General features: G+C 34.0%; 4 protein-coding genes and 2 long non-coding RNA genes across 10 annotated transcripts; 4 read left to right on the top strand and 2 right to left on the bottom strand.

Moving 5' to 3' along the window:
• The first annotated feature begins 10959 nt into the window (after positions 1–10959).
• On the top strand, positions 10960–11670 carry LOC105421247 (uncharacterized). Its single transcript, XM_011627919.1, has one exon. It carries the CDS (start codon positions 10960–10962, stop codon positions 11668–11670), a length of 711 nt encoding a protein of 236 aa, XP_011626221.1.
• Positions 11671–15751: 4081 nt separating this feature from the next.
• On the top strand, positions 15752–16697 carry LOC148781840 (uncharacterized). The gene is made up of 2 exons (XR_016057089.1): positions 15752–15923; positions 16208–16697. It is a non-coding gene; the product is annotated as an uncharacterized LOC148781840 (long non-coding RNA).
• Positions 16698–25330: 8633 nt separating this feature from the next.
• Positions 25331–32024, top strand: LOC18441866 (uncharacterized). The gene is made up of 2 exons (XM_088868982.1): positions 25331–26272; positions 30952–32024. Exons 1-2 carry the CDS (start codon positions 25524–25526, stop codon positions 31595–31597), a joined length of 1395 nt encoding a protein of 464 aa, XP_088725108.1. The 5' UTR covers positions 25331–25523; the 3' UTR covers positions 31598–32024.
• Positions 32025–37427: 5403 nt separating this feature from the next.
• LOC105421237 (histone-lysine N-methyltransferase trithorax-like protein) lies at positions 37428–39453 on the bottom strand. Its single transcript, XM_011627847.3, has one exon. It carries the CDS (start codon positions 38708–38710, stop codon positions 38075–38077), a length of 636 nt encoding a protein of 211 aa, XP_011626149.1. The 5' UTR covers positions 38711–39453; the 3' UTR covers positions 37428–38074.
• Positions 39454–48129: 8676 nt separating this feature from the next.
• Positions 48130–54875, top strand: LOC110007893 (uncharacterized). 2 transcript variants are annotated; one of them, XR_016057086.1, is made up of 4 exons: positions 48130–48383; positions 48772–48822; positions 53620–54025; positions 54240–54875. It is a non-coding gene; the product is annotated as an uncharacterized LOC110007893 (long non-coding RNA). The 2 variants fall into 2 exon arrangements; XR_016057087.1 differs by having other exon boundaries at positions 48142–48383; positions 54119–54875.
• Positions 54876–60009: 5134 nt separating this feature from the next.
• ARR11 (response regulator 11) lies at positions 60010–66037 on the bottom strand. 4 transcript variants are annotated; one of them, XR_016057085.1, is made up of 6 exons: positions 65400–66037; positions 62980–63132; positions 62503–62883; positions 62251–62327; positions 60480–61648; positions 60010–60337 (listed from the first exon to the last, which is right to left on the bottom strand). XR_016057085.1 is itself a non-coding variant. In XM_006852092.4 (6 exons), exons 1-6 carry the CDS (start codon positions 65515–65517, stop codon positions 60283–60285), a joined length of 1797 nt encoding a protein of 598 aa, XP_006852154.1. In that variant the 5' UTR covers positions 65518–66037; the 3' UTR covers positions 60010–60282. The 4 variants fall into 4 exon arrangements, 3 of the variants coding, with proteins under 3 accessions (XP_006852154.1, XP_020527764.1, XP_088725107.1); XM_006852092.4 differs by having other exon boundaries at positions 60636–61648; XM_020672105.2 differs by lacking the exon at positions 65400–66037 and adding an exon at positions 64799–65373 and having other exon boundaries at positions 60636–61648.
• Positions 66038–68185: the final 2148 nt, after the last annotated feature.

Here is a 68185-nt window from a genome sequence, read left to right as displayed (position 1 = left end):
TTTCGAGACAATGAGGTCACTTACACACAAAACTGATAAAATAAAGATCCTAGACGGAAATATCACTATTTATTAAAAATAGACTATTTTTCAGAAAGACGATGTCACTTACCGACAAATGTTTGAGAGGGAGCTTCCGATAAAAATTCGGTTCGAGAGAGGAGTTCACTGTGTTTCGACCAGAGAGAGAGAGATCTCAAAATTTTCTAGGGTGGGAGTGCTCACCTCCCCTATTTAAATTCTTATAACGTATTATTATAATATTTTATTACGCTCTACCTCATACCTGAGGTGTCGCGTTAAGCGTCTGCTTTTAACATACGAAAACCACGTCCGCTAAAGGACGTAGCCAGCAGCAAGCAGCAACTGCAAAGGCTGCAAACAAAAACAACAGCAAAAGTTTAAACCAAGTAAAAAGTTTTGAAAATAGTGATGGTCCCCAAGGACAATCATACTCAATCAGACCATTACCTATTTAAAAGCATCTTTTCTCCTTTTTTTTTTTTGTTTTGAAATTTTAGGATTGTTACATAACCCCTCCAGAAGTTCTATTATAAAATATCCCCTATTTCTGACCTTGAATGTACAAAGGGTTCCTCTAATTGCTAAATATGTTGCATATAAAAAGTTAGATTTGAGAGAGATTTATTTAAATAAAACTATTTTTGGAATGACTTCAAACCTTTAACATCCGAGAAAAAAAAAATTAACTTAAAGACCTTCAAGATCCGAAGTGATGACAATTCGGTCAACAATTTAAAAAAAAAAGAGAGAAAAAAAAGTGATGACCCTAAATAAAAATTTGAGGGGGAACTTTTTAATTAAGGATTGTCTATAAAGGGACCATTTATTTTTTTGTACGTAGATGTTACAATCATTTTCACTCATTATATGTTAAAAAGGCAACGATTTCATGTAACGGTTGTATAGTAATAAGATGCAACAACCTTCAAAAACCATGCTATGGCCATTTGTTTGATCCAATTTTGAAATATACAATCTTTTCATTCTAATGAACAATCACAAAAAAGAAAAATTTGAAAACACAACCTAAAATATATTTTTTTAGCCCAATTAATATAGGTCGTTCATTTTGGTGAGAATCTTAGATCTATGCCTCAGAAGGATTTTTTCATTTTCAATTTTTAATTGAGGCTTTATTATCATTAGATGAACAATGTTCAAAAATAAAATAAAAAAATGATTTTGAGTTTATAAATACTAAGATCTTGAAATTCACCAAATGAATGATCTACATTCGTTTTCAGAAGGAACTCATTTTGATCATATCTAGGGTTCAAATTGAACTTTTATTTTTTGGGGATTGATTATTGAGATGAAGAGAGCGTGTGTGTAAAATTTTGGGTCATACAAATACCACAAACATGGTTTTTTAGAAGTGTTATTGCTTAAGAAAAATATTTTTTTGGAACTTTGTGTTTATTCAATGACATTTTTACCACTTGATTTTGAAATTTAAATGACAAGAATGATGGTAACTCTTTGTATAAAAGACAAATGGTTTATTTCGAGATAATCCCTTTTAAATAACATTGTGAGGGGTTATTTTGCATTAATTTCTTTGCATCTAAGGAAATAACATAAATAAAAAAAATTCCTCGAAGTTACTATAAATATTTGGACTCCTTTGATGATTGCACGGAGGCCTCAACCTTGGATGATAAATATACTCTTTTCTTTTTTAATTATAATGGGCTGAAGGTTAAGTAGTTAAAACGATAGAGCTCAACAACGTGACTTCTTGAGTTCCATTTGAGTTTCATTCAAAATCAACGTACCCATCCTTATTCAATTACTCCAAAAGGTAATTATTCCAAAAAGGCCAGGCAGGGAGGGTTTGTCGATTCTAAAAAAGCGAAGTGCTCAAAATTTAGTATCTAAGCAGTATTTTATTGTTGCACAAGAAAAATTTAAGATAGGGCACGTATTGGCTGCCCCAAACAAGGAATATAGTTTATTTAATTTATTTTTTTATATATATGGAAGAAGTTTCTATAAAGTCTAGGTTTTGTGAAAACAAAATAAGTCTCACCTTAAATCTTCGTCCAAAAAGCATTTTCGACAACAAAAATCTCCATAATGACTTTAAAATCAATTTTTGAAACCAAAAATAATTTGAAACTCAAAAACTCATACAAATCTTGTGGATCAATGAACAGTTATTTTTAAGGCGAAATAGATGGTCTAGATAATTTGTTACAATATACACTATTTTTAGAGCTTGAAATTCTAATTTTGTTTTACAAATTCAAGCGGTGATGATCGATGTAATTGTTTGCCAGTACTTAGATTACAATTTTCAATGAGTTATGAAGGTGAGGCTTTACTTATTCAACCCATTTTCCTTTTTATATTGATTTAATTTCTAGCTGCTTCAATTTTGGACAATCAAAATAAGGCACGCTCCTGAACTTTGTTAAAAGAGTTTTTTTAGTAACTATGTTGAAACAATGGTCTTAAATGTATTTCTACCCTTAATTATGAAATTTAAAGCTCCAAAAAATAGTGCACATTGAAATAATATCTAAATATTTGAAATTTTAGGCAATGGATGGTCTAGATAATATATTATGAGATTTTAAGATTTGAAATCTTTTTCTTTTGTGTCTACATCTTGAGATTGAGATGATCAATTGAAGGGTTTTTTTAGAGTTGGAAGAATCTTTTTCCTTTGATTTTTAAGTGTACTTTACTTTTTAGTTTATGTTCAACACTTCGTACAAACTTTTTCCTTTTTATTGGCCTTGTGAAATATCTAAAAATTTTGAAACCTTAGATCTTATTTTCCTTTCTTAAAACCTTAGATATTATTTTTCTTCAAATGGTTTATCTAGAGTCAATATTTTAGAGGGGTTTGACTTAGATATTTTTGAGCTTTTAGTTGATGGGTGCGGTTTGTATGGAGCCGAAGCTCTAAGCCATCAAATTAGAGCCCACTTTCAAATAGTGTCGAGAAATATAGTTTTAATATTGGAAAGTTTTGTGATAGCCTAATTTTTATTTTAATCTTTAGTTATAAATTTAAAAGCTTCAAAAATAGTATAGATAGAACAGATCTATGAAAACTTTAAAAATCTTAAAAATTGACGGTCCAAAAATGCGTTACAAGATGCATTATTTTTAAAACTTGAAATCTTTTTTTTTTTTTTTCTTTTTTCTGATGTTCATGCTTCTTAATATTAAGATGATCAATTAGATGATATTTGTGTATCAAAATAAAAAAAAATTGAGGTAGGCTCGAATTTGATTGTTTAGAGCCTAGACTCTATATAAACATTTCCCTTAGTTGATTATTATCATCTCTACAAGAAAACATCAAAATCATCTAAAAAAATCATTGAGGTGGTTAAATAGACCAATTTAACGATAGAGTGGTTTCTTTATACAACTACTTCACTCTAAGTACTGCTTCCTCTATTTTGTTTAAAATTGCCAAAATGTTTATGTACTAGGCTTATCATTTTAGTAATTTGACACAATTAAGTAGAGTGATAAAAAACTCCCAGCTTGTTTAGGGTTAGGAACCACGAACAAGATGTTTCAATCAACAAAACATATTTATTGTTTCCAATCACGAACTACCGAGGGTAGAGTCGTCATTGGGCTCCTAATAAGGGGTACTCGTTCTGACTTAGGGGTAGCAATAGACCCAGACCCGACCCGGGACCCGACAACTCGACCTGACCTAGGTCTGGGTATGGGTCCAAAAATTGGACCCGATAGGTTGGATCCAATTCTAAGTCTTGGACCCGAATACTTTTCGAGTCTGGATCTATGTAGATCCGAGCCGGACCTGACCCAAATAGTATTAATATTTAAATAATTTTAATATATAATTTTTTTATAACTATATATTTTAGTTATAGTATTCAAATAGGGAAAAAGTTTATATAAGGATGCAACTTTATAATGTAGAACTATGCATGCACCTCAAAAATCCATAGGAAAAGGTAGTTTTAATGTTGAAAAACCATTGATTGATCATCTCGACATCGAGATGTATGACTATGAAAACTAAAAAGATTTTAAGTCTAAAAATAGTGCATTTTACAACATATTATCTACAACGTCCATTTTCAAAATTTTCATATGTTTATAGATCTACTTGATTTTAGCCATTTTTGGAATTTTAAAATTTTATAATTAGATATAAAAATAAATTTTGAGATAATCCTAAGAACATTTTACCTCAAAATTATATAGCTTAATAAAATTTAAAGTGCACCTTACCTCTACACCTACGGATGCATCCGTATGTCTACTGCATCCTTCAAATAGTGCATGTATAGATTTAGCATATGTGGTTTCTATAAGGTTGCAACCTTAAACAATCCAATCAAGGCGCACCTCCAAATTTTATCATAATATGTAAGTTTGGTGTTAAAAATTTTTAGGATTATCTGAAAAACTTTAAAACTTTATATCTAATTATAAAACTTTAAAACTTCAAAAATGGTTAAAATCAAATAGACCTATAAACATATGAAAATCTTGAAAATGGACATCCTAGATAATGTGCGGTAAGACGTACTATTTTTGGGACTTAAAATCATTTTTTTTTTTTTTCATATTTATACATCTCGATGTCAAGATGATCAATTAGAAGGTTTTTTAACATTAAAACAACCTTTTCCGATGGGTTTTTGAGTTGCGTCTTTAATTATACAATTTAATGTTGCAATCTTATATAAACTTTTTCTATAGTTAAACATATATTTTTTAAATTTTTGGATCAGTTCTAGTTGGTTTTGGGTCCAGTTCTGGGTCCCATAAATTTTTTTTTTAGGTCCTGATTTGGGTCTGGAAAGACCTAGACGCGACCCGGCCCATTGCCACCCCTATTTTAACTAAGTTTTTGGGTTCCTAGAGGTATTTTGTGTAATTTGGATCCTAGGTTATATGATTCTAAGTGTGGTCCAGTGACTCTTATGTGTAGGTCTAGAACAGTATTCTATATTCAATTTCTGTAACCAATCAAATTTCAAGTGTCTCTTGGGATCAGTTTATTGTGAACCATGACAAAGAACATGATTAGGAAAGTATCTTTTGCAATGGCTGTGACCCAACAACACGATGAATGAAAATGGGAGATCCAAAAGAATCACTCCTGGTCGAACTGGACTAGCAGTAGCCACCGAATAGGTGGCGGGTCCGTTCTAGTCAAAATCGGTACGAGCGAAATGGTTAAACATGTTGCCCTATATTTTTAAGGGAATACATACAATGAGACCATTTACTTTTTATATAAGTTGGTCACATGTAAAATTTGATAGCTTGGATGTGTCACAAAATTCTAGAAAATTTTTTTTGAAGTTTGAGCTTGGTCAATAGAATAATTGATGCCATCTATTTTTACATTCAATGGTCAAGATTAATGTGACCACCTTGCATCAAAGGTAAATGGTCTCATTCTATACTTTTCCTATTTTTAAATATAAAAAATATAAATAAGAGAATGAAATTATGAAATATATTAAAAATCTCGCCAAACATTATTTAGCCGGTCTAATCAATTAAATCAATGGGTCTGACCAGTCAAAACCAATTACACAATACTTTTTGGACAAGTTTTAAACTAAGAAAAAAAAAATTGGTAGACCAAACCAACTCAGACACTCATAAGCAATCCGATCAACCGACCAGGATGGTAAGTCTTGGTAACTACTCTCACAATGGCAATGTATTTGTGGACCATATCTACCATCATAAAAAAAAGGAAACCCCAAATAATTGACCAAAGAGAAATGCTAAAAAAAGATATATTACCTATACTCCATAGAATCAACATACTCCTAAAACATCCAGATTTCTTCCCTACACTTAAAGCACTATTGTGCAATCCAAGATAATTTCTTCATCCAGATTTCCTCCCTACACTTGAAATACCAGATAAATTATTGCCACAGTGGGAGGAACCAGGGTCAAGGGTTCATTGCCTAAGGAGAAGGAAAACCAAAAGCAGCATTGAAACCTAGATAAATTCTTGCCCCAGTTGGAGGAACCAGGGTCAAGGGTTCATTGCCAAAGAAGGAAAACCAAAAGCAGCATTGAAGCATGTGCATACTTCAAACGAGGAACCAGGTCAAGGGTTCATTGTCAAAGCAGCATTGAAGCATGTGCATACTTCAGTCCAGTGTTTGAAAAATTTGTGACACGATTCGGATCGAGTATCGTCGAACCCGTCCCGGATCCGAGAATGTGCATACTTCAAACCAGTGTTTGAAAAATTGGTGACTCGATTCGATTCGAAATCGGATGATTCGGATCGAGTATCACTGAACCTGTCCCGGATCTGAGAAAAAAACAAAATTTTGCCGATTCTTGGGTTTGAATCGCCTTGCTGACGCCATGTGACGTCATGGGATCGTTGATCTGGCTCATTCGTACTATTTTTTTATAAAAAAACTCCCACAAATCGTTTGCTTACGTGGGCAACTATCACATGCAGCTAGGGCTTATCTCTTCAATGTGGGACTATTCTCATAGCCCAATCCAAAAACTGAACTTATAGACTAAAACTATTAAGTGGGGATGGGTGCGCTATCAATAAGAGGTGTGCGCTCGATGGTAGCTTTAAATTATATAAAAAGAAAGGACAAAAATTATTAAAAATAATAATTGAGTGATAGGGCCCACCACCCTTATCCTTCACCAAAAAAATCAGAGACTAATACTATTAGCCTATTATCTTATGTGATTATTTCATCATATGATTAATATTAAGCTATTAGCTAATTAGGACTATAAAAAAATAGTACTATAAAAAAATAGTACTAGCTCATATGTTATTGAGAAAAAAATATATATATTATTAATACTAGTTTATTGAATATTAAAACCGGTTACCAGTTTATGTGATATTTTAAAAGAGAAAAATAACACTAACTTATGCCACTTAAGAATTTAGTTTTAAGTTGTTTTATCAATTATCTCACATTGCAAGTATGAATTTATTTCTTTATTTTCTTACTTTTATTAAAATATGATTGTAAATTTATATTTTTAAATTCTATATTTCTATCCACACTAATAATTAGATTTATTTATTTATGAAGGTTGTACCCTTGTTTTTTGAATCAAGCTTATTATAATAATGTAATTAATAATTATTTTAATTCCATTGATAACCAAATCTTATATATTATTTATGAATATATATATATATATATATATATATATATATATATATATATGAAAAAGCCTCTCCAACACCTATAGGCAAAAATGAATAGTGATTTTACCTACCCTCATCACTGTCCAAATTTTCATCGTGCGGTCACGATTGTCTGATAGTGTTTTATTTTTTATTTTTTTTTATAAATCAGAATGACCTGAAATTTGGAGGGCATATACATCTTACTGAGGCGCATCTAATAAAAATATTAAAAAAATTATTCGTGAAAACCAAATTGACCAAATACCCCTGAAACTTTTCAAGGGTATTTTGGTCAAGGTTTTTCATTATATTTTTTGAAGATTCCCCTATTTTTGATAAAATACACTCTTCAAATTTTAAGTCAATCTGATTTGTAAAAAATAAAAATAAAAAATAAAACACTACCGGACAATCGTAACCGCGCGATGAACTTTGGACGGTGATGGGAGTAGACGAAATCACTATTCATTTCCCCTATAGGCTTTTGCGTAGTGTTTTCTTATATATATATATATATATATATATATATTAGATGATATTATAAGACAAATTTAAATTTTTTCTTAGTTGCATAGCATATGATTATAAATATAAATCAATAATTTCAATTTCAATGTATTATATTATAGTTAGTTAGGTTGTGATAATTTTGGACGAGTAAAGAGAATTAATAAATGTTTGATGTGATACTAATTCATTTTAGATGAAAAATTATTTTTTAATCTTATAATATGAAAGTATTTTCTAATATTTTTAAATTATTTTAATGTAATATTATAATATTATATCATAATTAATAATTATACAGGCATCAAGACATGAAAAAAGACTCTCAATATTCACTTATTTTTACAAAATAATGAAAGTATATAATGCATCACTCTTAATTTATTTTAGAAACTAAAATAACACTATTTTTAGAGATTTATAGTGATTTTTTTAAAAAAATTGGAATAAAAATTGTTGATTCTCAGAAACCGATTCACCAATCCAACATGGGTATGGGTGACACTAATTCGGATCACCGATCTATTTTTTTAAACACTGCTTCAAGTTCAAACTATTGATTTAAAAATCGCTGATCCGATCCGGAATCGAGCAATCCTGATTGAGAATCGCCATGACCGTCTCGAATCCGATAAAAAACCAAGATTCGGTTGATTTAGAATAGTAGGCTCTTCGATTTTTTAGCGGAACCACCGATTCTAATGACTCTTCATCGAGTCCGACTGATTACTTACCGTTTACAGTCAAGTATTTACCTAGTCAAGAGAAAAAAAGAAGGGATGAACAGTTTTTTTTTACTTATTTTTAAAAAAATTGGGACAAAAATTACTAATTCCGTTAATGTTTTCGATCTGATGCACCGATTCCCCCGACCCGACATGGGTATGGGTGTAACCAAAAAATTGGGACAAAAATTACTAATTCTTCCGATTTTTTTGATCCAATCCACCGATTCCCCCGATCCGACATGAGTATGGGTGTGACCGATTCAAGTCACCGATTCGGTTACACTAGGGAAAAGGACCAGGGAAATCGGACAAAAGATCAATTAGGGGACTTGTTGATCATTCTCCCACGATTTTTAAGAGGGGCGTCGAACAATGGGATATGTCAAGCTATGTCTCGGGACACTCCGCCAGGTCCGAGACTCGAGCTCGCACTACGGGTGAGGCCGGGTATCCTCAAGTTGCATGATAACTCATGTTATTTAAAAAATAAAATAAAAAATAAAAAATTTGTGAAAAAAATCAAACCATGTTATAAAATAGGGTAATTATCGCAAATATACATATATTTTAGTTTAATTGGAAAAAATCCCCCAATTTTCAAAAACCTCGTCTACACCCTTTTTCTTCATTTTCGGGTTTTTTTTTACAAAAATTACCTTCACGGTAGTCGTTTTACTGTAATTCATATTAAGTTTTACATTTTCGGGTTTTTTTGGATAAAAGTAACCTTCAGGGTAGTCATTTTATGGTAATTCATATTGAGTTTTACGATAATTAATAATTAAAACACCCTAATAACTTGAAGTAGTATTACTGTAATTAAAATATCGTAATAACTTGAAGTACTATTACGATACTTAACGTACCGTAATAGATAACATTTTTTGATGGCAGTCTTTCTACCATAATTAGGCACCATGTATGGCTTCTTTCTCAACCAATTAGGGAGAGGAGAGAGAGATGAGACTTGGGAGAGAGGGGGGTTTTACGTGTGAGAGAGAGAGATTTGAGGGATAAAGAAGGACAGAAAAGTGGCGTGGAGAGCAAGAGAGAACATTTAGGGGCAGATAGAGATGAAATAGAGATAAGGACGGGTTGATGAAGTGCCATTGCAAGGGGATGACCTTGTGCTTGTGACCAGGGTGGAAGAGGAACAGGTGGCTCCTTTATCAGTGGTTCATGAGGAACGATCCCTACTTCTGAACTTATCCAAGTTGTCGGATGGTGACCAAAGGAATGATGAACCTGTGGGCAACTTCCTAAGTGCAAATGCGAATGTAGAGGAGATTCGTGGTAACCAAACTCAGTTTCATCATCTGGAAAATTTAGACGTGCCAGTGGAAGGCCAAGTGTTGGAGGATGGCCGTCAAATTACTGAGTTGCTGGATGTAATGGGGATGGATGAAGTCCCCATTCGAGTGGTCTTTGAAGAGATTAAGGATCATCGTAGGAAGAGGGCTGAGATTTTGGTTGCAACCACTTTGCCAATGCTCACCAAAAAGGATGCTACCGTTCCGGCCACTACGGAAAGTGCTCTGAAGACTCCAGCTAAAGAGAAGGTGAAAGGGGAAAAGAAAGACATGACAACAGTGGAGACGAGGTCTTCGACACGGTTGGAGGCTCGTGGAATTATTAAGAAAGGCCTTTCGTGGTCCGAAGCTGATAGATGTTGGATCATCCTCTTTTTCGAGTGCTTACATCAGTGGTGATAATGTTGACGATCTCAATAAAATATTTCTTCTAAAGGAGCATTACTTTGGGGCAGGTCCTCATGGACCATGTGATTATTCTTCCAACCTTTGATTTAATGAACTTTCTTGCTTGGAATGTGCGGGGACTGGGAGGTTCTCGCAGGAAAAACAATGTTCTTTTTTTGGTATCTAAGTACAAACCAGTTATTCTGCTGTTACAAGAAACCAAACTTCCCGGCCTACTGTGGTTGGGGCCAGGGAAGTTTGGGGTTCAAGGGCAGTAGCTTTTTTTCGTATTGATGCAGTCGGTCAATCTGGGGGTTTTGTGGGACCCTTTGTTTCTACAAATTTTTGACGTTATTGTTAAAAACAATTGCTTACTGTTGAGGTTTCATGGTCCTAGAACTGGTTTTTCTTGGGGGCTCATGAATGTTTATGGACCCACTATTTCTGCGCTTAAGGAAGATTTTATAAATGAGATGAATTATGTTATTCATTCTTTTCAATTTCTAGTCGTAGTTGGGGGGGGGGGGGGGGGGGGGGGGGGGGGGGGGGGGGGGGGGGGGGGGGGGGTAATTTTAACTTAATTCGACGGCCAGAGGAATGTCTTGCAGCCACCCCTATTAATTCTACTTTGAGACTCTTTAATCGATTCATTGAAAGTAATGCTTTCATGGATCAGCCTATTATTGGCTCCAAGTTTACTTGGTCCAATAATAGTTTGGTAAGGCCAGCTATGTCTAAGATTGATCGATTCCTAATTTCAATAGAATGGCTAGAGGAGTTTCGATTATCAACGATAAGGACCGTGCCAAGATTGAGCTTTGATCATCAACCTATTCTTTTGAATACGACTATGGTGAATGCAGACCCAAAACCTTTCAGATTAAATTTGGAAAGGTTAGAAATGGATGGGGTGGTGGAGATGATCAAAGGGGCGTGTACTAATTGTGTGGATGACGGCACTATGGACTTACAATTACACAATATATTGTTGATTATCAAGCGTAAGTTGCTTAACTGGAAGAAAGAAAATCACTTTGATATCAAAAGGAATTTAGAAAAGGTGTTACTTGATATAGAATGTTTGGATCAAAATATTCAAGAAAGTGGATGTTTCACTGAACAGTTCTTTTTGGAGAGAAGTGAAAAATTAATAGAACTGCATGACATACGAAGAGTAGAAGAAATTTATTGGAGGCAAAAGTCGCGGTTCAAATGGCTTAAGGAATGGGACCTCAACATCAAATTCTTTCATGCGATTGTTAGTGCCAGAAGAAGGCAAAATGACATCTCTGGCTTGACTTTCCCTGCAATCGACTCTGATGATGATAAGGCTATTAAGTTAGCAATGATCGACCATTTCAAAAAGGTATTTTCTAAGGAAGTGTCTTTCACTCCAAAGCTTCATAGAATTCCTTTTAAAATGCTACCTAATAATGAGCAAAGCCATCGGGAAAGAGAAGTGGCATTAGAAGAGTTGATGAGAGTAGTTTTCGCTCTTCTTGACGATAAGGCTCTAGGACCAGATGGCTTCCCTTTAGACTTTTTCCATAAATTTTGCTAGTTGGTTAAGGGAGAGTTGCTAGAAATGGCAATGGGCTTTTTTATCACAGGACATGTGTTTCGAGGGGTAAATGCAACTTTTTTGGCACTGATTCCCAAGAAATCAGTAATCTCAAGTATTTCGGATGTCAGACCAATCAGCCTATTCACTAGTCTTTATAAGATTATTGCAAAAGTCTTAGCTGAAAGATTGAAAGGTGTGTTATTGCTCCTAATTTCTTACACACAAGCAGCCTTTATTGAAAAGTAGGAAATCACTGATAGTGTATTGTTAGTACATGAATGTATTCATTCACGGGTTTTGGAAAAAAAGCCAGAGGTGATGCTTAAACTAGATATGGAGAAGGCCTATGACAGAGTGAAGTAGGGGGTCTTATTGAAAATTATGAACAGGATGGGTTTTGGTAATAGATGGTTGAGTTGGATTTGGGGATGCTTATCTTTATCTTATTTTTCGATTATTTACAAAAGAAGCCCTATTGGTTTCTTTAATGCCTCAAGAAGTTTGTACCAAGGAGATCTGTTGTCCCCATTCTTATTCACTATCTATGCTGAATACTTTAGCTTGATACTTTTTAAGGTGGAACAGGCTAGTTTTTCTCGGGTTTTAAGATTGCGAACTCTCTAATCATAATTTCTCACTTACAATATATTGATAACACCTTAATTTTCTGTGATGCTGATAGTTCGCAAGTGAGAAGTGTTGCTAAGTGTTTGGAATGTTGTGTGGTGACTTTGGGTATTAAAGTGAATTTTAACAAGTCTTCACTTATTGAAATCAATTGTATCCCTACAGATGTTGAGTCTTTGGCCAATAAGGTTGGATTCAAGGTTGGGTCTTTTCTGTGGTTTACCTTGGTATTCCTATTTCGGACTCAAGGCTATCTGTTTCAGTTTGGGATAAGGTATTGGAAAGAGTACAGGCGAAGCTTGACCTTTGTAAGCCAAAATATTTATCTCTAGGGGGTAGAGTAACCTTGCTCCGATCTTGTTTGGTTAATTTACCGGTTTACCAAATGTCATTAAATTCTATTTCAAGCTCGGTAGCAAAAAAACTTGAAAAAATGATAAGGGACTTCTTGTGGGGTTCTTTTGATGGAAATAGGAAGTACCATTTGTTGAGATAGGATAGAGTCTGCACTCCGAAAAAAGAAGGTGGTTTGGGGATTCAAAAAATCAAAATTTTTAACCAAACGCTACAAAGCAAGTGATGGTGGCGTAGCATTCATTTGAAAGATCATCTATAGTATCAAGTTTTCTATGCTAAATATGGTTTGGAGAGGTCGCAATTGTGGTTGGGGAGTGGTAGGGGGAAGAACTTGTCACCACTCTGGAAATCGATCTTAAGCTGCAGAGCAATGATCTCAGGGTACTTTCGGTAGACTGTCAGAAATGGGGAACAAATTTTGTTTTGGCACCATAAGTGGTTGGGGGGTTATCTTTTGAAATCTGCTTTCCAGACCTCTTCAATTTAGTGACGAAACCTGATTTGAAAGTATATGAGGCAATAGAAAGGAGAGGCCAAAATGTTTCTTAGAACATCCATGTGGCCTATAGACAATTAAGTAATGAGCATTTAGTTCAATGGTGTCAACTAATGGAACTTCTAGATAAAGTATATGTCTCCAATGTTGGCAAAAAAGAATTAATTTGGGAGATAGAAACTGATGGTGTTTTCTCAGTGAAGTCATGCTATAATTTTTTTTTTCATGACAGATGGAGATGGTCTTTTAATTACATTGCACATGGAAATAGCCAATCCCACACAAGGTACAGATTTTTATCTGGTTGGCGGCACAAGATAAAATTTTTACAGTTGACAACCTGATTAAAAGGGGGAAAATTCTCCCTAATGTGTGTTTATTGTGCAAGGGGGATGCTGAGAATGGAGCTCATCTCTTAATTCATTGCTCTTTTAATGTGAGGTTGTGGTACTGGCTCCTTGGGATGGTTGGTGTTCTAATGCCACTTCCACAGTTTGTTGGGGAATTTGTTTCCTCGCTTAAAATCTATTTTCTACCAAAAACAGGGCAAAAAATTTGGAAAATTTCTATAGGTGCTATACTTTGGGAGGTGTGGAAAGAGAGGAATCGAAGAACTTTTGACGGATTAGTTTGGTCATTTGAACGTTTGATCCATGTTTGTAAATCTAGTATCTGGTCTCGGTTATCTGTGCAAAGAGAAGGTTGGGGTATTAGTAAGGTAGATGTGATGGCTAATTTGCACAACTTGTTCTTTCTTGCTCATAGTAGACCTAGACCTAGAAGTGTTTGGATTGATCCATGACCAAGAAGTTTTAAGTTGAACTATGATGGAAGTTCTTTTGGCAACCCAGGGCGAGCTGTAATTGGTGAAATTCTAAGAGATTACTACGGTAATGTTATTTTCTCCTTTGCTAGGCCATTAGGAAATACTACAGCAAATTTTGTAGAATTAAGCGCCCTATTGTGTGGACTGAAACTCTTCTTAGAGAAAAATTTGAGCTCAAGTTGCACAATAGAGGGTGACTCTTTAAATGTGATCAAGTGGTGTAGAATGGAACAAAAGGTCCATTGGGAACTACGGCCTTTGTGGTTGCAGGTCATGGATTTCACAACAATGAGAATATTGTCTTTTATGCATGTTTATAAATAGGCTAATGACGTGGCTAATTATTTAGCTAAAGGGGTACTTCTTTGCCTTCTCTCCTTGTTTCTGACAATGTAATTTCTTTTGAATAATTTCTAATAAAAGTAATGATCTTGGGATCTAAATTGGTCCCTTGGATGGGAGGAGAAGAAGCATATATCTTTATACCATAAAGAAAGTATAGAAACCTTTCTCACTTGCAATGTCATTCCTCCGCATTATCTTATTTTTAATTTTTCTATATAATATTTGACACCAAATTTTATCCTCTCTTCGAGTCGTACCCATAAAAATATAAATAAAATAAAATGATTGAAATACCCTTAAAAGGATGCTTAGGTTACTCTATATTATATAAAAAAATATTTAAGGGGTGACATTCGACATATTGAGTATTTAAGTCACAAATCACAACCTTTGAATCCAAAAATCCATCCCTCAAAGAGATATAAGATATATATATATATAAAGAAACTTAAAAAAGAAGGTTATATAGTCTTTAAGACCATTATATTTGTTTGTTATCAAAATCATTTAATGAAATAGTGAAATATTCGTAAGTCGATACTGCCCCCTCTTCACTTCTATTATATTTTTTTACTATTTTCTGATCAAATTATTATATGGATGCATCTGCAAATTTCCAACAGATGGGCCATCTGGGCGGCGGTAAGGCGCTGAGCAAGTCGGGGGTCTAGGGCTCAAGGCTATTGGTGTATATATTGGACGACGATGATTACCAAATAGACTACGAGGAATGATGAATACAATGATGGTGGAATCAACCGCTAGGACGAGGAGTTCAATGAGGGGCTGGGGATCCGGTGGTCCGGGTTATCAACGGTGAGGGTGGCGGTGACAATGAGATTCGCGAGGATCGGACGGCTGGCGGGGTGGGTTTTGAATTTGGGGAGATTGGGATGGGGTTAATGAAGTTGTGAGAGTGATGAATCTGATTTTGTTGCAGTTGGGTTTCAATGTGAAAATGATGAGTCTGATTTTATTGCAGTTGAGTTTTAATGTGAAAGTGATGAGTCTGATTTTGTTGCAGTCGGGTTTCAATGTGAAAGTTAATGGAAGAAGATTGGGGCATGAAATTCCCGGTTAATCTGGTCCCTTCTCTCTCTTTCGACGGTCCTCCCTTTCTAACGATTTGGAGCATGACGTAGAAAGATCACTTCACACAGTACTCGTCTCATAGCATATCACCGTACGAAGTTTTATTGAACGGTGATAATCCCATCATTGCTCCTGTTTCCAAAGACTTGATCTACACGTTCTCCACTCCCTCCCACGATAAAGTCCCTGATACTGTTTCTATCTCTCAAACCCGGTTTGTTGCTGCCCAAGTCTTCCGCTTTCCCTCCGTAGAACTCTCTGTATATTTCTGCCAAGTCTTCCCCTCTCTCTCTCTAGAACGGTGTATAAAATGCAACCTGCACCTTCATTTTAGAAAGAAAAACCCATTGCACAAAAGTTAAATACCATCACTGCACAAGAGTTAGCGAGAGACCCAATCTTACAAAAGTTTGAGAATAAGAGTTAGAGAGAGAATGAGGAGAGTTAGGGAAATCAACATACCGATTAGATCTCGAGCACCATCGAAAAAAAGATATTCAATGTCGGGTATGTTAAGTCCGGTTGAGTTAATATCTGAAAATTTTACCTTTTTAAATATTTACTTCACTTTCCATAAAGTAATAAATTCTAGTTTTGTTTCTTGATAAATAATTGTACTTGAAGATGTAGCAAATGAGAATCGGTTTTATTTTTATTTTTTTTATTTTAAGTGTAGTTGATTATAATTGGACATTATAAATTATCTTGCCGGTATAAGGGTAAAAATTTTTTTAAATACATGTACATCGTGTTTTATCGTAAAGTCCTTACGGTCACTTGCCAAGGTGCAGAGGGTGCCATGAGCCCTTGCTAGCATTGGAGATGACCAAGGGCACCCAAAAGCCCAGGGATATATAGCAGTTGGAAAAGACCAAGGGCACCCAAAAGCTCTGGGATACAGAAGTAAGGGTGGAGGGGCGGCCATCGGACTATGCTCGAGCTGTCGGGACTCTCGAGCTCGAGGCTGTTGGGTTATCTGCTTGTAATGACGAGGCTGTTGGGTTATTTGCTTGACGACTGGGGGTAATGAGGACGGACCGAGGGCTGCTGGTGCTTGACGACTGGGGGTAATGAGGACGGACCGAGGGCTGCTGGCTCTGGAATTTGAGTAGCGTGGGATTGGGGGTGATGAGGGGGAAGAAGATTGGCTCTTAATTGATGATAAAATTTGGAGTTAACTCTCTCTGGTTCTCCTCTCTCTCTCAAAATTTGGAACTTGCTCTGCTTCTCCTCGTTCTCTAAAGATTCAGATTTTGCAGCCTGTCTAAATATTTAGCGCAAGAATAAGGTGTCCCTTTCTTTCTCTCTAGACTAGTACTCTCTTTCCAGGGAGGCAGACAAAACGTATGAAATATATCTGAATATTTGTGGGGTCTAGCAAGATATGAAATATATTTAAATATATGAAATATATCTGAATATTTTTGGGGTCACGCAAGGAAATATATCTAAATATAATTAAATATATGGATATTTTAATTTTTGGGTCATGTCCGGGTTTGGGTCTCAGACTATATTTTTGGATTCACCAGTCTTTTAAGAAAAATTATTTCATGAGGGCAGAAAAATTGTTTCATGAGGGCTAGACCCGTTAAAAAAAATGCAAAGCATCCATTTTAAATATGGATGCAAGTAGGTGTTCCATCTAAAAACAATAGAAACTACAAATCTAAATATTTTCTTACTATAATTATTATATTTGCTTTTTAAAATTTACTTATTTTTTCATATTCATGGTCTCCATGTTAGAGATTACCTGTCTTTAAAAATTAAGTCCAAAAATCCATCTCAAAAATAGATTTATTAATAGGCCTGTATTTCTACATATGAGGGCTTGGCTGTATAGAAGCTAGGTCTTTCTTTTAATTGTTCAGCAAATCATGCTATAATAATTTTTAATATAGCATAGTCTTTGTTTCCTCTAATTAAATAAGTTCAGGTTAGATCTGACCAGCCACCCCTATAACTATTTACTTTTGTTATAAAGAGAAATTTGGTAATTTAAGTGTGTTCCAAAAATTGTGAAAAATTCTATTTCAAACTTGGTTACTAGAATAAATGCAGGCTCCACATTTGTACATCGATCGGTCAAGATTAATTGTGACCACTTTACCAAAGATAAATGGTATTTTTGTATATTTTTTTGTTTTGAAAAACTTTGGAAGAACTACTTTTGGAAGAAAGCGAGAGCATCGATAAGTTATTAATGGTGACTAATATACCTTCCCACAAGATATAAAAAGGAAGGATGTGAAAAGTGGGTGGCCGTATTTATTTTATTAATCAGACTAAAAATTTTAAAGGAGGATTTTTTAAACTTTTTGCCACACCTAGGCCTTAATGACTTTCTCGTGGTAAAGGTAAATATTCTCTGTCTCATTGCATACAATCATATATAATAATTGTACAATATATAAAGGAAAAACTTTTTATAAGGTTCAACCTTAGAATGTAGAATTAAGGATCCGCCTCAAAAATCTATTGGAAAAAGTAGTTTTAATGTTGTAAAATCCCTCTAATTGATCATATCGACATCCAGATGTAAGAATATCAAAAAAAAATTTATTATGAGTCCCAGAAATAGTGCATCTTACAACACATTATCTAGACCATTCATTTTCAAGATTTTAATATGTTTATAGATCTACTTGATTTTAAGCATTTTTAGTGTTTAAAATTTTATAATTAGATATAAAAATACGTTGTTAGATAATCCTAAGCCAAAATTACATATTATAATAAATTTTGGAGGTGTGCATTATTTGAATTGTTTAAGGTCGCAACCTCGTAGAAACCACACCCTATATAAAAAGAGCTAAAGGATTATTTGATTACCAAAAGGCGCCAAATTTTGAGGATATAACCTAGCAACTTAGCCACGAACTAAAAAATATGGTGAATAAATTAACATCTTAAGATGAGATAAATAAGGTCGTGAAACTCAAAAATCTAATTGAAAATTATGATCATGCAATTATGAAATATATTTCAATATTTTCAGTTACAAAATTATCAATTTACTCTTGGAATTTGAAACTTTTAACAACTAACCAATATTTTTTATGATTTTAAATATCCGATCATTCTTTTGATTTTAAATAGCCCACACATATCACAGTGGGTTTAGATCTGCCTTTAGATTTTTAGTACAACTTTTAATTGAACTTATTTTACGCTCCCATGGGAGTAAAGTGTATACTCCCTCGGTTAAAACGACCTACTTTGGAGGTTTTTTTTCAATATGAGGTTTTAGGAATTACTTAAGATTTATTAGATGGTTATCTTCCAACAAAAAAAATTGAATATTCAGTTTTCTAACACATAGATCTCACCCTCCAAAAAATCGGATGGTCTTTGTTCAATCTTGAGGCATTATTTTTTTTTCAAGCACATAGATGGTGCAATTAGGAAATTTCTATTAAGGTTGGTATTGTGACTAGAAGATGTTACATCCTAAAATTTGATATCCTATAGTTAGTCTTAGATTAGTTCTCTGTAAATGCACAATATACTTAGTTATACCCGAGTTTAAAATCTTTTAACTTAAATATATTTTTATATACATTTCAAAACATAATTCTAATAGATGGTGCAATTAGGAAATTTTTATTAAGCTTGGTATTGTGGCTAGAAGAGGTTACATCCCTAAAATTCTATATCCTATAGTTCGTCTTAGATAAGTTATGAGAACATTATACTTATACCCTTATAGGAGCGTAAAATCTTTTAACTTGAATACATTTTTATAGACCTTTCAAAACATAATTCTAATTAGGTCTTTTGTGGTTAAACATACAATTTGCACTGACGAGAACATGCTAAAAAAAAAAAAAAAGGCATTAGGTTAGGTAGAGATGATACGTAGAAAGAAAAAAAAGTATATAATGAGATCATTTACCTCGAATATAATTATTTATAATTAATTAATCATTAGATGTGAAAATGGTGTAGTTGCATTTATTTCATTAACCAAGTTCAAAACAAATTTTTTTCGAACTTTTTAATAAACCAGCACTTAAATTTCACATGAGTTGAATATAAATGATTGAGAGCTTTATTTAACAAAGGTAAATATTCTCTTCTTATACAATCCTTAAAAGAAGCGCATTCTCTCTTGATTCTTTATCCCCAAGTCTCCCTCTTTCTGTCTTTAAGTCTCTCTCTGTGAGGGGAGGAAGATTAGTGCATAATTCATGATGAACTCTCCAGTTAATCTGGCCCCTTCTCTCTCTTTCTCGATGGTCCTTCTCTCTCTAGATTTGGAGAATGATTCTTGTGAATATTTAGGGCAAAAATAAGGTGTCTCTTTTTCTCTGGTACTTCTCTCTTTTTGTGAAGATTTGGAGCATGGTGTGTGAATATTTTGGGCAAGAAAACAAGTTTTATGAGGGGATTAAAAGATGGAGTGATTCTTTCTCTGTGCTTGTTATGATTTCATGGTTCTTTCTCTGTGCTTATTCCTTTTTTAGATAAATTGCCCTAATTTTTTAGGGTTTTAGCGTTTTGGAAGAAGAGAGATAAAAAGGAGTCGTCATAATTTTTTAGGGTTTTGGAAAAAAAATAAGTAAGAGGAAAAGGAGAAGGATGGTATTCCTGTTTTTCTTTGGCAGGTAAATTGTGTTGTTATTTTGTAAATAAATTATGTTTGAATAGAAATTTGTAAAGAAATTCTGGTTTGGATAGAATGAGAAGGAGAGAGGAGATTTGGGAATTTGCTTATGGCTTTTTCTCTGTATATTTCCTTTTGGTTATATTTATTATCTTTTTCTTGCATTTTTCTTTTGGTTTTGTATTTTTACTTCTGCACTTTTCCACCTTTTCCACCAAAAGTTCAGGGGACCACTCTGTAGTATACAATAAGTCCATTTATTTTAGTATAAAGTAGTCCCAAATCTTGTTAATGAGATGCTCACAAATTTTTTGACTTAAAATGGATGTGAAATTGGGTAGTTGAGGACGTATCATTGAATGGGTACAATGTTTTGAATAAAATTTTTTGAATTTTGTTACACACCTCAAACCATCGAGTTTCATATCTTAAGATTGATTGTGACCTCCTTATAAATATAAGAATTGTATATAATGAAAGGATTGTATGCAATAAGACCATTTACCTTTAATACAAAGCCATCCATGGAGCATCTGCTGAACTTATTAAGAGAGAGTTCAATGACTTATTTGTATTATTGACCTGTCTTTCTCTTATCATATCTTAGACTTATGAAAATGGCTTGCAATTTGTTGGAGGTTTAAGTTGGGAATGGGAGAAAATCGAAAGGACATTGACCAAAATAATCTAAAGTGTTAATAATGCATAAATGTTTTGGGTGAATATCAAAATGTATAAATTATTTAACATTTTACCTATGTACAACTATTTCCAACTCATGATCATGTGTTTTCTGAAGGGTTTTTAAATCAAATCAAAAGTAATGAGTAAAATATTAAACAGTTCATATGTTCGGTGTATCTCAATGAATTCCCCAAATATAATAGCAATAGAATGGAAATGGAAATTACACAGCAGGAATTTTAATAAAATCCCCTTAATATCCAATAATTTTTAGGCAGCCAACTAGGTTGTAAGCAAAATGAATAATTGGAAATACAAATCTATGCTATGGTGTCATCCTCTATTTTACTCCACTAGTGCTTGCAGATTGTACCAATAGGAACTAGTATGAAGAGATGAACACCGTGAAAATGTAAAGAAAATAACTGGAACTTGAACTTTTAATTAACACAGATATTTAGGCAAAGGAAAAAGTTAATATTGATTGCAAAAGCAAGATTAGGTCCAATAAGGTGATGATCTTAAACTTTCCATCGACCCATCCCAAGCTTTTGTAAAGGAGGTATATTGGTCCAATAAGGTGAGGACCTTAAACATTCTATTAACCCATCCCAGGCTCTGGTAAAAGAAGTACATTGCGTTACGCAAGTAACCATCATAAAACTTTGCTACATCTTATCGTGAATCCTGAACCTATGTTATATAAAACCATCATAAAACTTTACCACATCTTATCATGAATCCTGAACATATATTATATAATTATTAGGATAAAACTTAAATGATGATGATGATTCATAGAAACAAGTTTGTACTAATTTACACCATCATTTTATTTGCACATTATAGATTTGAAACAATTTTAAAAGACGTATTACTTTTTTACATTGTTTTAAATGTGAAGTCAATTCTATACTGTCCAACTAACATAGATACAATAGAACATTGCAATCTTACTTCTACAAGTAAGGTTGTCACCTTATATAAACTACATCTTGAGGTTAAAATATAGTAAAAAAAATAAAAAATTTAGTGGAGAGCAAGGAATAACTAATGGGGAGCGATCTCATGCAAAGGGTTTTAGAGAAAGATAATAAAACAATCTTCGAAAACCATGTTAGGGCCATTTATTTGAATCCAATTTTTAAATATACATTCATTTTATTTCAAGGAACAATCACAAAAAAATAATATTTGAAAATACACCATTGAAAGTGATATTTTAGACCAATTAATATAGGTCGTCCATTGTAGTAAAAAATGCTTAGATCTAGGTCTTGGAATGATTTTTTCGCTTATAAATTTTTTAGAAGGCTTTATTATCATTAGATGATCAATGTTAAAAAGAAAAAATTAAATCTGAATTTATAAAAGCCTAAATCTTGAAATTCACTAAATTGATGGTTTATATTCATTATTGGAGGAGACTCATTTTGACCATATCTACGGTGTAAATTTTAGGGAGATTGATTATTAGGATGAAGAGAGGATGTGTGCAATTTATGAGGTTATACAAATGCCGCAAACATGGTTTTCTTGAAATATGATTTTATGATATTATAATGGAACGTAGTGGCATGAAATAACTCCTCATGACGAAAATACAAATGTTGGAAATGAATTTATATAAGGTGAAAAGCTACAAAAACTTGGCAATGCAAGAAGCAAGAAAAATCAAGGATGAACAAAGAGAATATAGACAGGGATTGAAATTTGTTATGAAAATAAAAAGGTGAGAATTTCCTTTTAGAACTTTAGGAGATTAGGATCGAGTTTAAGAGAAGGTACCAATAAATGCTATAGTAAAATTTAAGAGATTTAGTTATAAATATTTTTAGAGAAGTGCTATTATGATACCACAAACTCTTTCTTCTTCTATTGTTCTTTTTTCCAGTAAATATGAGATATTTGACTCCTAATTGTAGCTTAATAATGTAAAGGCATGATTCTATCTTTTTATAAGGTCCTTTTCTAGTTAAATATTACGTTTCCAATCTTTACTTGTGACTAAAATCATTTGTTTTGAGTAGGGACAAAAAAGGACTAATTAATAAGTTTATATAAAGTTGCAACTTACTTGTAGAAATATGGTCCCAGTACTCTACAACATTTATTGTATTTAGATAGTATATTTAACACTAACTTAAAATAAATGTCATTTTTTGTTATTATTGTATTAAAATACATATCAAATCTACATCATCTAATTAAAATGAATAGTATAGAAGATTGCAAACTTACTTCTAAAACTAAGGTTATAAACTTGTACAAACTACACCCAACTATTGATGTAAATGAGAATAGATAGAGTTTGCATGATCTTTAATCCTCATGGAACTTAACCCACAAACGGTTGTTACAAAAGTAACAACAAAGATAGTTTCCCAATAGTTTGAATTGATATATGAAGGTCCCAACTATTTAATCTAAAAGCTTGAGTATGTTGTACTTTCAGTTTAGCCAGTGGAATGAATACAACCACCCAATGTCTTATCTAATAATCAATATTAATTGTGACTACCATGTACCAAACAGAAATAATATTATTGCATTCTTTTTTACAAAATAAAGAGTAATAATCCTATGAGACCCTTCCACACCTATATATGTAGGACCCTAAAAGATCACTTCTAAAATAAATTCCAAAACTTTTTTAAGTCTAGAACTTCTAAGAGCATATTTTGTTTACACAAAATTCCCCCAAGGCTAGTGTGTTTTTTTTTTATAGTTCTATCAAAACCACAATAAAGCTGGCAATGGGCCGCCAAGTCAAAGAAGGGTCTGGGTGGCCCAACATTTGGGCCAAGACTGCAAGAGGGTTGTTGCCACCATAGTTAGCAAGTTGGGGACTATCAATAAATCGTCTCACCATAAAATCGGAAACAAATCGTATTTATTTTAAAAAGTCGGATGAAAAAATCAGGCAAAAAATTACGGATCGGCAAAAATACTTCATATAAAGATATTGCTAATATATCGTATTAGGCTCAAAAAATTGGAATGAAATTTTGAAATTCTAAAAAATAAAAATTATGTCAAAGCCATCAATAACTAATTCATCTATAAAAACTTTACTAGACTAATATAATTAAGTTAATTAATTTAGATGCTTTATGACTCTCATGCAATCATCTAATATTAAATATATAATTATTTAGCATATGCAAAAAAAAATTGTACCATATAAATCTACTCATCAAATACTTTAAGAAACATCACACCTACTTATTACATACCAAAACCAAATATAGCTATATAAATTTATTCATTAAATAGTTTAACTAAATATGTTTTATAAAATTATTCATTAAATACTTAAATATCATATGGCAGGTACAAAAAAATACACGATTTTTGTTTTATCATTACAAGAATTTAACTATAGTATAGTATAATGACTATGGTCACTCTATAACGATGGTTAAAGCTTTATTGAATTTCTTTAATTGAAAAGAGGCTCGTAGAATTTGGGTTTCAATCTCTGCGTTGACGGTTTAGAGATAGGAGGAAGAAGGAAGAACGGAAAATAAGGCGGGGCTCATAGCCAAGCCAGGGTTTATAGAGGGAGAATAAGGTTACGGTTTAGAGAGAGGAGGAAAAGGAAGAGAAGCAAGAGGTCCGGGTTCATAGCCAGGTTTATAAAGAGAGAAGAAGAAAGAAGGAAACCTTAATAGAAGAGGCCCTAACTATTTTTAGAAAGAAAAAAGATGATTTTTAGAAAGAGGATAGTTTGAAGATAACTTTTCTCTTTGATTAGGATGTTATTTGGGAGAAAGTCCTCACTATATTGATTTGTTAGATGCCTTAAGTGATTTTTAGAGAGAGAAAAGAAAAAGGGCTTTCTATTTTCTTGAGGAAAAACAAACAGAGCTGAAAGATTAGATTTAGGTTTGGGGAACTAATCCTATATGTACAATTGATTGCTCCTATAAGTTTACAATTTACACTATATTGTTTATCTTTTGTTATCACATAATCAAAATCAAAGATTACTCGATCGTGTAGTCACACTCTCTGCTTCTCATTCATCAGCGAAAGCCTATGTTTTGAGCTCTAATTTGTGCCATAAATAGTATTTTCATAAAAACAATTATCACAAATAATCACATAAATCTGCATGTATATGATTTTTTTTCCACAATTATTTACTTTACAAAATGATTTGCTATAAACATTATTTCATTTACGGAGTGATCTTCCATAATAACATTGAAATCTGCATCTATTTGTTTAAGTTTAAAAAAAAAGGGAAAAAAAATCTATACCTTCAATCTGAACTGTGGCTTTGAAGAATACAGTGGGGATAAAAATTTATAATTTAGGTTTTTTTTTTAAATATTTTTTTTTTTTTTTAAAAGCTTGAAATTAGCAATGGTTGCCATACATAAAACCGAAAAAAAAAAAAAAAATTATCTTTCAAAAAAAATATAGGTAAAAAAAGATACGATTTGTTGGCCTGATTTAAATCGTATTATGAAAAAAAGCGCGTTTTAAAAGTTTTTATGAAAAATATGCGACTTTTTCCCGACCTTTTCCAAAAGTCCCCGTTTAAAACTGTTCCCATAAAAACGCCGATTTAAAACTGCTGCTAAATATGTGTTTCCCACAGAGGTTTTAGGGTGTAAGCTTCAGAGAGAGGGAGGTGTTTCCCACAGAGGTTTTAGGGTGTAAGCTTCAGAGAGAGGGAGGTGTTTCAGAGAGAGTTTACGCTCCACTCACGTAGATCACGTAGAGAGACTGTCCTAGGGCTTCTCCTCTAGAGAGAGAGAGGGTTTACCCTACTAGGGCTTCTGATTTTCTCAGAGGGAGAAACCATGGCTGAGCTGAAGCTCTCAGAAAGCAGAGACCTGACCCGAATTGAGCGCATAGGTGCCCACTCTCACATCCGAGGACTGGGCCTCGACGCGAACCTCCAGCCTCGCGACAGCTCTCAGGGAATGGTCGGCCAAGTCCCTGCTCGCAAGGCGGCTGGCCTCATCCTCCAAATGATCAGAGAGGGCAAAATCGCGGGTCGAGCTGTTCTTATAGCTGGCCAGCCAGGCACTGGTAAGACCGCTATTGCCATGGGCTTGGCCAAAGCCTTAGGGGAAGAAACACCATTTGCTATGATGGCTGGCTCTGAGCTCTTCTCTCTCGAAATGGGGAAAACTGAGGCCCTAACGCAAGCTTTTCGTAAGGCAATAGGAGTGAGAATCAAGGAAGAGACTGAGATTATCGAGGGGGAAGTTGTTGAGTTGCAAATTGATAGGCCTGCCACTCAAGGGGCTGCTTTGAAGACTGGGAAATTGGTGATGAAGACTACAGAGATGGAGACTGTGTATGATTTGGGAGCAAAAATGATAGAGAGTCTGGGGAGGGACAAGGTTCAGAGTGGGGATATAATTGTTATTGATAAGGCCTCCGGGAAGATAACGAAGCTTGGGCGGTCGTTTAATAGGTCGAGGGATTACGATGCAATGGGGCCTCAGACGAAGTTTGTGCAGTGCCCAGATGGGGAGTTGCAGAAGAGGAAGGAGGTCGTGCATTGCGTCACACTTCATGAGATTGATGTGATCAATAGCAGGTCCTCTATGTCCCCCCCTTTGATTCATTATATCGCCTGCCATTTTATTTTTATTTTTTTAACTATTGCTACCTGCTTCTCTTTTCATATTTTTTTATATGATTTATTAATTTTTTCTATGTTCATCTCTTGAAGATTCGACCTTTTCTTCTGTGTTTTATGTTCGATGATTTCATTTTTCTGTTTCTTGCGATACCCAATAGGAAAATAAGAACATAATTAACCAATTCATTGAACTTTGTCATCGATTTACAGAGGAATTTGCTTTATTCTGTGTTTTTTTTTTAACTATTGCTATCTGCTTTATTTTTAACTTTATTTTTAGCTTTATTTTTAACTATTGCTTTATTTTTAGCTTTATTTTTAACTATTGCTATCTGCTTCTCTTTTTCATATTTTTTATATGATTTATTCATTTTTTCTATGTTCATCTCAAGAAGATTCGACCTTTTCTTCTGTGTTTTATGTTCGATGATTTCATATTTCTGTTTCTTGCGATACCCAATAGAAAAAATAAGAACATAATTAACCAATTCATTGAACTTAATGATTCTCATTGTATGCTTTCAAATTTTCTTGATGCACCCCATTAGTGATCTGCTTTTCGGACTACTTGAAACCAAGGAAAGAAAAATAATAGAATAACCCAACTCAGAAGGCTTTTTGTTTTATTGTAATCTACTCTTGAATTCTATGTTTTATGTCCACTAATTTCATTTTCATTTTCTTTCGGATGCCTATAGTGGAACTACTTTAAAGTGAATAGAAAGAACTGATAACCATATTCGATGCAAAGCTGCAAACTAGATACTTGGTGTTGATTTACAAAAGAGAAACTCAGAAATGCACTCAGTTAGTATTGTACGAAAGCAGTTAATATGAAAAACTGTCAATATGGAAAACTTCTAACAAACAATATGCCTGCTTAGATCCTATATTTTAGTAGGTCACCCTTTTTATGCACCATCCACCAGTGGGATGTGGTGTTGTGACTCTCTAGACATCCTAGGTCATCCTTAGGGATGCTGCGACTTATATGGTTGTGAGTTTATGTATAGGTTTATTTGCATTGATGTATGCTTCACCTCTTTTGTGGCATAAATTTAGTTGCTCCAGTTTGTGAAGATTTGCATGCTGTTTTCATTTATTTGGAGTACCTAGATTTTATCATAGATTGTTTTTCTCTTAATGTAATGGTGCTATGCTTTATACTTCTTAAATGGAAATTTTGCGAAAATGGGTAAATTTAGTATATGTATGCATGCATAGTGATGCAGGAAATGTATCCATAATACCCCTTTTTATTGTATCACTCATGTGCTTCTTTTTGACTGGTTATTTCTGTTCTCTAGCCATGGATAAAGTTGGTAGCTATCAACTTTACCAACATATGTATCAAGTTTTATCAGATAGGTCACATTTATGAAACTGCAGCCTATTCCCTATGTATCTGAACTGCCATTGATGAGGATCGAACTTTATTTCTGTTCGTGTTGTCAACTACATCGACAGAGTTAGCTCCTCAGTGATTAATGCAGAACTGCTCCAAGTAGATTTGATTAGGATATTATAAGAATTAAATATTATTATGTCTTACTTAATACTTAATAATAAATCCTAAAGCAAAGGATTACAATCAAATATCGTTTACCTCTCTATATTTCACTGGATATGAGTATTAAATTGTTATCTTCTGTCATCTTGTCCCTGTTAATGAAATGTCTTGGTGTATTTGAAGATGAAGGGGTAGTTTGACAATTTCTATTAATCATGTTTGATCAGCGTAATATTGTTGTGTACTTGCCCCAAAAAAATGTACTATTGTTGTGTTTTTGGTAAAGATGAACTGGGTTTTTCTACTCTCTCTCTCCTTTTTTTTTTTCTCAATGACAATAAGAAAGATGTCTTCACTAGAGAAGGTGTTGCACTGAATTCTTGATTTCAAGATAAACATGCAGTTAGCCAAACTATATGGTGTCATTTGTTATAAATTTTTGAGTTGCTATTGTATTTGTTGTTCTTTGCTCTTCCTTATTGAGATATTTCCTTACGTTTCTTAACATCATAGTTCATTCTAGTTCCTTATGAATTTTTTTTAGACTATTCATGTAGTGTTCCAATAAGATGTTTTGGAAGTGTTGTCCATGACTAGATAATAATAAAAATACTTTAGCTTGAGGATTTCTATAAAGGATGTAGGGTGTTACAGATTTACTTATATATAATATGGATTTTTTTCTTTATAGATGCCAGTGAATCCTTCTTGTGAAGAACTATGCTACTTCTCTTCACGTGCTTGGTTAAATATTGTGTGAAAAATCTAATTGTCTTGGAAAGGTATTTTGTCCTTGAAAAGATTTTCTTCTTGCCCCTTATTCTGTGCCCAAGGGACACTAGCTATTCCCCTTGTGAACTGTTGTTTTTTTCGGCTGTGTTCGTTTTTGCCTCTTTTGTGTGTGTGTGTGTGTGGGGGGGGGGGGGGGGGGGGGGGGGGGATGCTGTATTTGAATTACTCTGTGCAAATTGGTTCACTTGCTTCACAGTGAGATGACTGTGACCAATCAAAAAGAATAAAACCAATTAGCTGGACTGCTTTCTATACTAACAAAATTTGTATCACTTTGATATGGTTTTTTGCTGGATAATTGAGGAGATGCTACCATGACATCTCTTGCTGTAGTTTATATCTTCCCTTATGTTGAACTTTTTTCTATATTAAACAAATTCTCTTACCAATCTAGAGAAAAAAAAGCATGACTGTAGTTTTCTGTAATTCAGTAATGGGCTAGTTGCCATTGTATGAAATGGCTGTGATGTTTGAGATAGTTGTCGCCTTCTATTCTTAGAAGCAGCATACCTCTAAGAGTTTATTTCAATAACTTCTCTCCTATGGGTGTGAAATTTCATGAAAAATCACTAGTCTTTCATTTTTGTGTCACTAGTTTTGAATGATTTCTCATTGCCATAATATCATGTTACTGTTCTCAAATGTTGCACCAACTAAAATCAAATGAAAAGAATTTTGCAAAATTGGTTATTTGATTGCTTGTCCAAAATGAAAGAAGGTTCAACAATTTCATACCTGCTAGATGGGCACCAGCTACCACAAGTGAATAGCGATCTTTTCATTTGTACTCCAATTTCTTGTGGGTTGAGGGACATGTTTTTCGGTAAATATTGTCATTATCCTGCAATTAGCTCCTCTAGTTTTGTGGAATGTCCTTGGTGCAATTTTGCTGGGGGATCTCTTTTTTAGATGTCTTGGAAGTGGGTAACTTGTTTTTGACTGGTTAAGAATTTTATATATTGGGAAAGGTTTCTACCCCTATAGCATAGAAGATCTATGCTTCCACTACCATCCAGCCGTCCAATTTTGATCAAGAGAGCCACTCACCGTTTGATCTTAGATCCGACGTCTCAAAGTATTTTATTTTTAATTTTATTTATACAAATTTAATGAATATGAAATTTGGTACGTGCCATCTTTTCATTGGGGTGCACTTATAAAAAATAATTTTTCGATAAAATATAATGACCAAATTACCCCTTGAACCTTTAGGGGTATTTTGGTCATTTTATTTTATTGGAAATATTATTTTTATATTTTTCGCTAGTGTGAGTTTACTAGAGGATTGGACGTACAAATTTGGTGTGAAAATAGTTTATAGAAAAAAAATTAAAAATAAAAGTGTAGAGACGTGACATTGTGATTGGGGGAATCTTAGCCCTCCATTCAGAATGAACGGTTGGATAAGGAGAAGTAAATAAGTTTTATGTTGTAGGGGAAGCATAGAAAGCTTGCCCTTATACATTTATAAGCAATAAAAAGCAGATCTTTATGTATTCTGTGGAATATTGAAAGAAGTAGATATCTAAGGGATGTGAACCCCTGGCTACAAACACTGTGAGGCAGGATTAATTGGGACCCACTCGGTTGCGGAACTGATGCAAATGCCTCCAAAATGATTTCACTATTCTACTTGGTCTGACATGACAGGTTACAGAGATCATTCTTCCTTAGGGAGCCCAAGCATTTCTCTTTTTCTTTTAGAATGAAGCATTAGGATGCTTTTGTAGTTTTTGCATCTCTTGTAGTGAGATGTTCTTTTTTACTTCATTGTGGAGGTCTGGGAAGAATGCTTGAAGGCCTTTGGATTCCAGGTTAGATGAACAGGGTGACAAGTAATCTTCTGAAACTGAAGAAGAGTATCTTTCAAAGAATAATGTGCACACATTCAAAGCATGGTAACTAGTAGCGCATTTTATACATAGCTGATGCCCCAGGTCTTTAGTTTGACTTGTGTTTCTTGACTACCATATAACTTGAGACACATCAAGTGTGATTTGAAAGGTTCTCTATGGAATGTTTATACCATAAATGGTTGGTTATTTACCTGTTCTATACATGACTATCATATAACTTGGGACACATAAAGTGTGATTTCAAAGGTTCTCTATGGAATGTTTATACCATAAATGGTTTGTAATTTACCTGTTCTATACATGCTATGGTTTAAGATGTATCTAATAATTTATTTAATTGGATATCTATTTATGATTGAACATTGGTCATTGGATATCATTTTACTTGTAGATTATTGATCAATTCCTAGTATCCTTCTATTCCTCCCTCCTCTCTTCCTCCCTCAAGTATATTGAAAAGAATGCCTGATTTTCAGGACGCAAGGATTTCTTGCTCTCTTCACTGGGGACACAGGTGAGATCCGAGCAGAGGTCAGGGAACAGATTGACACTAAAGTGGCAGAGTGGAGAGAGGAAGGCAAAGCTGAGATTGTGCCAGGGGTCCTCTTCATTGATGAAGTCCATATGCTTGACATTGAGTGTTTCTCTTTCCTCAACCGGGCATTAGAGAACGAGATGGCCCCTATCTTAGTGGTGGCGACAAACCGAGGCATTACAAGAATTCGAGGCACAAACTACAAGTCCCCACATGGAATCCCAATAGACCTTCTTGATCGACTCCTAATCATCTCCACCCAACCCTACACTGAAGAAGAAATTCGAAAAATTCTCGATATTAGGTGTGACGAGGAAGATGTGGAAATGTCGGAGGATGCAAAGGTCCTTTTGACAAAGATTGGGGTAGAGACTTCTCTAAGGTATGCTATTCATTTGATAACAGCTGCTTCGCTCGCTTGCCAAAAACGTAAGGGAAAGCTCGTGGAGATGGAAGATATCAGTAGGGTTTACCAACTTTTCCTTGATGTGAAGAGATCGACCCAGTACCTAGTGGAGTATCAGAACCAGTTCATGTTCAATGAGGTTCCCGGTGAGGTGGATGGAGTTGAAACTATGCAAGTGTAATCTTGGGTTCTTCTTGCTTACCATCAATTTTCTAGATTTCATGTTCGATGTTCGATGTTCAATGAGGTTCCCGGTGAGGTGGATGGAGTTGAAACTATGCAAGTGTAATCTTGGGTTCTTCTTGCTTACCATCAATTTTTGAGATTTCATGTCGATGTTACGGGAGAGAAGTCAGAAAGAGATGACCATGCATGCTCACAACTTGGATTTTCCTGGTTAATTGTGTATTTTTGGATTATCATGATTCTACCCCCTCTGTTTTTTTCGGTTCGCGTAGTATCAGGAATTCTAGTTGTTCTTGTTCATGATGAAGTGGAGAGAGGCCACATGATAGAATACGTATTTCACTTTTTCTTGGTATAGTTCATATTTCATATTCTATGTTACAATGTTCAATCTTAGGAATGGGATTGAAGTTAAGGTGCTAGCATGACTCAGCTACCGGTCTTGGTTTCCATTCCTACAATGCTAACAACCCTTTTGAAATTTGTTTACCATGGTTGTACCTATGCTTGGCAAAGGTGGCATGTCAGCCTAAAATTTGTTAACCATGGTTGTAACTATACTTGGCAAAGGTGGCAGGTCAGCCTAGGAATCGCAAGTTGAGGTCGAAGCAATTGCTCGGTATCTACTGCAGTTTGCTCTTTCATGCTGCGAGTTTTTTTATTGAATCTGTAAATCTCTTTTCATAAATGCAAAAAAGAATTACATGTATATCTGTTTTCATCATATACGAAATTCAGCCATTACATGTATATCTATTCTTTATTGTATACAAAATTGAGCTCTCTATACGACAGACTGTTCAAAATTTCAAGAAGTGTTTTGACTTGCAGTGAGCTCTGTTCAATTGAATCCTGTTTTTCAAGAAGTTGCCGGCCTTGCTATTAGCTTCCTGTTAATAGGTGGGTTGATTGCACGGCCAGCCCTCTCGTTTGATCTGATGGTGCATCAAACAGGTTCCTCAATAGGGAGGACTTTGTGGATGTGGTTCAATGAATAATGTTGCAATAATTCCCCTTTTGCTATGTTTGTGGTCCGAGAAGCCTCGAGGGAGGAATTTGGTTGGGTCAACTTGTGGACTCGATGGATCGAACTAACTGGTTCTGGGTTTGGATCCAAACAATGTAACCGACGGGCCGAGCTTGGGTCTACTTGATCTTGACCTTATCCGGGTGGAGTTCACATGTACTTGGCCTTGACCTTACCTGGGTGGGGTTCACATCTAGGTCTCGGTTGGATCCTATTGAGCTAGGTTAGGTCCTGTCATGGCGAGCCTGCTTTATATTTGTATAAAATAAAACATATATACATAATGTTAATTATATAGTATAAAATATTTAAATAATTGTTATGTTTCTTAATTTATAGATCCGAACCTAACCCGACCTAATTGGCCAGGTCTGGATCCAATTGACTTGGACGACCTGAAACATATAGACCCATTCCCGCCCCAAGAGAAGCCCGGTGCCTTGCAACATTACTTGTGACTTGGCTTCATTCGGGGCGCAATTAGGCAATGGACCAAGAAATTAAGCAGTGTTTCGTTGGTATGGTTCGTTACTAAGTAAATTGGCACGGTAGTTTGGGGTTTTCATAAGTTTATGGCTTTAATGAATCACTTTGAAATATTAAGGGTTTCACTAAATAAAGTTTGATTAAAGGTGGATTAGGTCTAATCTAGCATGGGGGCTATTGGCAGATTAGGGCCAAATCGTGGTTGGAATAATAGGGGGACCAAATTGGTATTTTTGGGTTGTTCTATAGGGTGTATAGAATGTGGTGCACTAGGGTGTACTATACTAGAACGGTTGGTAGTGCAGTTTAGGGTAGAAAGGGGGTGTTAAATGGAAAGGTGAGTTCATGGTCTAGGACGGGTCTAGGAAGTTTTCTAGGTCCAGACCCTATACTTTTGGGGTTGTGAGTGTTAGAGAATTGTCTTAGCCAAAGTAGGATGTCGACATGACTTTACACAATTTATGGATGCTATAAACTGGTTGGCATCGACATTCTATTATCGAGATGGACGGTGTGGATGAACGGTAGTTTTGTGTAAATTGGCACCATTGGATCCTCCTGTGATACGTGTGTGGTGTGGTGTGGTGTGTATGTTCCCATTGGAGGCATAATACTGCAAGAATTATTTAGCTCATGCTAAAGTTATGAGTAGGTCTCATGCAAAGTGCATATTCACATAGTTTTTTTGCTGAAGGTTTTAATCATTTGGCATGATTTATTTCTTGTGAGATTTGTTATTTTTTCTTGAAAGGCTACTAACGAAAGTAAAAGAAAGCAAATTAATAATGATGTGGCGATTGTTTGAGATGTTGGAGGTATCATATTCTCCTTTTAAAATTAAGATATTAAAATTTAATTTTTTTTATCCTTAAAATATTGAATTTCTTTGTCATTTTATATGGAAAACTATTTGTTTTATAAGCTATATGAAAATTGTATAGTCTTGCAAAAAAAACTGCAAGAACAATTTCTTAAAATTTGATTTTTTTTTGGAAGTATATATATTTCTTTAAATTTTGATTTTTCTTTGAAATTGTATACTTTAGCACTTCATATATTACAATAGAAATTACAATAGAATAGACTAGAATGAATTAATTTATATGGATGGTCTATGTGAGTATGAGTTATACTTTTTATATTTGTGCTTTTTTTTTTTTAATATTCTTATTGTTTTTTTTTTCAAATATTTTGTGCTTGTTTAATTTTGTTTTGCATACTCGTTTAATTCGACTCGGATCAGGTATTTGGATGTGACATAACGTCAATAACTAATAGGTTAAAATCTTAACCACTCAAAATTATATCCATTGCCACCACCACCTCAATAAAGGGTTAAAATCTCATCACATGCATGGCGACGACCTAATGGGTTAAAATCTCAAATAAGATTACATCCCTCGCCACAACCTCAATAATGACTTAAAATCTTAACTTCAATAATGGCTTAAAATCTCAACTAACATTATATCCATTCAGGTTGATTAAAATTTCAAATAAGAGTATATCCATTGGTGGATTCGGAAAAATTAATGGAAAGTTAGGTAAGGATCTTCTTCCGTTATCAAAAACGGATATAGATAAGGCAAAGATGTATACTCCTATTTCCATAGAGGTGTAAATAAAATAATTTAACTAATTATTAGATAGTTAAATCTAAGTATTTAGAATTTCAAAATTTTTTTTCTTAAAAGTAATATCTCTCCAACGTTTTTATTGAAAATAATATCTCTTCATTCTAAAATGATTACCTTTAGTGCACTCTAATAATAGATACATACTATATACACTCTAATAATAGAGTTTAGATAACCAAATTCAATTATATAGATCCATAAACTGGCCACAATCTGCGAATAGTAGAATGCAATCCATTGATTGCCTTGATCAATGGATGGTGAAGATGAACCATGCGCCTCATGTAAGCTCAACTTCGAACACGTTTGTGAATTCTTTCATGGGAAAAGTTTATATAAGGTTGCAACCTTAAAATGTAGAATTACAGATGCGCCTCAAAAATCCATCGGAAAAGGTTGTTTTCTAATTAATCATCTTGACATCCAGATATATGAATATAAAAAGAAAAAAAATATTTTGAGTCATAAATAGTGCATCTTGCAACACATTATCTAGACCGTCTATTTTCAAGATTTTGATATGTTTATAGATCTACTTGATTTTTACCATTTTTAAAGTTTAAAATTTTATAATTAAAGATAAAAATAGATTTTCAAATAAGCCTAAAATTTTTTTACACAAAACTTATATGTTATGATAAAATTTGGAGGTGCGCCTTAATTGGATTGTTTAAAGTTGCAACGGTATAGAAACCCCACCCTTCTTTCATTCAATGGATCCAAAGAGAAACTTGGAAGCAGAGAAAAACAGAAACCAAAGCCATGAACAATCCTTTTGAAGATCAATAACCTTTCCTTCATGGTTTGTCTCATCATCTCTCCTTGTTTCATTGACACTGAGAGTCTTGACTGCTTGGTGCAATCTCTCTTTTGTCAAAAAGAGGAAACTATCCCAACTTTGATCTACAAGATAACGGACCTCTCCAATGAACTTTAACAATCCAGGTTTTGTCTAAAATATTCAAATTCCAAAACCAAAAATTTTTCCTCCAAATGAAGTAATGATAACTTTTGAAGAAGTGGCTTGATGTTCAAAATTAATTGTAACTTTAAGTACCTACGATGAATGCATAGAAACTTGCTTTGGCCAAGGAACTAACCCCTTCCTTGAGGCGAGTTACTTGACCAAGTCATGCACCAAGCTGAAAAGCCTTAAATAAATTAAGGAGAGAGAGAGAAAAATTTTCAAAAAAATAAGAAAGTACTAAAATCTCAATATAAAATTAAAAACAATATTTAGGAGTCCAAATAAATTTAAAAAAGCTTTAGAAAAATGTACTCAGAAAAAAAAAAGCATATTTATAGTTGGGAGCGTTTAAAAATCTAAAAATAGAGAAAATATAAAAATAGAAATTTATGTCAAAAATCACATACCAATCATTTTCAAATAATCATATAAGAAAATATTCTATAGGGTAATTATCGTAAATATACCTATAGTTTAGCTTAATTGGAAGGAAACACCCAACTTTCAGGAATCTCGTCTACCCCTTTTTTCTTCATTTTTGGGTTTTTTTGGATGAAAATGACCTTGTCGTTTTACCATAATTAATATTTAAATTTTACGCTAATTAACATACCATAATAACTTGAAGTAGTATTACGGTAATTAAAATACCGTAATAACTTGAAGTAGTATTATGTTTCGTAATAGATAACATTTTCTTTACATCATTCTTTCTACCGTAATGTTTCCATTTTATACGGTACTTTAACTACCGTAATGTTTAATTCATTTTATATGGTACTTTTAATCCCCCGTACCCCTCTTTCTCTCAACTTTCTTCCTCTATCTCTCTCAATCCCCCAACAAACCATATCTATCTCTTTCAACTCTCTCGCCTGTCTTTATTTATTTGTTTGTTTTTTGCTACTCACCGTTTTATTTGAATGTGGTGTTTCATAGTATTTTATTTTTATTTATTTTTCTACAAATTCTATGAATATGAAATTTGATATGTATCGTTTACTCAATGGGGCACACCTAAGAAAGATATTAAAAATAAATTTTCAATAAAGTATAAAGACTAAAATATCCATTGAAACTTTCAATAGTATTTTAGTTATTTTATTTTATTAGAAATTATCATTTTTATATTTTTAAAAGTACGAGTTTAAGAGAGGAGTGGACACCTAAAATTTGGTTTCAAAATCATTTCTAGAAAAAAATTAAAAATAAAATAGTATATAGACACGAGGTCATCTCAGCCATCCATTGAGAATAGATGGTTGGATAAGAAGTATATAAGTCCTTGTGATTGAGTTCATCTCAATCACCCATTCAAAATAGAATTACATAAGTTTTTTGTTGTAAGGAAAACATAAAAAGCTTGTCCCTTAATACTAAATAATTAGTCAATGCTCTTATTTCCCTCCAAAAATAGCTCTTAAACTTTTTCCTAACAAAAAAAAAAAGAGTATACAATGAGTCTATTTATCTTTGCTATAGAGTATACAATAAGTCTCTCTATCTTTGGTATAAAGTGATAACAATTAATCTTATCCAATCAATATGCAATTTTGTGGGCAGACCAAGCACCAAAAAGATACTTCTATAAATTTTGTCACGCTTGCTAAGAATTAAAAAGACATTTTCTATATTTTGTGATACACCTATCTATGGATGACACACTTAGGCTATCAAATATAAAATTTCAAGTAATTGTGGCCTCTTATGCTTTCAAATTTCTCATGCAATTCAATCCCCACCAAAAACATAAGAGAGAGAAATTGCAACTAATTTGAGGGACTAAATGAGCCAGAGAGGTCCATACAAGAACATGAATTACTTAGAGAGAGAGAGTTAACAATATAAAAAGCTTAGAGAGAGAAAGTTAAAAATAGGAAATGCTCAGAGAAGAAGAGGTTCTCCTCTCTCCATCAGACCAGAAAATAAGAGGTCACCATTCCAAGCACAGTTTTCTTCGAGAAAGATATTACTGAAGAGGACGGTTCAACGTAGTGGCCTCTCCCTCCCCTTCACTTCTTCAACGAGCGGTCTCGATCTCATCTTCCATTTATACAAGCATTATCGTCTTGCGTACAACTTCTATCCAACACCATGAAATCACAGGAAGCACAGAAAAAGAAAAAATGACAAAAATCACAGAGAGAGACAAAATCCATCTTTTTTCTTGTCTGCCTCTTTAGAGAGAAAGAGGAGGACCAGTCTAGAGAGAAAGAAAGGAACACCTTATTTTTGCCCTAAATATCCACACAATGCACCAAATTTTTAGAGAGAGGAGGAGGACCAGAGAGAGACCAAATTTTTAGAGAGAGAGGAGGACCAGAGAGACTGGCCAGATTAACTTCAAATTTCATCTTAAATCAAGAACCAATCTTCCTCCTCCTCACTTTCCCATTGAAAAACTGCAACAAAATCATACTCATCACCATCTTCATTACCCCCAATCCCACCCTCCCCAAATTCCAAATCTCCAAAACCACCTGCAGCAGCTATGGATTCCTCACGAATCTCATCGTCGCCAGCTGCTGCAGCCCTAGGTTCCTCGCGAATCACATCGCCGCCAGCCTCGCAGTCAAGTCCCCAGCCTTCTTCTCCGGACATCACATACCCATACCCCTCAGCGTGCTCCTCATCCTCGCAGTCAATTTCATGATCACCGTAGTCCAACAGATATCCCAACAACCTTGAGGACGAGAGTCCGGACAGCTCGGGCAACCCATGACCGCCGCCCTTGACCCTCCACATCAAATGATCCACCCTGACATCTACATCCCTGAGCTTTTTGGCGCCCTTGGTCTTGTTCCTTGACTTAGTAACAGGGAGATCATGGCACCCTGTGCACCTTGGCCTCCCACACTTTCCGGTGAACCTTGACTGGTTTGTGGGCTTTTGCGGCGCTTTTCGGACATGATGGGCATCTGTAGCGCCGGATTTCTGATAATTGTCATTGTAGGTCCTCACGAACCCATGCTGTCTTCCCTCTCTCCTCATTCTCTCTCTAACTCCTGTACAGTGAGGGTCTCTCTTGGTTATCGACGATGGGGTTTTTTCTCTCTAACTTCTGTGCAATGGGTTTCTCTCTCTCTAACTTCTGTGCAATGGGTTTCTCTCTCTCTCTAACTTCTGTGCAATGGGTTTCTCTCTCTCTCTAACTTCTGTGCAATGGGTTTCTCTCTTGCCTTGGTGCCCTTTGGGTGCATTGAGAAAGAGGTCGATTTTATACAGAGTTCTAGAGAGAGAAAGAGGTGGATTTTGTACAGAGTTCTAGAGAGAGAAAGAGCAAGACTTGCGCAGGAAGAAACGAGTGAAAGGGCGGAGTTATTTGTGGGAGGGAGTGGAGAACGTGTGCATCAAGTCTTATGGAAAGTGGACCAATCGATGGGTTATCACCCTCCAATCAAAGTTCGTACGGCGATATGCTATCAAGATGACCCCTCTTGGTAGGTCTAGTCACTGGTCGTCTTTTCTACGTCATTTCTATCTTTTCATTCGATGATGTGACAACGCAAAGCTCTTTTCTTTTAGCGTGTTCCCATGGGAGCAAATTGTATGTTTAGCCTCTCTGGCAAAGACCTTTCCTTTGTAAAAATTATACGGGGAAGTATTCGAGAAGCAGATGGAGGTCACAGCTACCTCTAACCATTGGATTTAAAACCAAGTTACTAAGTGTATGTCCTTAATTATGTTTAAAGTTCAAAAAAAAAAATTTCGAACTAAATAAAACAACCCAAACCATCAAATTCGACTTCTTATTGATAAATTGTGACCTTCTTCTATCATAGGTAAATAGTTTTTATAATATAATCTCAAATTATATTTGGAGTAGTATATCAAAATACGTTTAAGCTAAAAGATTTTATACTCTTAACGTGTGTAAACGGTCCATTTACTCATACTCAATCCATGACTAACTTTTAGGACCTCACATTTCACTTTAGGACCCCAAAAATTGGGATTGTGGTCTCTTAGGAGCCATAGACCGATATCAATAAAAAGAAAATAATTCCTAATTGCACTTTCTATGCACTTAAAAAAAAATTATCTTGAGATTGCATGGATACCCCTCTAATTTTGAGAGAGTGAGATCTAAATGTCATAAGACTTAAAATTCAATGTTTTATTTGAAAATTATCTAATAAATCTTAAGTGGTTATTAAAATTTATAATTTGAAAAAAATTCTCCAAAGTAGGTATTTTGACAGATAAGAGTATATGTACACAAAGCTCTTATAGGAGCATAGAATATGAGCCAAAGTTGAACTATTTAACATTGAGTTTATATTAGGGTGTTCACTCTATATAACATTTTACAATTGTACTCAACAAATTTTGAACACTTGTATACATTTGTTTTGTACATGGGTCATTTTTTAGTAAATATATTTTTTATCATTAGAAAATGTATGACATCTTCCATATGGAGTATGACATCACCCACATAGAGCACACTAGTGGCATATAATGTTTCATGTGAGCCATGTTACATCCCATGTAGATGATGTCAAACACATGTAGATGATGTCATACCCCTCGATAAAACATACCTTTATTAAAAAATATTATATTACAAAACAATATTATATAAATGTTAAACATTTATTGAGTACAATTATAAAATACTCTATAGTGTGAGCACCCTAATATAACCCTTTAATATTTGGGTGTGGTTTCCATAAGGTTACAACCTTAAACAACCCAATTAATGTGCTCATTTAAATCTTATCATAACATATAATTTTGATATAAAATATTCTTAGGATTATCTCAAAATTTATTTTCATATCTAATTATAAATTTTAAAATTTAAAAAAAGGTTAAAATCAAGTAGATCAATAAACATATGAAATGGACGATCTAGATAATATGTTGTAAGATGTACTTTGTCAGGGACTCCTATCCATTTTTTTTCATAGTCATACATCTCAGTGACGAGATGATCAATTAGATAGTTTTTCAACATTAAAACAACTCTCAAATAGATTTTTGAGGTGCATTCATAGTTCTACATTTTAAAGTTACAATCTTATATAAACTTTTCCTTGATATTTTACCATTAGTACATTATAAATTTGAGATATAGATTACCATTATCAGTAACAAAAAATATTTTTAACTATTTGAAATCTGCTACATGCCTTTGAAAGACATTATCCATCCACTCTTGCGATGATATGGGTATATTTTTAGTTCTCGGCTAGGTTGCAAGGTTATATTTCAAAGCCTTTGAAATACTTCTCAAGTTTTTACCCGTGGGAGTAAACACATGCGGGAGCAAATAATCCACAATTATTTGCATATTGTTATATCTATACAGTGGGAAGGCATATTAATCACATCATTAATAAATAAAGCCAATGCTTTTACTTTATTCCAAAAGTTGCTCTTGCTAACTTTTTCCAAAAAACAAACAGTTCTATAACCACATGGAAGGAAAGAGAGAGGACCTCTAACTTGGGGACCAAGGCTGTTAAGGCATCCATCATAAGAGAGAGAAATGGCTTCAAATTTGAGAGTAATGAGTTGGAGAGAGAGAAAGGGGAAGGGGCTTTCAACTTGAGGGATGAATGGATAAATTCTTTTTAAAGCTTAGATTTTATAAAAACAAAAGTAAACCCTCACATGAAGTTTTTGTCAAAAATAACTTTGGGCCTTGGAAATTTTTATGCTAACTCTAGAATTAATTTCAATACGAATTATAAAATTTGAAGCTCATAGAATAATACCGACTTTGTGGATCTCTAAACACTTATTTTTAGATGAAATAAATAGTGCAGAGAATGTGGTTTTAGAGATTGAACTTTTGTTTTTTTTGACTAGTGATCAAGGTCAAGACGATCAATTCGAAAGTTTTTTGACGCCCGTCCGAACTACAATTTTCATTGAACTTTCCTAAGAGAAATGTACAAAGAATAATACAAATAGCTTAGAGAGAGAGAGTTAATAAATAAAAAGAGGTTAGAGAGAGGGGTTCGCCTCTCTCCATCATGTTGAAAATAAGAGGTCACCATCAAATATTCCAAGCATGTGTTTCTTGAAGGCAGATACTAGTGAAGATGACGGTTTAATGTATGCGGCCTCACCCCTCCAGACGTGTTTCAACGGTCTCGATCTCATCTTTTGTCTGTACCAGCATTCTCGCCCTGCGATATAACTAAGGGTGCGGTTTGTATAGAGTGAGTCTCTAAATAATCAAAGTGAAATGCACCTTTAAATAGTATCGAGAAATGTGATTTCAATATTAGAAATTTATTGTTTTTCTCATGTCCGTGCATCTTGATGTTGAGATGATCAATTTAAGGATATTTGAACATCAAAAAAACCTATTTTAATAAAATTTTTGAGGTGGGCTCTAATTTGATTGTTTAGAGCCTCGGTTCTCTATAAACTTTTTCTTTACTATAAAGCCTAGATTTGATGAAAACAAAGTAAAGCTCCATATAGAGTTCCCGTCATGAAGAACTTTGGGCTCGGATTATGTTGGCTCCAAAATTAAATTTTAGTACCGATAATGAAATTTGATGCTCAAAATATAATACAAACCTTGCATATCTATGAAAAAATGTTTTTAGAGCGCAGTAGACAATTTAGATAATTTGTTACTATATACACTAGTTTTAGAAATTGATCAAGGGTGTGGTTTGAATAGAGTCGAAACAATCAAAGTAAAATGCACTTGAAATAGTATCGAGAAATGTGGTTTCAATACTGAAAATATTTATGATAACCTTAAAACAAAATTTTATCTTAAACTCTAAAATTTCAAGTTTAAAAAACAATGTAGATCGAGCAGGTATATGAAAACATGAAAAACTTGAAAATTGCCTGTCTAAAAATGTATTCCAATATGCACTATTTCCAAAACTTGAAATCCCTTTTTTTTATCATGTCCATGTATCTTGATGTCAAAATGATCAATTTGAGGATGTTTGAGCTTCGAAACAACATTTTATAGTGAAATTTTTGAGGTGCCCCCTTATTTGATTGTTTAGAGCCTCGCACTTATATAAACGTTTTCCTTTAGGGATTGAGATTTGAATTTTTTGGATTATATATAATGATAGCCATTTACTTTTTATACAAGGTGGTCACAATTCCTTACAACCATTTGATGTGAAATTTGATAGCTTATATGTGTCACAAAATTCGAGTGAATTTCTCTTGAAATTTGAGCTTGATCAATGGAATAATTGCAGCAACTTAACTTTACATCAAATGGTCAAGATTATTGTTACCACCTTGTATTAAAGGTAAGTAAGGTAAGTGCTCTCATTCTATATTTTTTAATTCTTTTTTTAATGACGCATATCAAAGTCGAGATGATCAATTTGAAAATTGCTCGATGTCGGATCTACCATTTTTGGTAAACTTTTTGGAGAGAGACGTGTTAAGAATAAGATAAAGAATAGCTTATAGAAAGAGAACAATAAAAAGGAGGTTAGAGAGAGAGGGGGGGTCGCCACGCTCCATCTTGTTGAAAATAATAAGCCATTGGAGACATATTTTAACGTCAGCGGATTGCGGCCTCTCCCCACCAAACTATAGTTAGCAAATCGCCGTTTAATCCGGGATTTTTTTTAAAAATAGGCGTTTTTATGGAAACAGTTTTAAAAGGTGACTTATTGAAAAGGTCGGAAAAAACTCATGTATTTTTCTTAAAAACGCTTAAAGCGTATTTTTTTTTATAATACATTTTAAATCCGGCCAAAAAACTGCATCCTTTTTTACCTATAAATTTTTTTTGAAAGATATTTTTTTTCCCCGGTTTTGTGTATTCCAACCATTGCTACTTTTATGTTTTTGAAAAAAACAAAAATATTATTTCAAGAAAAACCTAAAATATAAATTTTTATCCCCACTATGTTGTTCAAAGCCACAGTTGCAGATTGAAGGTGTGAATTTTTTTTCCCTTTTTTAAAAAACCTTAAATAAATCGATGCAGATTTCAGTGTTATTGTGGAAAATTATTGTGTAAATGAAATACTATTTATAGAAAATTATTTTGTAAAGTAAATCATCGTGTGAAGAAAATCATATACATGCATACTTCTGTGATCATTTGTGATAATTGTCTTTATTGAAATACTGTTTATGGCACAAATTAGAGCTCAAAACATAGTCTTTTACTGATAAATGAGAAGCAGAGAGTGTGACTACATGATAAAGTAATCAATATTTTGCTTTTGATTATGTGATAAACAATATATTGTAAATTGTAAACTTACAGGAGCAAGCAATTCTACATATAGGATTTGTCCCAAAACCTAATATTTCAGCTCCGCTTGCTGGTTCCCAAGAAAACGGGAAACCCTCTTCCTTTGCTCTCTCTAAAAATAAAGTTAAAGCCTCTTGACAAATCAGTATAGTTTAGGGCTCTCTCAAACAACATCCCAAATTAGCCTCTTGACAAATCAGTAGAGTTAGGGCTTTCTCTCAAACAACATCCCAAATCAGAAGAAAAGCCCTCTTCAAACTATTCCAAATCAGCCTCCCATCTTCCTTTTCTCTTTTCTCTTTCTAAAAATCAGATAGGGCCTCTTCCATTAAGGTTTGTGAAGCTCATGACATCTTCCTTCTTCTCTCTCTATAAACCCTGGCTATGAGCCCAGCCCTATTCTTGTCTCTTCCTTCTTCCTCCTCTCTCTAAACCGTAAACAGAGAGCTCTCTTAACGGGTCTCTTTCCAATTAAAGAAATTCATAAAATTTTAACTATAGTTATGGTGTGACCATAGTCACCATACTATAGTTAAATCCTTCTAATGAGAAAACAAAAATCGTGTATATTTTTTAAATGCAATTGGCATACGGATGCATTTGTAGCGATTGAGGTAAGGTGCACCTTCAAATTTTATAATGGTATATAATTTTGATGTAAAATGTTCCTAGGATTATTTCAAAATCTATTTTTATATCTAATATAAAATTTTAAATTTAAAAAATGGTTAAAATCAAGTAGATCTATAAACATATGAAAATCTTGAAAATGGACGGTGTAGATAATATGTTGTAAAATACACTATTTATGAGACTTAAAATCTTTTTATTTTTCATGGTCATACATCTCGATTCGAGATGATCAATCAAAGGGTTTTTCAACATTAAAACTACATTTTCCGATGGATTTTTGAGGTACATCCGTAGTTCTACATATAAGGTTGCAGCCTTCTATAAACTTTTTCCTTTTTTTTGTACCTGCCAAGTAGGTGTGATGTTTAAGTATTTAATGAATAAATTTATATATTATATTTATCATCATACTATAGTTAAAGTACTTAATGAATAAATTTATATAGTATATTTGTTTTTGGTATGTAATGGGTAGATTTATATGGTACAGTTTTTTTTGTTACATACTAGTTAATTATGAATTTCATATTGGGGGATTGTATTAGAGTCACGAGGCATCTAAATTAATTCACTTAATCATATTAGTCTAGTAAAGTTTTTATAGATGAATTAGTTATTGATGGCTTTGACATAAATTTTATTTTTTAGAATTTCAAATTTTCTAATATTATAAATTTATCCAATTTTTTTATTCCGATTTTTTTAGCCTAATCCTGATATATTACCGATATCTTTATATGAAGTATTTTTTCCGATCCATATTTTTTACCCAATTTTTTCATCCGACTTTTTAAAATTAAAACGATTTGTTTTCGATTTTATGGTGAGCCAATTTATTAATAGTCCCCGACTTGCTAACTATGCCCCAAACGTGCTTCAACAATTTCAATCTTATCTTTCTGTCTGCACCAGCATTCCCACCATGCTAAGGAATGTAAAAGGGGCTTGGTCATGGTGGTAGTACCCCACACACTAGTAACTACGTAGTGGTTTTCATTCCTAATAACACCAACCTACTAATACTTTAAAAAGAAATCTAACTCCTGAACTATTATTTGAAAAAATAGGTTGGGGCTTGTCTCCCCCACTGAATTGCTAAAAAACAGAGCTTGAATTACCGAAAAACAAATGAGAGATAAAGAGAGCGTTCATTATTGAAAAAACTTATGAGTATATCCGCACTAAATTACCCAAAAAAACAAAAAAACAAAAAAAATGAAAGAGAGATAGTTCATTATTGAATAATTTACTATTATATCTTTCATCGACATCATCATTTAAACCCATAAATAATGTAATTACAAAAATTCTCCTTGTTTTCTTTTATTATGTGGTTATCTTGTTTGTTTATCATTTTTTTAAGGATGCGGTAAGAATAGTGCCAGCCCGCATATTGTAGAAATGCAGTCTTGGCAATAAATATATTTTCAATATAATTTGATCTTAATTTTTAGAGAATATATAATCTTTAACATGAAGATCATGAATATGATATATATTTTTTAAAATTATAAATAAGAATTATATTAAAAAAACATTTGGACCGTTAGTTACAAATGTTTTTAGATGGACCACCTATTTGCATCCATCTTTAAGATGGATGCTTTATACCTCTAGACTGCATATTGTGGAAATGCAGTTGAGCCCGCATGAAACAACTTATTCTTTTTAAAGGGCGTGGCTTGTATAAGGATGAGGCTCTAACCAATCAAAGTAAGGCACACCTTCAAATAGTGCTGAAACATGTTGTTTCAACATTAGAATTTTTTGTGATGGCGTAAACATTTTATTTTTATCTCTAACTATAAAATAAAGATAGAGAAATAATGTAGATTAAAAAGATCTATGGACATTTGAAAATTTTAAAAATTAACAATCTAGATAATACCAAGGATTAAAAAACAAATCGCTGACCCGGATCAGCCGCCCTAAAAATTGTGTGGATCAATGGATCGGTGATCCGGATTACAGAATCGGACAGTTTTGCCCTAAAAAGTTTTTAAAAAGCACTATAATTTTTCAAAAATCCAATTTTTTAGGTTTCTAAAAGAAAGTGTCAATTGCATTACGGTTTCTCATTATTGAGTAAAAAATATATAAATACTGAGAACCTATCTCACGTTGAGTATTTGTTGTCTATTAAAATTCATTTTATAATCGAAATAGAGTTTAAAATGCAATATGACAATAACATGAATATCTCTAATTCAATTTATTTAATTATTCTATTAACTTGGAAGTTTAAATTTTTAAAATAAACTATATGGGACAAATTTAATGGAATAGGTTGTTCGTAGACAGAAAGAGTGAAACTTTTGGTGGAATTATTTGTTTGTACTACTTAGTAGAGAGATAATTTTAATGGCATTAATTTTAGTGAACTTATTAATGGAACAAACTTTAGAGAGAGTCACCAAAGTTAGGGGGGAGATAGAGATAGTTATATCACAAAGCAAATAAGTTCCAAAGAGAGAGACACCAAAGTTGGGGGGAGAGTGAGAGAGACTTATATCAAATGCAAGAAGTAAGAAGCGCAATAGTGCACAGTGTAAAATTGCGCGACAAGCAAAAGAGTTTACACATACTTAGAATGTGTACTAGGTAACCACATGCGCGAGAAGGTGAATTGTGCTCACACATCATTGGAGTGGTAGGTGACAATGGCTTCCCATAAAGATTGGATGCGCTCATGCTGTTCTTGTTAAATTTTTTTTGAAAAATTGCACAAGCAGCAAAAACATTTTAAAAGATTCAAAGGGGGGTCATCCGAATCCCGATATATTATGGCATCCGAGTTACCGTCAATAATTCATGATCCAAATCGAACGATTTCGATCCCAATCACCGAATTTTGAAGGTTGTTGCATTATATTACTATACAACCGTTGCATAAAATCACTGCTATTCATAATACTATTTATATTTATTGGAAAATTGTTTCATGAGGGCTAGACTGCATTTCTACATATGCGATTCAGAAAGTGTAATGCAAGTAGATGTTCCATCTAAAAATAATGGAAACTAACAGTCCAAATGTTTTCTTACTAGAATTATTATTTTTAGTTTTTAAAATTTATTTATTTTTTTGTATCCATGATCTCCATGTTAGAGATTATATGACCTTAAAAATTAAGTCTTAAAATCTATCTCAAAAATAAATTTATTAAGAAACCCGCATTTCTACATATGCGGCCTTGGCCGCATAGAAACCAAATATGTTACATTCAAATCCTAGGACTCAAAAGGACCCGGTTTCTAGGCAACCAAGCCTACATATATAGAAATGCCGGCGTATTAATAAATCTATTTTTGAGATGAAATTTTGGACTTAATTCTTAGGGACATGTAACCTAGATCATAAATATGAAATTAAGTACATTTTAAAACTAAAAATAATAATTTTAGTCAGAAAACATTTGGACAGTTAGTTTCCATTGTTTTTAAACTCCAACTTGCATCCATCATCTTTAAGATTGATGTTGTACACTTTTTGGACCGCACATATAGTCATGCGGTCCATCCTGCATGATACAATTTTCCCTCGAAAAAACCATTTCCATTCTAAATTGGTTTCTTGTTCCCGCGAGAGCATATTGTGACCTGCACTTTCTCACTCTACTCTCATTGCAAGTTTGATATTTCTATCGCCCCCTCTCGTCACTCTACTCCCGTCATTACCACTGTGATCTCTCTCTCGCCACCTTCAGACTCCCTCTCCACTGCGAACCCTAACCTTTAATGCTTGTCACTGTAAGCCTTTATCCCTTGACCTCTACCTCTCTTTAACCCAGAGGGCACAAAGCATTGTGTCTATGCCAGGTTCTTCCTCGACCACCTTTGATCTTGTTTGTAAAGTAGCGTTTTTACAGAGGGGGTTAATCAATTTCAAACGATTTACAGTCAGAATTTATAGAGATCGAGGGTTTTACAAAGCTTTGGATTGGGGGTTTTCTCTGAAATAAGGGCTTTGAAATCTAGAGTTTCGAATTTAAGGTTTTTCTCTGAAATAAGTACATTTTCTGAGAATTTCAAAGCAAAATCCCAAGTTCTCTGAAATTGGAATTTTTTTGTATGGATTTTGTAAATAATTTCTTTGATTATTTCTTAAGCGTTTATATTATTGCAATCTTGAGCTTTGTGATTTAGTTTTTTTTTTTCTTCTCATTTTTAGTTGTTCATGATAATGTGCAAATGTTTTTGTGTGCAGAATCTTGGGCTGCCTCTCTTGCACGATCCAGCAAAATTAATTACTAATGTGGTACTAAATTCCTTATTTCATTACTAATGTGGTACAATATTCCTTATTTCATATTATTTCCTCTTTTTAATTTGGTTATTCTCTTGTTTAGGCGGTGAATATCTCATTGGTTGGTACAAACTGTTTGCATGTTTAACGTTTTTTTTAAATATACTTTGTTTGCATGTTTAACGTTTTTTTAAAATATACTTTGTTTGCATGTTTATTTGTTCGTTTATGTATATATTTTGCCTTGTAGGGTTTGCACATACTGATTTCCTTGATATTCAGATTGAAGCATATTTTTCTCACCCATTAGTGGATGAGAAATCTCATTTTCTTACATTTTCATATTGCAAATATGATGATTTGGGATAGGTTTGCTATTTTATTTTGTGATTTGATGCTGTTTTATATAGGGAGTTTCTTCTTTTCAATGTTTTTGTGCCCTTTTTGGAATTTATGTAGTTTTTGGGTAATAATAATTGATTGATACAATTATAAGTATCATGCAGTTTTCACATCAATATTAAATGTAAATCCTGTGTGATATATGTTTCTGGATATATTCCAGTTTATATACTTGAATTTTTCTATTTGCATCATGATCCCCCTGTTTTCTCACTTTTGTGTGACTAATATTGGAACATATGGCAATGATGGGTTTACTTTTGTTGACGTTGTGGCAGTAAGGTGCGACGTAAATGTCACCAAATTCATATTTATGGACCTAAATTTCAACTTAATATAGTAGAAATGGAATTTTTTTTGAGTTACAAGTGTGGTTGCTTCAATAATATTTGGAATACACATCTTTGTATACGAACATTATCTCATATGATTGGAATTTCTTTTTATGAATATGAACACAATATGAACTGTGCATTGCAAAGGTCAGCGGATTGTGTTTATGGTCAATATCGTTATAAAATATGCTCTAGGAAGCAGGAACCAAAATTAGTTATTAAGCATTTAAATGCTTATTCCATGCCAACCGCATCAACATGCTTGCTGACATATGGTTACGTTTCAAGGGTGTGGTTGCATTGGTCCTTATTAAGTAGCCAAGATATGCATCCATCTTAGCATATTTTGAAAGTACTATAGATTTCTTAGTTTTCGAAGAAAAAATGGATTCTTCACTTCTAACAATTGTAACCGTATATTCCGGAATTCTGACAAGCCATCTGTATGTCAATGAAGAAAGAATGGAAGACTCAACTAACTGCATATTAGCAAATGTCTTCTTATAAGCGCTTACGCATTGATGACATGTCATTTTTTTATACTGCTAAATGTTGAAATCTCTTAGTTGCTGTCCATTATGAATATCTTTCTTATCCAGAGGGCACATTTTCTTTTTGTCATGTGACTCCTTATGTTAGCTGTTTTCATGATGTTTAGAGCCCTTCTTTCTTGGTGTTTAGAGCATTCCTTTTGCTTGAACGGTCTGGAATCTTTTACTGTTTCTCTTTTTCTCCTCCGAGTTTATCATGATATTAAAGAGATAGACAATAAACAAAATGAAAGAGTGGGCATGCCATGGAAGAACAATGATATTTTTATAGAGAGATACTTCTTTTAGGGTGAAGAAGGAGATTGACTTGCAAAGTGGACAAGAAGTGTATGGAAGGAGATTTGTGGAAGTTTCAGTTGAAAGGAAGCCTGAAAGAGAATTCACTGGCATATTCAAGGACCAGAAGAGAGTTTGCCTAATGTGGGATGTGATTTCATATTTTTTGCTATATTTGAATGTTCTAGGTGAACTTTTTGTGACTTCCAGTTTTTCTACCTTTAGCTGACGTTTTAATATGCTTTGATCGGGTTTGAGCATTGAGTTTCATTGAACCTCAAGTTATTAGCTCCATATTTTCTTTTATCAGTTTTTGTACTCATTTGAATGATGCAATCTAACAAAGAACAATCCCAATTGAGAAGGATAGCGAGAAGCATTCTAACAATACTCTCACCTGAATGTAAAATGTCTATTGTGAGACAACCTTTGTTTTAGGGCTACATAAATATATGTTATCCTTGTTTTGGGGGAGAGGCAAGTGATAAGACATACGTAGAGAGATATAGAGATTAGTGAAAGCAAAGTTTTAGTAAGAGGCAAGAGGATACATAGACTTAAAGACATACCCTCATTGTATTCGATCTTTCCAAACCCATAACTCTCACTCCTAGATTTTACATCATCCTGCTATTATTGCATGTTCTTTTTCTATTTTGTTAGAGAATTTACAGCAGTCGACCCTATTAACTCAAGTTTAGGGTAAAACACATGGCAATCATGTAGAAGATAGGCCTATTCATATAGAGAATTTCGGGTAGAATCCCAATGAGAGAGAGAGACAGATTCTAGGATTGGGATAATGGGCAAGTTGGGTCTCTTTCATCCCCCAAGGAAATTAACAATCTCTTTCTCTCCATGTACTCTCTATCTCTTCCACTGATGGGTAAGTTCCCTACTCTCTCTCTCTCTCTCATCGATCCAAAGCTCCTAAATGCAATCCTAACCTTTTAAACCCAACAAGAACTTTTCAAAAGATTTAACATTTAAGATTTTCAAAGTGAAATTTCTCTCTCTTCAACTTTAAAGGCCTAATGATGACGTTTAAGAAACTTATTTATTTTCTCCATTACACATCTGTTGCTTCTTCACTCTTCATCAACCAAAAGGGTATGCTTTGAGTGTTTCATCTAACTATTATTTTAACATGTGAAATTCTTTGGTTTTATTATCTACTACTACGTATCCTTCATTATTTTATCTGTGATATTAGTTTTTTCAACGGTAATGATGATAGGTGTTCCATGAATTGCAGTCCTACTTTGTTGTGACCTAGATAAAAGTGGGTAAGATATTTGTTCTTTCTACTTCTTTTGTTTTTTTAACTATTTTCTCTATGAAACTATTTCTTTTGTATTTTTAACTATGAAACTATTTTATTTGTTTATGATAGTTATGATATTTTTTCCATCAAAATATGCTGTTTATTGACCTCTTCTATTGAAATGTTCATTGAATTGGGCTGAGGTATGCTAGCTTTTTTTTTTGGATAAATAATTTTCCATAAATTTTTATCGTGAATTGTATCTGATGCTTTTGTTTTCTTTTTTTAATAATTTAATGTTTTTTTGTGATTTTGCTTCTATTTTTTGATTTATTTTGTGTGGTCAGCTATGTGTTTGATATAATATGATTTTTTTTCCACTCTTTGGTTTTCTACTCTTTGGTTGTAAATTAAGATTAAAGTTTGTTTAAAGGTGTGCTTTTTATTTTCTTAAAATTTCTTTCCATTTCTTTTTGTACCGTGAATTATTTAATAATATTTTATCCAAAATTTTAGGTTCCTTTTTTTATTTTATTTTTTTTTCTATTTATTCTCTTTGAAAAATGGATGAATTTGATTTATTTTTTTTGGAATGTTGGATAATTAGGTGTAATAAAAAAAACATGTATTTTTGTCCATTTTATGTGTAACTATGTGGAATATTGGACTAAGACTTATGTTTTAGGTAGCTTGGTAACTCTCCAAATATTTTTCTATATAACACATGAATAATTTTCTATAATAATAGTTTTGTTTCATTTTCTTCTTAATTGAGATTTTCATAGTAATAAATTTTTTGTTTACATAATTAAAACACATAAAGATTTACTATTTCTTATTTGAATTGCTATAATTAATTGCTTTTTGGGTTTTATTTGGTTTTCTGTGGTATGTTCAATTTTTATGGCAAGTTACTTGTATCTTTTATCCATATAATTAAACTGTTTTTTTTTTACTTTTCTTTATTGTTTTATTAGTTTTATTGTTTCTTCATGCAACTACAATTATTATGCTGCTTTTCTATTCTCTAACGCGTTTAGAGGCAACTCGTGTATCTTCAGCTAGTAACTATTTTATTTATTGAAGTATTCTCTCCAATTTTGACCTCCAATAATCACCTTTAATGGTGCATTTTAGTTAGCTTTAAAGGACATGCATATACTCATCTTTAATGGTACATTCTCTAGTTATCGTTAAAGGGACATGCATGTAGTTTGGATCCACCATACTGTGTTCTGATTTTATCCTAACTTCATATATCTTGCATTACTTTTTCTTTTTAAGGGACTGTGTACTGTAAGACCATTTATCTTTGGTGCAAGTGGGTTACAATGACTCCCATCCATCAGATTTTTTTTTCTTTTGGACTTCAAGTCCAATCAATGGCATACCCTTAGTAACCTGATTTTACATCCAAAGGTCAGAGCTGATCTTACTATGAAAATATTTCCTCCGAAGAAATCAATTTTACGTCACATAAATTATAATTAGTATTACTTATACCTATTTATTATATAACAATTTTTTATTGAGAGAACCTTTTATACCGTCCCTTTGAAGTTTAATGCTCTCTAAGTGGCTTCATGCTAATATAGATCAAGTAGGCAGATGGAATCATAATAAAAGTCTTAGTTTATCAATACACTATTTACTATTTATAGTGGTGGAAGAGATCCATGTGAGATGATTTTAAGAATTGGCAGAAATTTCATATCCCTAATTTTCTAGGGTCATAAATTACTTTTAAATTATAAATTTGCATTTCAGAAAACCAAAAAGATAAAAATCCAGACTCAGTTGAAAATCTTACATGCAACTATTCTTCATGAACAAAGAAAATAAAGATGGCGATCAACAAACAGTGTCCTTAGAATTCCAGTGCATGTAATCTTTAGAAAATAGTATTATCTCCTTAAATTGCATCTTCTCAATTCCATTTCAAGCAAACCGTGAGGTCCTAAATTAGATCCTCCTTTTACAGGGAAAGAGCTTCACAGATTTCATTGAGTAAAGAGAGAGGGAGGGAAGCATGGCCTTTGTTTGTTGATGATGCTCAAGAAGAGCGCTGGGGAACTTTGCCGAGAGATGTTCTAATCAATATATTTGAAAAATTAGAATGGAATGTGAGGCTTTTTATTGTTCCATTTGTATGTCGCTGGTGGCATGAAGCTCTGCGAGATCTCTTGTGCTGGATGCATCTTGATCTTCACAAGTGGCCGCTCATCGGTTGGAAAATAGAACATGATGGATCCATCCATTCATTGCACGATTAACAGATTTGAGAGGCTTTTGGAAAGACTGCTATTGCTTGCAAAGGGTCAAATCACCTCAATTTCCTTCTTCCAATTCTTCACTAATGATACCCATATCCTTCACATTATCAGTAGGTGAGTTGAATCCATCTTTTTCTGGGGTCGGCTATTAGGCCGCGGTCTGTCTGGATAAACCTGGGACTTTTACTTTATTTTTCATTCTTTTAGGCGAAGACAAGGTGAGGTCAATGGGGACCTGGGCCAGGGCCGGCCCCAGGCCAGGCGCCGCCCGTTGCCAGCCCTATGTCTCTCTCTTGGTGTGAGCATGCCTGATTGGTATTTGATTCAGGTGCAAGGACCTTGAATTCATGTCCATAGGAAGCAACATTGAAACATTAAGCGACTTGTGCCGAGCTCTTTGCAAGTTGGGGTCTCTCAGGACTCTGCACTTGTCTCATTCATACAGTTTTTATCCAAATGAATACCCAAACGAAGACATGGAAATCAAAGATTTTTTTTACCAAGTGGGGGGTTGCTGCTAGAGTCTTAAGGTGGACCATAGGATACTACTTCAATTGGCCTCTCGCCGCTTTCAGGCTTTTGAATAATGCATGCATTGACTTCAGCAGTTGATGTTCTCTTCTTCTTTTGGCTCATTATATATTGTATTGAGAAGTACCTTAGTTTTGGAACGAGGAATATAGGCACTAGTGATTGAAAAGTTGACACTAATCCGGATCGGGAGTCATTGAGGATTGTGCCAAATCCTGGTCGGAATTGGTGATCCGTTCAATATATAATATATTGTCATGAGAAAATTTTTGAATGGCTTTGGTGGTTAGGCATTGTGCCCACTTGGCTTGGAGGTTCGAGCATCTGTACCTTTTTTTTTTTTAATTTGTGCACTATTTGTTTTATGAAAAAGTATACAAAACGACCTTTTATTTTTATTTTTAATACTAGGATGTCACAATTTATCTTGTCATTTGGATTTTAATTTGGATTTGAAATCAGGTGGTTGTGAGTGCGTTATCGACTAAATTCAAAACAAAACAATTTTTTGAACTTTGGCACATTGCAGATATGAGAGAGAGAGAGAGAGAGAGAGAGAGAGAGAGGCATGGCCTTGTTTATTGAAGAAGCTTGAGAGAGAGGCATAGTTGATGAAGCTCATCGTTATCGTCCAAAAATTGGAATGGGACGTGAGGTTGTTCATTCCTACTAAGAAACTCAAAAGTAAAAAACTTTGGACAACTAATTTTGATTGACGAGCTACGTTCTCATATAAAATTTTGGGAGCAACTTAAGAATTACCAGATGATTATTTTAAAAAAAATATTGAAATTTGAGTTTTTTTGTCTAACACTTGGATCTCTTCATCTAAAAATTGGATGGTCTGTATTCAATCTGGAGAAATTTGTTTTGAAGTGCATAGAAGATACAATATTTGTTGTTACATCCCCAAAATTAATTCTAAATGGGTTGGCATGATCAAATATGAGAGAGGCGAGGCATGACGTTGTTTATTGATGAAGCTCGAGTTAAGACGGCTGGGATAGTTCCCCAAGTGAGGGTCTAATCATTATCTTCTAAAAATTGGAATGGAATGTGAACCAGACATGTGTAACTGTATGTTTCCTATGCAATCTGTTTCATTATACAAGTTTTCACACGAACCAAACGAGCCCTAATTAAGACTAAGTGTTGCAACAGGTCTGGCAGCCAACACTTGCCCTCATAGGGATGGGCATGGGCATGGGCATGAAGAAAAAAAACAAGAAAAAGAAAAAAAAAAGAAAAAAAAGGGCCTAGGCTGTGGCCGTGGCCAACGGGGCTGATTAAATATTAGAAAGAAGATAATATATAGGACATCCGTTTAATATTTAAGCAACTCATAGAAGCCAAGACTAACAATAGCCATCTAACATGGGTTCTACATTGAAGCGATATTGCATGGATGATCCACTGCTTGCTTCATGTGGACTCTTAAATGGTGCACAATGTGAACACAAGCCCCATCCAACAATCGATGTTGGAAGTCAAAGAGCTCTTAAATGGAACACAAGCCCCATCCAACAATTGATGTTGGAAGTCAAAGAAAATTGATGGCTACGATCGTATTTAATTTTGTAATTTTACATTTTTATACAAATTAAACTCACATGAAATTTTGTTGGTGTTGATGCAATCTTGGCACGTCTACTCTTGAATGTATCTAGGGTATTTTGATTAATTTATTTTTTATACTTTTTAAGTGTATCTGATTGACAATTATCATCATCATAGCATTTTTCCAACTATTTTGAGACCGATCTATACAATCATGGTATGTCATTCTGATCTATCAAAGACCATACCCTCTCTAAGGCCATAAGTCTCCCTATGTTTGCCTGATTGAGAATGTGGGACCTAAATTAATCAAATATAAATTAAGGTTATAACATTATGTGCAATCGTGGCCGTCTATTTTCTTCCGTCCAGTATGAACCATTGGAATAGTTCTCATGCACCATTCAAGAGTACGCATAATACCGCACCTATACTTCCATTTCTTATACATGTTTAAAAATTAGCACCTTTAATATTGGTTTTTGTTTTATCATCCAGATCTTCGTACAAATTAAACTATTAGGGTTGCTTGAGTGTTTAGAAGATGATGCTACATCTCAAAGAAAAGAAAAGAGTCAAGAAATTAAAAAATGGTCCTGGTTTCTATGTGGCCAAGCCCGCATGTGTAGAAATGCGGGCTTATTAATAAATTTATTTTGAAACGAATTTTAAGACTTAATTTTTAAGGACATGCAATCTCTAACATGGAGATCACAAATATGAAAAAATAAATAAATTTTAAAAAATAATAATTCTAGTATGAAAATATTTGGACCGTTAGTTTCCATTGTTTTTAGATGGAACACCTACGTACATCCATTTTTTAAATGGATGCTTTACACTTTCTAAGTCGCATATGTAGAAATGCTGTCCAAAACAATTTTCCATAAAAAATTTCTCTTGATATTTACTTCCAATCCTTACTTTAACAGGCAATTTTTGTCACCTCCCAGAGCAAGCTAGAGCCCTGGAGCACAGCCCATACATGCTCATCCCACCAAAATTAGGGCGTTAGGCCTTAATAGCATGACATGTATTCTCACTTCTCACTTAGGAAAAGGAAACTGGGAAATTGATTAAAATATCTCTTTTTTTTTGTATTATTACAAAAAAATATTTCTGGTATTGTGCATTTGACTCTCATGCCTTATTTTTCTCTGTGTTTTTATTTTTTCAAAGTGCCCCCTATTCGGAATTTCAAGTTCCAAACTATGGTATTTCTTTTTGAGGCCAAATTCTCAAATCAGAACTTCAAGTTCCGATCTCAAATTTTTAACTCATCTCGAGTTCTATAATGGGCCACAAAATTTCAATTAAAAAAACAAATATTTGCATGAGGGACTAGTGGATAGTGTGCACCTCTAAGAGCACAATTGAATGGGACAGTTTACAAAAGAAAAGGGGTTCTTGGCATAAGTGAGCTGAGGTCATCTCATTAAATGTAAACTCCTTGCATTGTGCTCCTTCATGTGCACAGCATACATTTGCTCCCACGGGTAAAATGTTGTTTTTCCCCTAAAGTTTTTGGGACCCATTTTAGAATCCGGGATTCTAATAATTAATTTTTCAATATAAATAATTAATTTATTTCAGGGATCAAATTTACATTGTTCGCCCACAGGAACACACTATATTCCCTTCTTCTAAAGGGTTTGAGCTTTACATGGTTTCAGTCAGTCTTTTAACTATACAATACTCAGTCCGGATTTCTGAAACTCCTACTTCTGAATCTGAACCACCCTAGCTTAAAAAAAAAAAAAAAAAAGTGATCGGGTTTGGAACTTTCCAAACCGGTTTATTAACCAAACATTTGGTTCGAAACATTCCTGAGAACTAGGCCAAAAAAAAAAATCCCCTGGTTTGGAGCTTGGAGTTATAGCCTCAAGGCATTTTGAGAAAGATAAAAAAAATGGGCATGAGCACAAATGTAAAGTATCCAGAATATTTTTTTAAAACTGTAAAGAAAATGATATGCATGCCAGTTTCTATGCAAAAATAAATGCACAATTTGAACATGTATGTTGCACGGGTGCATGCATGTGTTTGCTTCGATTTTGAGTGGTTAACCTCAGATACGCATGGAAGACTAACTACAACTTGAGAAGGATATGAGCAGGTGCACAAAGCAGTAGGGCTGGCTTGATGGGCCTAGCAGAAACGGCCCAACATGGGTCAGGATTGAGCCCCTTCATAGGGCCCTGCAGGTTGATATATATATATATATATATATATATATATGGTTAGCATGCGGGCCAAGCCTGCACATGTAGAAATGCGGGCCCCTTAATAAATCTATTTTTGAGATGGATATTTGGACTTAATTTTTAAAGACATGTAATATCCAACATGGAGATCATGAATATGAAAATATAAATAAATTTTAAAAACTAGAAATAGTAAATCTACTAAGAAAACATTTGGACCGTTAGTTTCCATTGTTTTTAGATGGACCACCTATTTGCATCTATCTTTAAGATAGATGCTTTATACTTCTGGACCGCATTTCTACATATGCGGTCCAGCCCGCATGAAACAATTTCCCTTTATGTAATTTTAGTATTTAACACAATGTAATTTATGCAATTTACACAATGTAAATTACCCAATGTCATTTTTAATATGAAAGTAAAACCCCTCTATTTTTTTTTATTATTTCACCCTTATTTGGATGAAATTTGAGAAGAACTGAGGCAAAAGGGCCGGGGTTTGGCTTCGGGCCTTACCGGTTCAAAAGCCCGACCAATGCCTTTGTCAGCATTGGCTAGTCCTGGCCAGGCCTGGACATCAGCCATGTGCACTTGCACCTCTAGGTATGAGTTCTATGAACTTCACGTATGCAAATCATGCTCAAGAACCATAGTATATGGTTTATAGAGCTATTCAAGGGACTCAACCATTCAATGTTTCCTGTGACTAAAACCTCAAGAAAGAAACACCGTAGGACACATAAATCAGTATGCATCTATGACGAACACTCAGAGGATCCATGAGTATGATGAAACTATCAAATTAAACGATCATATACACTGAACCCAATTTTGAGGAATATGACATGATTTCTTTTCCTTTTTTTTTTTTTTTGAAGTGTAACATGATGTGATTTCAAATTCATTTCAAAAGGAAATCGATTTGCATAAGAGGAACAGAAACATAATGAGAAAATCAGAACAAAAGGAATGAAGGGAAACATAGGCATTCAGATTGACAAACGCTTGACAAATTCAGGGTGAGACAGGCTGAAGAAGTATCAAATCAAGTTATACAGTTCGATTTCTAAAACTCTCATCAATGATGACAATGAATAAGGATGATATCCTTCTATGGCAGCTAAGTTAAATTTCAAAATACAACAATTAAATGTCAATGATATTCCCGATGGAAATTTGGATGATGAACCTTCATAGAATTTCCCGGGGACTTTGTTATGCTTAACATGGTATCTAACGAGAAGAACCAACGAATCATTGTATGGTCTCGAGAGTCTCATAGCAATCACAGAATCAAAGGAATTTTTTTTATTTTTTTATTTTTTTAATGTGTACAGAAGCAATGGAATTTGCTATCTCGAAAAGCAATCAACTTAGCTTGACCTCACTCAAGACACAACAGCCATACATGTACTATATTGGAAATGGCACTAGTACATTGGCTGAATGCTGCCATCATTATTGGGAATGGCATGGATTTTGACAACCTCTTGCTGGTTCTCCCAAACATTCCTTAGGCCTTTTTATAGATGTTGCAGAATCACATAGTGGCATGGTTCATGGAACAAATGATGTTGATATTTTCTTGTTTTTACTCTAGTTGGATATTTGATTAAAAGGTAAATGACACATTCCCAATTGAACCAACCAAAAAGGTTGGATTCATAAGTTCATAAACTATTCAAAGATGTGAAGAAAGAAACCGGACACATACTAAGCAACAGTGCATATGACAATCAACAGATTAAGATTCAGGTGCAAGGTAGAATGCCCATATATCACAAAATATATTATACTACAAGAGATGACAACAGTGCCTATTTTTTTTTTTCATATCCGAGGTGCCCATGGAGTAAGACACAAAGATACATAATTCATCACTCAGTATGGTATTTCAAGTACACCCAGGCAAAATAGCTTATTATACAAGAACTCTTAACTCGGAGTACATGATGTCATCACATGACATACATGATTTCTTTCTTAAGAAATACTTTCGCATTCAAGATGGAATTATGTATTGTAAACTTCAAACCGAGCATATATTCACTTGGTAGAAGAATATAGTAAGCTGATTCACATCTCCACCCAATTTATAGGGGTACTCCATGTGTCACGTAGCATAGGGGAACTGTAGGCACACTCTATATAAGACACAAAATAGAAAATGGAAAATACACAAAATGATCCAATGGACTATTGAAAATCATAGTATAATTAAAGCTATCACCATCCTATGGGGTGATGGATGTGACAGAGAGAGCAGGACCCACCATTCAGGTTTTGGTGTGTTGTACTCTCCACCACTGTCCATAATTTCATCCAATGGTGATGATCCCAGAGGATTATTCTTTTCCAAAGGTCCATTGTAATGTCTTCACCCATGAATTCCCTTAAAAAAGAAAGAACACAGTTAGAGAGAAGCACACCTGATCGAAGAGGAGATTAGTTGATGGGACAGATTAGACATCCCCTCAGTTAGCAGGCTATCATCCATTAAGTTAAAGAGGTCATCAGAGCTAATGCTTGTTTCCTCATAAAAGAAGCTTGGAATTTCAGCAGCAGATATCGAATCATTAAGATGAATCATTTCCATTCCATTGGGAACAAAATCTTTGACATGGCCATGACTTTGAACAGAACGCAAGTGTAGTTCCTCAAACTGAGATGCCATAGAGGAAGCCACAGTTGAACCCCCTTGCAAATTTATGTTTATATGTGGGAAATCCCAATAGCTTTCGAGCTCATAAGTCTTAGTGCTTGGGTAGTTTCGTTCAAGACAAAATGTGATCATTGAATCAGCTGAAGATCCTAAAGGAGATACATGGTCGAGTTTGCAATCAGTAATTGGCTGTTTGGTTTGATTTAGGAGATCAAAGGTGCCTTTGTTAGTCATTCTAGTTCTTTCAATAAAATCTGAAGAATATGGATGACCAGACGATAGGGGGTGATTGAGTTGGATTTGAATGTCGGGTTGCTGAAAGGGAACCTCCAAATTCGTGCAGTCTCCAACACATGACTGTTGATTGATATGCATGGCGGGTATTTTTTCATTAGCATGCTGTTGCTTAATTTGCAGGGTGGGTAATTCTTCATTAGCATGCTGCTGCCATGGGAAGGTGGATGAAGTATAATCCTCACAATAAACTGTGTTGCCAAAGGAAATAAATTGGAGCCCTTCATGACATACTGGGTCCTGCTTCTGAACATCAAGGAGATCCAATTTACTAAGAGCCAAAGCTCTTTTGGTAACTGTTTTATGCAAGCTAGTAAACTCATCATGAATCTCTGAAAGGGCATTTTGGGGAAGGATTGTCTCATCAGACGATCCTGAAAAAGTTGAATTTGATCCTTGACTTTCTGGAGGTTCCCTTGAATTGGAATTGGGTGGCATCGTTCCTTCAGGTTGCCTTTGCAGCCTGGCTAGGTAGAGTCTGTATTTCTGCATGATAAGATGTTTCTGATAAAGAATCCATTTTACTTGTAAATCTCAAATAGTGTTGTTTTTCTTCATATATGGTTCGTGAAACTGTTTCCAGCATCAATGAGCTTGTATTCTTTTTTACATGCCACTATCAAATTCAAGGATTCTTCCTTTCACTTATTTCTGAAAAACAACAGCATATAATGTATACACTGAATACAAAACCAAATCGAGTTCATCATACTGAAAAAAAGAAGAAATTTTGCTCTGAATGCTTAGAGAATGCTAGCCAGAAAGTCATATGATCAGCAATCATTTTCAGAAAGTATAGGCAAATGAGTTGTGGAAAAATCATTTAGCCAAATGGATTCATGAGGCAAGCCACCTCAGAACTAGAAAGTAAGGATTTAGACTCATGGGTTGCTAAAATGTTCTTGGAATGAAGTGTTCTAGAAATTCGTAACAACTCATATTCTTAGTCTCACCATTTGGTAGTCTTGAATAAACATTGTGTGATGGTGAAGAGAAAAAAGCCGTGTAATACCAGCCTTTTACATGGTGGTCTAATAGATCTACATGTTTTGCCTGTACAAAGACCAATTAAAACAAAAAAGACCTACCTGTAGATGGCTAGCTACATTCTCCCTTGTTAGACCAGGAACATGCATGAGATCAAGTATTTTCTTGGGACCCACTTCTGCAAGATACAAGTACACACTCATTAACATTAGAGAGGAAGAAAAAGCTGAAGTAGTGAATGATTTAGTAAACTAGAATCCAACATGGAACGATAAACCATCATTTCCTACCTTTGGTTATATCACAAAACGCCTCCTTAGAAGTATAAGAGGTAAATTAAATAGAATACTCACTATCTATCCCTATTTGATGAACAGCATCCACAAACTGTTCATGAAGATCTACTGTCCAATTTACTCTAGGCTTCTTTACTGATGCTGGATCATTTGTATCTTTGTCATCCCCATCTTCATCTTTTGCATCCTTCCTTTTCTTTGATAATTTGAGGTCCCCACCATAGAATAAACTCCCTTCATCAGAGTCATCTGATCCTTTCCTCAACCTCTGGAAATCCTCATTAAAATCCATGTCCTTTGTCTCCAACAATTTTTTCCTGTAAACATGCTGCCATATATTCCTAAGCTCTTTCATCCTTACAGGTTTTAACAGGTAATCGCATGCCCCATGTTTGACTCCTTTCATTACTCTACTTTTTTCATCATCTACGGACATCACTGTGTCAAATAACAGGCACATCATCATTGAAAATTAAATAGCAGGATGGTTACGGTTTAAACAAGGGAAATTGTAATCGAGAGTAAAAAACTCACTGAGGACAGGAAGATCCATCTCAAGTCCTACGAGTTCAAGGAGCTTAAATCCATCCATGTCGGGCATGTTGACATCGCTTATGACAATATCAAATCCATCTTTTCTCTCCCGAAGCATCTTAAGGGCATCCTCTGCCAAATTGCATGTTGTCACTGCAAGGCATATAAGTAACTATTAGTTTTGAAACCAACGAACATGATACAAAAGGAAAGTTCAATTTTATTACATTTATTTTATATAAAAAAGTTAAAAATAATAGAGCTCGTAGAAAGAAAATACAAGGTACTTACATGCATGTATGCTAGGAGGGATTCTAATACATACACACATACACCAACATACATACACATATACGTACATAAATACATACATACATACATTCATATATACAGATAATGAAATTTTAGAAAATGTTTCCTTGAGTGCTCATGACCTGACAATGTATAGAACAGTGCAGTCAAGCAGAAAATGCAGAAGCAAAAAAGTGCAGCATTTACATCTTCATGAAAAGGTTTTATAAGTTTGCATTTGAGAAATTGAATCCTAATCCTAAAGAGCACTTTTGATAACTGTATTCACTTTATAACAAGAACAGTGCATACACTGGCATAGTAACTATTCTGTTTTTATCACTATGTAAACCGTAAAAGCAATAGCACCTTAAATTTGCTGCATGTTACCATCTTATACGAGGAAGAGAAATAGCATATCTTGAACCTTTGAGGTCAAAAACAACTATATTATACACCTGATTAGGATGCAGGTAACACAAATAGCATGACAAAAGTTCATATTGACCCATGATTCTGACTTTGGAAGCTTCATCAAGATAATGGAAAGAAAGAAATATTTTTGAAACATTGCAGGGAAAGAAATGCATTAGCCAACTACAGAATAAAATAAGAAAAAATTATGCGCAAATGAAACTATAGAATCACAAATGATGCACAAACTTGCCATGCCAGAACAGTTATTTTGTTACAACAATATACTCTGTGCTTAGATTTCAATAACAGATATACAAATTAATGCACTGAAACTAAGCCAGACTTAACAATTTAACCATTAAATATTTTTTAAACAAATCATTTAAAGAAAGGTAGCTCAGCTTGGTTGTGTTTTAGGACAAACTTCAAGGGTTTGCACCATTGACCTCCCACACAGAGACCAGGTGTCTTTTCATGGGACAAAAGTCCAATTGGCACAAATCTCATTTGTCTAAAAACAAAGAGGTTTTTAGATGATGTAATCAAATATAAACTGCAGATGATTCCCTAATGCATGATACAAAACATAATTAAGTAGAATCAACATAACTAGTTAAGGATTGAAAAGTATCACTTTATAATTGCATTGTAAAACTTTGAGGCAATTCAATCAACTAGAAACCCTAAACCAATCCAGAATCAGAACATGGATACTGGATGTTTGCCAAAAGACTGAAATTTAAATGGAAAGATCAAACAAACAAGATATCAGTCATAACTTAAAACTGAGGATCCACAATTTTGAGGTAATTCAATCAACAATAACCTAAATTCATCCATAATACAACATACTAATTATTTATGAAAATAGCCATAGATAGTGACATGAATATCAGGAAGACGTAACCGAGAGGCAAATCTTTTAGAAGATTTCATCAATAGTTTATCTGAATTAATCCAAAAACAGAAATAGTTGCAAGCAGAATCACTTCCCACAAAAAAAAGTAGCAAGCAGAATACCTTGGAAAGAACAGTAACATGTCAAAATACATTGAAATCAGATATACAGCAGAGAAGTACAAAACTACCAGCGATATTGAAAGTGACAGACCTTCCCAGTTGTTTGACTGTCCAACTGATGAAAAGTTAATATGCATCACCCCGGAACCATGATTAATCCAACCACATCATAACTCATATGTTTCAAGTAGAATTCAGTGAAACGCAAGGTGAGTAGTAGTAAGCACTAGACTTGTCCCCTGCTTTAAAATGTGTAGCAAATGAAAAAACTTTGAATTTCAATAAAAATTAAATTCCAAACCAGTCCAACACACATTATACTGAACACTTAAAGCAGAATTTGGTAGCCAAAAACTACTTTAAAGTTTGAGCTGATGAACTTAACCAGTCTCTAGAAAACATAAGACCAGTCCATAACAAACCAAACTGAACTGAACAATTTCAAGCATAACAGCCGAGCTACTAAACCACTACAAATAAGTGAAAATGCAAAGAATTACTTTTTCTTCGAGAAAAGCGAAATCAATGGATATTGCAGATAGATCAAACCACACAACACCATATTGAACAATTGCCCACAAAATTTCCATGAAACCATCAGACTAAATACACAAAACCACTCCGTCTAAAAAAAGGTAAATAAGATCAAAGCAAATGGAGTGAATTCAATGGATCTATAGAGGAGAAATCACCCTTATATAAGCACTTTTTAAGCATCTTCTCAAGGATCTTGAGCCATGTGAGATCATCATCCACAACGAGAACACGAAGGCCATTTGGAAACTGAGAGGAAGGCAACACGCTCTCCATGAAAGCTTAAACCCTAACCCCCTGCAGCAAAAACCAGAACCAGAAGGGGGAGAAAAAGGAGGAAGGGAAAGATAAAAGGAGGCCATTGGAGGGCAAGAGGTGGGAGAAGAAAGGAATCAGTGGAAGAAAGAGAAAAAGGCATAGCCAATCCTCAACGAGTAGCTTTAGGCATCAAAATTCCACCAAAAAAAGCCATGCATTATTTAATATGAATATTTCTGCAACTTAGGTGGGCTGCTGCTTCAGCTTTGTAGGAGGGAAGAATGGGAGGGATTCTAGGGTTTGGTTTCCACGTAATTGTGCTTCATGATTTAATATATTACGCATAATGCAATGGAATCAGGGCCCAGAGAGAGAAAGAGACAGCTCAATTACTGAATGTATTTTAAATTTCGATATCTTTTTTGTGGCAGGAGAGAGAGAGAACAGTTGCAGAGAGAGATTGCAGAATTTATTTTTAGAGAGAGAGAGGAAAAGCAGTTGCAGAGAGCGAGAGGAGAAAGAGGGGACTTGCAAAGTTGCTTTTTAAATTTCAGTTTACCGGAAAGAAGCGCGGCATTAACGGGTCCCCGCGTTTTTGGATAACTCTCGTGCTCATTTCGGCCCAAGTTTTGGGAGAATCTCAACCCAACTTCCCGCAGTTAGGGGCACTTTTGGTCATTTGTTAATGTGAGAGGAGCAAGATGCCAAGACATTTATTTGTAATGAGAAACGTTTTTATGCTTCCCCTCCAGCATTGAAGTGTTATCCTTTTTCTACTATCTAAACCATATAATTTTAATCCAGACTGTTATTCACTATTTGATCTTAAATCCGACATTTTAAAGTATTTTATTTTTAGTTTTTTTTATACAAATTGTATGACTATAAAATTTGTTACGTATCATCTTCTCATTAATAATAATATATGAAGAAAGAAAAGTGAGTGGCCAACAAACATATGTATGTAGGCGATGGGTGCTGCTTTATTTATCCATCACTAGCCTCACAAGTAACAACAGCAAAGTTCATTACTTATACCTAGAGAAAGAGAGATACGAGAATGTGTAATTTTGATGAAATTTGAACCAAAGAAGCTTTTTCCATTTGACCTATTATTTCAAAATATTCATAACTTCAAATTGATTTTAGCATTGAGAGAGAGAGGTAAGTGGCTCCAAAATTCCTCCAAGGAGAGAGAGAGAGGTAAGTGACTCTCTGAGTTTGGAATAAAAAATTAGCGACTATTTCTCAAAAAAAAAAAAAAATTAAAAGGAGAAGAACCTCCAAATGCCTCTATCAAACTTAAGAGAAAGTATATAAAGAGATCATTTATTTTTTGTACAAAGAAGTCATAATCATTCTTGTACTTTGAATTTCAAATTAATTGATTGTAATAGTATCATTGAAAACATTTAAAATTCAAACAAATAAAATAAAATCAGACTTCATGCCTATCCCAAGCCATCTAATTTGACATCTAATGAATAAAAATGATTATAACTTCCTTATAATAAAAATAAATAATTTCATTATATAATCCCCAAACTTGAAGCACAAGAGGAAAGCATTAAACCAGTGGCTAATTTGACCAGACAATTGAGCACCGAAAGGTTTCAATGTGTAGAGTGTATCGTCTCGGGAACATACTATGCGCTTACTCCTTCCAGCATAAAGACCGAAGCCTATCTCATCAAATTTTCGGATATCTTTAAGAAAAAGGTTATGTAACACTTAGATCTGATTTTCCAAATATGGACGGTCACCGTTCAATCTTAAGATGTTATCTTTTATTTCCTCCAAACAACCAACGAGGCCACTATAGCATCCATCATGGTAGACGTAGAGGTAGAGGTATTATTGTCGATCGGTGGTAAATGGGCAAAATCTTTCCTTTTCCACTCCAATTGCTCATCGTCCTCCCAGATGCTTCATATGAAGTTCATGGATTTGAACTCCTGCTGCAAAAAGTTCTTGTACTTCTCGCATGGCCGTCGTTTTTTCTAGGGCATTGTATTGAAAGTTAATATTTTGCTTATCCTTTTTATTTAACTTCAAAAAAACCCATCAAAATACACATGATCATGAGTTAAAATAGCTAAAATATGTAACATATTAAGTACCCCATCAATTAGGTGTATTTTGATCATTCTTATGTGTATTTTGATAATTCTTTTTAAGGTTGTTTACTAGGTTGGAAATACTTGTTTACTTTTATGCGCTCTAAAAAACACTCCAGGTGGTAATGGATAATGTGCTCCCGCGGGTGCATATAATCATTTGCGAAGTTTACAAGAGGCAGAGTTTAGGACTAGTAAATTTTATGAGTGAGAGATCCATGATGCCCCCACTTCTAAGTTTTTCGTTTCCAAAGGAGGTGCTTGGGATATATTTTGGGTCCAGGGGGGACCACTTCTAAGTTTTATTTTTCCGACCGTTTCAAAATAAAATAAAAGTTCTACTTTTTTCCCAAAGCAACAAAGTTTTGAACTGAATTCCATTTAGGGCTTGTACCCCAAGTCTCCTTTTTTACTATAAATAAATAATTAACATCTTAATGAGCTATAAACAAGTAATTAGCACTTTAATGAGCTATATTAGCATGTAAACACGTATTATAGGAGGGGAAGCAATTCCATAGTAAATTTGATTCTAAAGTAGAAATAAATTAGATTAAATAAATGAGAAA

This window comes from Amborella trichopoda, chromosome 6 (genome assembly GCF_054954075.1).
Source record: "Amborella trichopoda isolate Santa Cruz 75 chromosome 6, AtrichopodaSantaCruz75HAP2 v2.0, whole genome shotgun sequence".
In the NCBI taxonomy this organism is placed as follows: domain Eukaryota; kingdom Viridiplantae; phylum Streptophyta; class Magnoliopsida; order Amborellales; family Amborellaceae; genus Amborella; species Amborella trichopoda.
This window is presented reverse-complemented; position numbering and strand designations above follow the sequence as displayed.

Excerpts from the sequence above, each read along its gene's own strand:
- LOC105421247 (XM_011627919.1), top strand. The coding sequence starts at position 10,960 with ATGGTGAATGCAGACCCAAAACCTTTCAGATTAAATTTGGAAAGGTTA.
- LOC18441866 (XM_088868982.1), top strand. The coding sequence starts at position 25,524 with ATGGCTGAGCTGAAGCTCTCAGAAAGCAGAGACCTGACCCGAATTGAG. Across the intron at positions 26,273-30,951 it reads ATTGATGTGATCAATAGCAG|GACGCAAGGATTTCTTGCTC; the intron begins GTCCTCTATGTC and ends CCTGATTTTCAG.
- LOC105421237 (XM_011627847.3), bottom strand. The coding sequence starts at position 38,710 with ATGAGGAGAGAGGGAAGACAGCATGGGTTCGTGAGGACCTACAATGAC.
- ARR11 (XM_006852092.4), bottom strand. The coding sequence starts at position 65,517 with ATGGAGAGCGTGTTGCCTTCCTCTCAGTTTCCAAATGGCCTTCGTGTT. Across the intron at positions 62,884-62,979 it reads GATGGATCTTCCTGTCCTCA|TGATGTCCGTAGATGATGAA; the intron begins GTGAGTTTTTTA and ends TATTTGACACAG. Across the intron at positions 62,328-62,502 it reads TCATCAAATAGGGATAGATA|AAGTGGGTCCCAAGAAAATA; the intron begins GTGAGTATTCTA and ends TGTATCTTGCAG.